The following is a 72,089-nucleotide window of genomic DNA, read 5'->3' as shown; positions in this document are numbered from 1 at the left end:
ATCATTCTGTCGGACATGGCCAAGGTCGAAAAAGAACATTTTGTCAGCCCTTAACTTGGCATCCGCGGAAGTCAATTGGAAGCAGTGAGAACATTATTGTACATTTGTTGCAAACCTAGGAAGCTCCTGGTTGCATTCGGAAAGGACAATGGTCCTTAAGAAAAGTGACTTAATGGAAGATTTGAAATGTGGGTGACATGTCACTTGTCACTCTCAGCCAATGGGACGTCGAAGATTTCTGAAAACTTTCCTTTGCGTAGTTTAGTTAGCGTAGAAAGGTATAAAAAGTCATGCCCCTAGGGATGGGCTGGCTGCTGCTTTCTGACTTTCCGATGAGGGTGAAGTGCTGTCGGACATTGCGTGGAGCACGTAAGAATCCTCAAAGAACTTTACTTTAATTTCTATCTATTTAGCTCAGTTAGGGACTTAGGTTTTAGAAATGCTAAACTTTAAATACTTATTTTAACTTTGATTCATTTGCTTAAATTGTATTTTTCTCACGTTTCTTTACAATCATGCTTGCTAAATTGCTAATAAATTACTTTTATAAAACTATCAATTGAAATACCATAATTTAGTAAATAAAATCTTACTTTTGACAAACAAGCTGGTCTTGATTATTCAGAAGTGTAGGTTACTATTAGCTAGATCACGTCGCCAATGGTGGTCGTTTAAATAGTTAGGATTTGTTATAATGACAATATTCTTTCCGCTAATGTTTAATATTGTATATAGTTTGTAAATTAGGTGTATATAAATTTAATCCGACCACCTGATTCAGTAGGCCCAAAATATGTCAGGTTTATAAATGGGTCCTTGATTTAGTATAGAATTTTGTTTATAGGTTATGAAGTTGGGTAGTGTTGTTTATGATATATTTTCTATAGGCTGCTGGATCACGTGCAGGTATATTAATTGCTCTAAAAGAGTGAGCAAAGGCTTCTGCCCAAATAACAAAAGCCTAAATAACAAATGCATCAGCCCTAAAAGAGATTAAACAAATGGATAATTACTTGTGAAGTTCCATAACACATTCATTTAGATTAGCTTTTTCATAGAATGATCCACATAGTGTTAGCTAATGACAAAGTGGAATATTAAAAAAAAGTTTTAGTCATGATCCAAAGGCCTCATGATGGGTGATTTCTGTGGCACTGAGGCGAAGTTAAACACACCATAACTGTTTAGAATAAGTGACCCTTATTAACTTCAAATTAACATCTCATACACAGCAAACAAAAGAACAGTGCATCATATATCTGCCTGCCAACATGACCTTACTCACAATTATGAGTAGGGCTGCTCTGCAGTTACAAATCATCCATGCATCTGATAATTAAGTATACATGTGTAGGCCCTAATCCTGAATGAGTTTAAAATGCCAGAAGTACACAGGTAATCAAGAAAATCAGAATATAGAAAAGGGTGCTGTACGCCCTACAAAGAGAAATTTCACCAGTGATACTAGTCAGGAAGAGAACATTATTGCCAGTGACTCTGTCTGTGTTATGTATGCAGGTATGTATGTGTTAGTATTTGTAAAGTTTTAACCTAGTTCCTGAGCAATGGAGTAATGAACAGGACCACTGGGAAGATATAATTATTAGGGCAAGGTTATGGGTAAACTGGGGGACCAGGAGAAGTGCTCCTTGAAGAGGTGTGTCTTCCGCTTTTTTCCCGAACAGTAGGAAAGTTGGTGCTGTTCTGATGTTAATAGGTTACCTTGTGTTGATCAGTTTATTTTATGTTATATTATAAAATTTTATGTTATATTTTAAAATGTTATGACTTTTTGAGTGCACAATATATCAGAAAATTACTTTTTAAAGATACATATCAAGTGGTGCTGCAGACATAGAAATTAGCGACAGATGTACTATTGAGCACGACACAAAGTCACCTGTACTTTTAAAAAACTGATTGCTTTGCGACTGCCATCTTCGTTTTGCACTGTGAAGAATGCAGAAATCCATGGTTGATTGAGAAATGGGAAGGGTTCCTAAAATCCTGCAATATTAACATTAATGAAGCAGAATTAGGTTTGCAAATGCAGTTGAAAGCTGTGAACGAAGGGATGGAGGTCTGTGAAGGGCAGAAGATCTCCACCCAAGGACTCACACTCTCAAAATGTTGTTTTATATTCTCAGTGCAGCTTCTGTCCTTCGAGGGGATAGGAGCTGCATGTAGAAAAAGAAAGTGGTATACTGTGAGGGGATATCGAGGTACGCATAGGTCCCCTTTTCCCCTTTATCACTGCCTGTCTCTCTGATACCCACAACAGTCATTCACAAAGTTGAAGAAGTACATTAGGGACAGCTTCCTCTTTATGAATGGCCTGCTTTGAAAGGTCAGTATCCTATCAATGCTTTCCAGCTGCAATTCCATTTGCAGTCTATTGATACATTCCACTGTGACTGTAGGAGAGAGGAGATGCTGCTTTAAAGGTCAGTCTAACTTGTAATTTGCAAGGGGTCACATACTGCACATTGTGATTTAGAAACTCATTTTTGACTTGCAAAATACTCATGGTAACTTGCTACTCAGTATTTTTCTATTGTAAAGCCTACAAATCCCACTATTTTTTTTACTGCAAAACACTTTTGTTATGAGACCCTTAGTTGCTACAACTGAGATACAGCTAATGAAGAAAAGAAAATTGTTTCAACACCCTACTTAATTCCAGATAGTCTGAGGTGGCAAAGGCATGCAGCTTGAATTGGAAATAATCACCCACTCATGTGGCCCTTGACATGATACAGCACATGTTCAAATATGACATAGGTACTCATTATCAATGACATAATGTGTACATCGCATGTTTGCCTTCTCTGAATGGAAGGCGTGATTAGGAACCCATTCTCAGTTAATGGACGATGCTTTGCAGTGAACATTTGGAGGCCTTTTGTGGCTCCCTCAGACTCTGTTAAGTGAACAAGATTAAAACGAATAAAAAGGAAAAAAATTTGCTCTATTTGCTGCCGTCTCTAAATGGGTTCAGTGTGATGCAGTGGTGCAGATTGGAAAGACATCACGAATATGGCAATGTTTATTCTACAGTGTGACTCTGTATCTCCTAAGGTGTGTACATGGGTCTCTGAAAGAATGCAGATGAGTCTGAAGTCAGTATCGGGGAGAGAACGTGCTCAGCTGATTTATACTGCTTACCTGACCATTTAAAACTGTGAGATGTACTGATCTCTGATTGACTGTGTACATCAACCCAATCACCCTGCTTTTGGAATGTAGCTGGAGCTGTCCTTCAGGTCACTAAACCTTGTTTGGAGTTAGGCCTGGATGGGCCTTGCTGCTAAAGCTGCTTTTAAGAGTGTGTAGCCTGGGAGTTGCCCACTGCCCCTTGGGTAGTACTATGATTAAAATCCCTTCTGAAGCTTGTCGGGAGGCTCTACTCTTTCCCTTCTCCAGTTTGGATGAACATACAGACCAAGCCAGGCACAAGAGCATGCCCAGTGCCTCACTATAGATGGAGGCAGGCTGACAGATTTCTCAAACCTTTCAAGAACATATGAGACAATTGGTGATTTTGCCAACTGAGCAAGCCTCACAGAGAACAAACTTGTATTACCTTTTTTCTCACTTGATCTTGTTATGATCCTGCACCCGGCCAGCTAGTCACTTCACCAGATCTATTGAACCCTATGGTCTTTTATGAACACTGCATGCTCTTAAGCATTCATCGCTTGTGTCCACTTTGAAACATGGAGGTCAGAGGATGTCCCTGGTACCTGTAAATAGACCCCTGAACTCTGATACCCTCTTTTCTTTGGAGTTATCAGGTTTGCTATAACTTAGATTACTGTAAACGTACTTATTACCGCATTCCTGCAAAGTAACCAAAGGTGTTTCAGATCCTGCCTTGTTACAGGATCTATTGATGTTATCAATCAGGCTTCACCAGCAGTAGCATTTTGTAAACATGCTGTAACTGCATTACCAGTGTTGTACTGCAGTTTATCTGTGATTAAGATTTGTATTTCAAACGACAAAGCAATGCAGTGGTTAAGGGATCTAACTTTCGACTCCAACAGGATGTGTCCTAGAATATTTTCAAGGTGACAAACTATCCTTCCTAGAATCTGAGGTTATTTTGGTCCAAATTATACACTGACAAAAGTTGATTTGAGCACTCACACTGTTTGCAATTGCAGATGTGTTCTTGTTTGGCTGATTGAAACATTATTAAATGTGCATTTGCTGTAATGATGCCTGCTGCTACATTACATTTTTCGCTACAGCATTGAAAAGTATAAGTAGCAGATCTGAAGTGGCATACACAGTATGTGTTTTGAATGTTTATGTAGTCTTTGACTGATTCTCATAGCTCCAAGTCTAATTGACAATAAGGTTTATGTGAAGGAAGCAGTGAAGCAGAAACATGGTAATGCGCTGCTGCAAACAGTATTATTCTAGTGTAATTTATTTTTACTGTACACAAGAATGTCCTTACAGAATAGATTTTAAATTGTTTTCCCTTTTTTAGTTAGAAAGATGTGTAATAGGAAAAATGAAAACATGAGCGTAGTTGTGCAGAAATGCAATTATAGAATGACCTCAATGCTACTTAAGGTATTTTACATGTGAACCATGCAACCATGCGTTGACTGGGACTAAAAATAATCTCTGCATAATAATACTGCTAGCGATTTCTTCACTAGACAATAGTTGACTAAAGATTATGTGACTCCTCGCCCTCGCTCAGCTAGATAAGCCAGGACTATAACTACAATGTCAGAACAACAAAAAATACTTTTGTATTCGATTTAGTTTCAAAAGGTATTCAGTTCTGAAAAATATTAATTTAAGTAAGACGACTCCAGGTTTCTGATTGTTTCTTCTCATGTCAACAATATCCTTGTGCATTATCTTTAACGGCGACTCCTCTGCTATGGAGGAGGACCGTCACCCCCTGCCAGCAGAGGCAAACTAAAAATAAAATTAGGATCATTTTATTTTTCATCCCATAGCCAAACCTTGGGGGGCAGGGCCACAGCACTCCAGCAGGAGGAGGAGGAGTGGTGGGCACTGCTGTCAGTGGACGGCCAAACCGTCATGCACACTGACATCTCTCCAACCCAGTTGTGTTGCTGGGTGGAGAGACCAGCAGGCACAGACTCCCAGCTCCTGATGGAGCGTACAACAAGCCTGTACTGCCTATTCCTGATACTGCTCTCAAGGATATGCCACATAAAGCCACTTTATGTGGTTTTTCATGGCTTTGCAAGTACGTGGGCTTTTCACGCAAACCCCTGCGTGTAAGTGGCATTCCATAGGTGTTCCTGTTGGTGTTCCCACAGAACACCCATGGAATTGGAAACATTCCCAGATTTACGAGAAAACGTAAACCTGGGAATTAACAGAATCTAACAGCACACCTTTTTCCTTTTTCTATTAGTGCTGTATTCTGTAGCACACATAAAAAGAGTAAATCACCTGAATTTATAGATATTGAGCAGAGAGGGACACCTTCCTGCACAAAATCAATCAGCCCCACAACACAGACACCCTTGCTCAATGGTGCATATGTGCCTGCATTGGTACATGGCAGGCCAGTGTACGCCCATGCAGGGGAAAAGTACAGAAATGTGCCATATCTCATAGATACAGTGCACTCCTGCCCTTTTGTTTTGATGTAGGGTAACACTGCAAGATGTTTTGCACCACTGTCCTCAGTCACAGCCTCATGAATGAGACCTCATAACACAATATTGCTCTGGAAGAGGTAGAAGCACAAAATACAGTAGTAGTTGGGTAAACAGGATAAGCATCACATTCCTGTCTTTAATGCCCGTAAACAAGGGCATATCGGATGAGATTTATGCACAGGTTTAAATAAATCTGCATCTTCCACTGAAGGGGACCAATTGGGAGCAACGGATGGGGAAGCAAGCAGCCCAGCAGCAATGTGCAGCTGCCAGGACCACAATGAAAAAGAAGAAATATTTTTGAGTAGCATGGCATAGGAATTCGGGGGGGCAAGGTCATATAACAAGGAAGCAGGTGGAATGTAACGCACTGGTACTGCCCTAGATTGTCCTTGGTTTCACATGTCATGAGTATTTCACACAAAGTCAGGTGAGGCTATTTTAAATGATCTGGCTTGTGCCCAATTGTAGTACTGGTTGTAGAGTTCTGTCACCTAACATCCTTGTTGCACACATATATGCAACACCAGGATGGGTCTACATATATATATATATTCACTGAAAAAACCACAGGTTTCACTCCAGTTATAGTTAGGAATTAGCATTTAAAAACCTATTAAATTCACTGAAAAAACCATAGGTTTCACACCAGTTATAGTTAGCTGAACATTTTACTCACATAAAACCATTGAAATTCCCACGTTATAGTTAGTTGGACTCACTATAACTTGCGCGTGCAATGCACTGCTGATGACGTCACATATTACATCACTCATGACATGGTCAGTGACATCACTCATGACATCACTGATGACACCATCCAGTGAATGTGTGTATTTAAAAAAAAGAATATGTGTTATATATGTATATGTAAAAGTTGCTGGAAGAATAAATGTTTAAATAAGAGTTTACATGGATGTTTTTATTTAAAAAAATGATTGGTTAACTGGCTTATTAAGTGTATCTTAGTGAATTTTATCTATTAACAAGTAATATTTAAATATTCAAATATATGTATTAGTATTTCACTTTGTGTATAAGTGGCTGCATGGGTTGGTGATTAGCTACATATGTGTGTATATGGGTTATTAGATGTTTGTTTTAATATCATTATGAGTGTCTATATGGTTTGGTGGGGGTATTACTTAGCACATAGATGCATGAGTGACTGACTCTCTGCTTGTATGTGTTTTGAAGACAGCATATGTGCAGGACTGTATGGGTGGATGAGTGTGTATATCTGTGTGTTAGTGAGTGAATGACTGTCTCACTAGTGTCTTTATCAGTAACTACATATGACTTAATCTAATATATGTGAATATTGATGTATATAGGTGAGTATATGTGAGAGTGAGGGATTGTAAGAGTTCCTGTTTAAATAAGTATGTTTTTCTATAAATGATTGTTTAAGAGAGTAAGTATGTGTAAGTTTCCTTAGAAGTAAGGTGGTAGTGTGTGTATAGCTGTATATGCAAATAAATGGATGTTCAATAGTTTATTTGCATGTGGGAGTATGTGTGAGAGTATCTTTTGGATGACTGTCGGTGTGTAACAGGATGTATAGGTGTATCACTACATATGATGAGTGAGTATATGTATGAGTGACTAAATAGAACTGTTGGTCAATAAGTGGATGTGTATATAGATGGTGGAAATATTGAATTGGTTGTTGTAACTGGTATGGGTATCTCAATCTTTTTGAAAATGTCAGTTTCTATTTTGGAATATGTGTTTCCAGGGTTACATTACAGTGAAAGGAGGTCTGTCACTCTGTCACAAGGATGGTCTCATCAGTGATGTCATGAGTGATGTCACTGACTATGTCATGAGTGATGTAATATGTGACGTCATCAGCAGTGCATTGCACGCGCAAGTTATAGTGAGTCCAACTAACTATAACTTGGGAATTTCAATGGTTTTATGCGAGTAAAATGTTCAGCTAACTATAACTGGTGTGAAACCTATGGTTTTTTCCGTGAATTTAATAGGTTTTTTAAATGCTAATTCCTAACTATAACTGGTGTGAAACCTATGGTTTTTTCAGTGAATTTCAATGGTTTTTTGATAGCAAATCTTTATAGTTATAAAAAATAATAAATTTTAACGTGAATTTTATATTGTATAATTATGTCAATTTTTTTTAATTCTTTTTTATTTTTCACCCCGGGGCGCTCCCGGGGCGCGTACCGGTGAACGCACGGGTAAGCGCAATGTTACGGCGCGCCCCGGGGCGCGTACTGGTGAGCGTCCCGATAGCGCTATTGCCGCGAACGAAAACAACATCGTGACGTATCGTGTAGCCGCCACGCCTTGCGTCATAAGACACATATCGCGTAGCCGCGAAATGCGTCTTATGACGCACCGCGTAAGCGCACCCGGAAGTGCATACAATCGCGCAACGTAAGCGCCCCGACGTGCTTACGCCACGCGCCCCGGGACGCGCCCCAGGGCATGTAGGGTAAGCGCGTCAAGCCATGTGACTTTAAAATAACACTTTTCATTGGTTCAGAACTTTTTTTTTCAAAATTTTGAGAAACCCACCCATTTCTCTCAATATTGCTGTGTACTTGGAGAGAGCAAGAGCTGTTCTGTGTATTCTCTTCTTTTCCTAATTTTCCTGATCTACAGCAATGGCTGCAAGGGAGTCATCCAGCAGTGATTCAGAAGATTTTTTGCCTGAGGACCCTCCTCACCAGAAAAAAAAGAACCACTTCATCTGGAAATTTTATGACATCCTTGAAGGACAAAAAAAAGTAAATGCTGCAAAAGTAACCTGCAAAATATGTGGCAGTATTTTATCCAGAGGCAATCCTCTAAAAAAATATAGCTTTGGAAATGCCAATTTAATTAGGCATGTCAAGAGAAGACACCCAAACAACTTTGCCAGGGAGAGTGTCAGGGAGCTGGCACGGAATTTACCAACAGATGGCGGCAGCACCTCCACTGGTTGGGCAACACCTTCGGGACCACCACGTGGAAGAATGGTCCCTAACATACAGCCGGTGTTTGCAGGCATAAAATTTCTGTGCGTGGAGTGTGAGGAACTGCTCTGTTATGGGGAGCAGAGCGTTGAATTCATTGCTATAAAGAGATAGGACCACCGCTGCCCTCCCCGTCCCTAAATTTTAAAAATGTTTTGCTCCTGTTGAGCAGTTTTGGAATCCCTGTTTTTGTTTTTCCCCTGAAAAAAATCCCCAAAAAATACAAAATCGTTTTTAAAAAGTATAAAAAAATATAAAACAACAAAAACAAAAAAAAAGTTCTTTTCAGAACTACCTCCAATTTATAAAAAAATGCTTTTTAAAAAAAAAAAAAGTCTGTAATTCTTTTATCTCCATGGTACGCTCCCTGGTACGCTCCCCGGTGCGCGTACCAGGCGCTCCCCCCGCGAAAATCGATTTTTTTTTTTTTTTTACCCGAGGGACCCTTTTATTGCCCCCACATCAAACCTAGGGGATCAGGGGGGTCTACCCTGCCCCCTTTTGATTATTTCCCCTTTTGTTTTTACCACCTCTTGTGTCTCGATCCTACCGAGACACAAGATGGCGGCCGCTCCGGTCTGTTTTGAATGTTTACAGACACCCGAGAGCCAATCAGCTTGCCGTGCGCAAGTCGTGTGGCGCCCCCGGAGCGTACCGGGGCACGGCTCTAGATATATAAATTTTTTTGAACCTAAATTACTCAAAATCCTCTGGAGCACATATCTTGAGACATAGCAAAGGCACATCGGGCTACCAGTCCCTACAATTTTGCCAAGTTTGGTGAAAATCCATTCAGCCGTTCGAGCTAAAAGTGCGACAGACCGCCCTATGGAAATTAACATGGGGAAAACACGTTTTGGGACCCCCCTTTTATCTCGGCCCCCGCTTCACGAATCCCCCCTAAACTTTCAGGGAAGGAGCGGAGCGCCGCGAGGCAAAGTTAAGGAAAAATTCAGGCTGATTGCTCAACCGGCGCCAAAGTTATTCCAAATAGAATGTTGCGATTTCCCTATGGAAATCAATCCTAACTATAACTACCTACTGGCGACCGCCAGTAGGTAATATATATATATATATATATATATATATATATATTATATATTCACTGAAAAAACCATAGGTTTCACACCAGTTATAGTTAGCTGGACATTTTACTCATACAAAACCATTGACATTCCCCGTTATAGTTAGTTGTACTCACTATAACTCGCGCGCCCGCAATCCACTGCTGATGATGTCACACATTACATCATTCATGACACGGTCAGTGACATCACTGATGACATCACTGATGACATCTCAAATGACATCACTGATGACATCATCCATGTGACAATCAAATACACCTCATCACACACTAGTATAATCTTTCATCACTCACTGTAAAATAGAAATTGTCATATTTGTAACCATTGACACACCAATAGAAATTTCTAAACACCCACTCAGTTATTCATAGAACTATACACACATCTAATCACTTACCTATAGATTCAGTGTTATATGCAGTGAATAATCAACAGAACACTATCAAATATACTTATACGCCTATTTCAACATTACACACCAGCACACATTGTATTCACTTATAAAGACATCCTTCTGACTTATGCGAACAATTGATTATACTTACATTTACTCACCTACACACTTATACAAACACCACTTCATCTATTTATATAGATAGTAACTCACACTTAGTGTGTTATAAAATCACTATTACAAGTATACAGTTATCCATATAGTGACTCATACAATCACTAAGTCTTAGGCACACTTAATTAGATATAACTGTCACACACACTGCCTTTTTTTTAAAGTTTAATGGAGATTTACCATTGAGAGAAATATTTCATCACCACCACACCCATAAACGTATACACTCACTGAAACAACTGTTACAACATGTAGTCTTAAACTCAGATACCTACTGAATGAACTATTCACATATTTTTTGGCAATCACACACCCCCCACCAAACCACATAGACATTCATTTACCCATACAAATACTCAGCTAAGAAACCAATAAGAAATATAGTCTTTAACATAGCAATTAAGACAAAGCAATAAAGACTTTCACACAGTTTAGTAACTACACATTATATATAGTGGGACTCTACAAATTAGTCAAGGAAACAATCAATGACACTGTTACTAAATCCACCATCCACACATTTATATTTATATATCCACTCATTCTTCAATGCAAAGTAGTGTATTTATAATACATATTTAAATATCAAAGCAAACCACATTCACTGGATGATGTCATCAGTGATGTCATCAGTGATGTCATTTGAGATGTCATCAGTGATGTCATCAGTGATGTCACTGACCATGTCATGAATGATGTAATATGTGACATCATCAGCAGTGGATTGCGGGCACGCAAGTTACAGTGAGTACAACTAACTATAAAGGGGAATTTCAATGGTTTTGTATGAGTAAAATATCCAGCTAACTATAACTGGCGTGAAACCTATGTTTTTTTCAGTGAATTTCAAAGGTTTTTTAAATGCTAATTCCTAACTATAACGAGTGTGAAACCTATAGGGCCTTATTTACGAGCCCCTTGTGCCTCTGGAATGTCACTTTTTGTGACGTTCCGGTGGCGCAGAAGACTGAGTGATATTTATCAGGCAGGGCTAAGCCGCTTTTTGTGGCGTAATCCTGCCTGAAAAATATCAGTCCCTTTAACGCAGTGTCCTGCGTTAAAGGGGCATGCAATGGGTGTTGCTGGGGGCGTTCCCAGCAGCATCCATGGACTTGAGTAATTTATAGCATCCTCAAAGTCAGTCTTTCAAAAATTCCAAAGTATAGGACATGATAATCCAAATCCAAATGTTTCTCAAGAAAAGTCATAAACCGTGTCCGTGGGTCATATCTGCCCAAACGCCGATATTCCGAATGATTGAAAATGACTTTTCTTGAGAAACATTTGGATTCGGATTATCATGTCCTATACTTTGGAATTTTTGAAAGACTGACTTTGAGGATGCTATAAATTACTCAAGTCTGCCAGAATTGTGTGGGTAAAATTAATACCTAGTCACTTTGAATAAGAATGTACTTACGACTCGTCTAACATTTGAAAGACATATCTAGTTGTATGACAATAGGATACAGACATAACTTGAAGGAAATAAGAACGCCCTGAAGAAGTTCTGTTGTACAGAACGAAACGCGTCGGCTGGCTGTGGAACATAAACTTAAGGTAAATAAAAGCCTTTGAATATACACCAAGATTCAGCGCTTCAATAAGGACTCTAAGTGATATTATTTGATTGGACTTGTTGTGCAAGTGGTGCTCTGCCAAACTTTGGAATATTCTCCACTACTCTCTACTACTCACTCTCTACTACTCCACTACTCTCTAATGCTCACTCTCTACTGCTCATTCTCTACTACTCTACTACTCTCTCTCTACTACTCACTCCCTACTACTCATTATCTACTACCCTCTACTACTCAATCTCTACTACTCTCTACTCTCTACTACTCACTCTCTACTACTCTCTCTCTACTACTCACTCTTTACTACTCACTCTCTACTACTCTCTACTACTCACTCTCTACTTCTCACTCTCTACTACTGTCTACTACTCACTCTCTACTACTCTCTATCTACTACTCTCTACTACTCACTTTCTACTACTCACTCTACTACTCACTCTCTACTACTCACTCTCTACTACTCTCTACTACTCACTCTACTATTCACTCTGTTATGTTATGTAAAAGTATTTGTAAAGCGTGGCTACCACCTGATGGTTTCTTGGCGCTGTGAGCATGTGAGGGCAGATCAGAGAGGGACTTAGTTGTGTGCTTTATGGAACAAGTGAGTTTTGAGAAGGGACCTGAAAAGGGGGTAGGAAGCGGTAAGCCTAAATTCTAGGGGGAGTGTGTTCCAGAAGGATGGGGCTAAGAAAGAAAATCTGAGCTCACCATGTTTCTTGCGTTTGAAAATGGGAATATGGAGTAGGGCAAGGTGGGCAGAACGAAGGTTTCGGGAGGGAACATAGTGGTGAAGAAGAGAAGAAATGAAGAGAGGGCCGAAACCGGCTAGGGCTTTAAAAATGATACAGCCTAGTTTAAAGTAGCAGCGTTCTGCTACCGGGAGACTCTACTACTCTCTACTACTCACTCTTCGCTACTCTCTCTACTGCTCTCTACTACTCTCTACTACTCACTCTCTACTCTCTATTACTCACTCTCTGCTCTCTACCTCTCTCTACTTCTCTCTCTACTAGTCTCTACCTCTCTACCTCTACCTCTCTGCCTCTTCACCTCTACCTCTACACCTCTACCTCTCTACCTCTCTCTACACGCACACATATACACATATATATATATGCATATGCATTTATATATATATGTATGTGTATATAAATATATACATATATATATAAACATATATAATCTGCATATCTATATAAATACAAATATAAATGCATGCATACATATACATATATGCATGTTATTTACATGAAAGTTTGTAAAATACTTATAAAAGCAAAGCTAAAAAGCCACCTCATTACAAACAGAATGGCTTTAACTTAAATGAGGGCGAGATCTATTGCATTTTCAATGCTTTTTTACTTTGGATCCATCAAGAAGGCATTCAGATATGTCACACATTTGCCATAAATTCTGAATGTTAGCACTCTATTTGCTCATTAGATCACTGTAGTAAAGCTACTGCTCACCAGGGAAGTCTGCTGCTGGTATTCAAATTGCATGTTTCTGTCTGCATGTCAGAAGTTTTTTTATGAAATAAAAGAGGATTTGAGAAGTCAAAATGTCCCCTAATTTTTCTTTCTCCAGCACTAATCATAATATCTATGGGAAAATGTACCCCCTCATTTTGTTCCTTTGCAAATTAAATGTTTTAAGTGTTACCACTTTATTTCAATCAAGATGACTTCAGGTGTACCATACTTTTGTCATAAGTAAGACTGTTAGCGCTCTAGTTGTTCTTTAGAACACTCTGGGACATTCTGTCATTGGGCTATACTTGGGCTACATCTGGGGGATATTTGTGCTACATTTGGGCTCTTTTGTCTCTGGTGGCCATCTTGGGAGACTTATTTGTTATGAAGTTTCCTAATTTCCTCATTTACTACAGTCTCCTCAGTAGGAAACACTTTCAGTTTTCTACTTTGATTCCATCAAGAAGGCATTCAGATGTGACACACATTTGCCATAAATTCAGAATGTTAGCACGCTAGTTGCTTATTAGATCACTGTAGTAAAGCTACTGCTCACCAGGGAAGTCTGCTGCTGGTATTGAAAGTGCATGTTTCAGTCTGCATGTCAGAATTGTTTTATGAAATAGAAGAGGATTTGAGAAGTCACTCAAAATGTGCCCTAATTGTTCTTTCTGAAGCACTAATCATACTTTCTATGGCAAAATGAACCCCCCATTTTGTTCCTTTTTAAATTAAATGTTTTCAGACTTACCACTTCATTCCAATCAAGATGGCTTCTGGTGTGCCATACTTTTGTCATAAGTAAGACTGTTAGGGCTCTAGTTGTTCTTTAGAACACTCTGGGACATTCTGTCATTGGGCTATACTTGGGCTACATCTGGGTGATAATTGGGCTACATTTGGGCTCTTTTGTCTCTGGTGGCCATCTTGGGAGACTGCATGTCAGAATGTTTTAATGAAATAGAAGAGGATTTGAGAAGTCACTCAAAATGTGCCCTAATTTTTCTTTCTGCAGCACTAATCATACTTTCTATGGCAAAATATACCCCCTGTTTTGTTCCTTTTTAAATTAAATGTTTTAAGAGTTACCACTTTATTCCAATCAAGATAGCTTCAGGTGTGCCATACCTATGTAATAAGTAGGACTGTTAGCGCTCTAGTTGTTCTTTAGAACACTCTGGGAAGCTGCAGTAGAACACAAAGGAATCAACTGACAGTCTCTGTCCTTGTTGAATGTACATGTTTTACTGAGAATGTCAGACTTCATTCTCACATGACTGAGAAAGATAATGTGAATTTACAGAAAATATGCTTTCAGTTTAGCTTATAGATCCCCTTCCAAACCACTGTGGGAAAAGCATGAGATAATAGGTTTCTTTCAAACATGATTCACGATATCCCAGCAGAAGGCTTTTTCACATGGTAAAATCACCTTAGAACACACCACAATTCCTAAAATGAGTATGGTACCATTAACAAATGATTTATAATGTAACTAAAGTCCTAAACCCTTCTATTAACTGCAATGCTTTTTAATGAGGTGCTAGCATGTATATTGGTCCCAAGATGGCTGCCAACACTTCTTGGATGAAGTGCTGACAGCCAATCAGATCTCACGATGAGATGTGTGGTTAGGCTCCGCCCAGATATATATATATTTTTCTTTTGATTTTCTCAGGAACTACTGGAGTGATTTACACCATTTAACCAAAAAGGTTATCAGCGTACCAGACCCTACCATTTCCCCAAATTTGGTGAAATTCCGTTCAGCGGTTCGGGCTGTAGCCGTGTCTAATCGTCCTATGGAAATAAACATGGGAAAAACACGTTTTGGGACCCCCCTTTTTTCGCAGCCCCCGCTTGACCAATCTTCCCGAGACTTTCAGGGAAGGAGCGGAGCGGGCCATCTTCTTTGAGAAATTCGCGAAGATTCAACAACCGGCGCCAAAGTTATTCCCAATCGAATGTTGCAGATTTCCTATGGAAACTAGGTCCTAACTATAACTACCTACTGACGACCGCCAGTAGGTAATATATATATATATATATATATATATATATATGAATGTCGTAAGGTTGCACACAGTATTTCTTCACTTTCCATACATACCAAATGAACTGTTGATGTTCGTGCACTTTTTACAAACTATAAATACCTTCCTTTATGTCGATGACATGTCATGTAATCAAGCCTCTTGGTAGAGGCGAAACGCGTCATGGCGGATTGCTGGCGTTTTACTAGCACAAAGGAAAGCACTATGGATTTGCACCAGATTGGGTCCACTCCTCGTTGTTTTTCCCAAAAGACAGGATTGTGTGTGAATGACGATTTTCGCAATATATATATATATATATATATATATATATATATATATATATATATATATATATATATATATATATATATATATATATACATATGCTCGTCCACCATGCTGTAGCTTTAATGCGTACTACAACTCCCAGAAACCTTTATACCTGGGCGGGTAGGACGTGGGGAAACAAAAAGTTGAATCTTGATGTAATTAGAGCATTGCAGTGTTGGGCACACTATGTTCAGTTTGAATTAAGTCTTGTAACCTCTCGAGTCCCCACACGACGTTCCAACCTGATGAGCGCAAGTCCGCCAAGTCGTGGGCTGATTGCAGTGAATCAGGGACATCTGTGAAGGCACAGACTGCCGGCTGGCAGTGTCCCTTGCTTGTCCCGCACTCAGGAGGTGGGCTGCCGCATGTCAATACCTTGATCGAAGAAAAAGCTTCTTGCGCAGGAACCAGTAACGGAGGCAGCGAACTTAATGGAACAGGCCCCCTTAACATGTCTCTGGTTGACACAAACATATCCAACAAAACCTCCAGCGACGCAAAAGGAATAGGCCGCAGGCTGGTATTTCTGATGAGGTTTCTTTACTGAACAGCAGATGTGGCATGATGCATTTCAGCTCCTTAACGTCTTCTTCAGATGTCGCTGCCAAACTGAAGGTAAGTTATTTATTGTCGCTCCTTTTCTTTGAATTGAAAGAAAATCTGCACTCACAGGGACATTCAAAGATGTTTTATTTCAGCAACAAATGGGTTTCAGAACTCTGCCTTCTTTGGTGTTACTGTCACACCGGAAGCAACCTTGTTTTAAACCGAACCACATGTGCATTAACATTGAAAAGAGACAGATGCATCAGGCAAAAATAGACGCCATCTTGTAATGCCTAATAAACATACATTTTTTATATTACTCCGATGATCATGCATATACTATGCACCCAACCATGGTGTAACAATTTCATTTGGAGGCCTCTTAATCTGGATAAAAAATAACATAAATGCCTCTGTAGTCATTTTTCCTACTCCTACTGATGACATTTTGGGACTGAGCCTTAAATTTCTGAATAAATCTTGGCTTTATCTGTTCAATATATATATAAGACCCAGAGAATCCTCAAAAGAATCAGTAATAATCCCCTACCTAGAAGAAGCCCTTGATTCTATTAATTCTAATGGGCCCATTATACTTGGAGGCAATTTCAAATGCTGTTATGAGCCATTGCAGGGGTTAAATATGGTCATTGAAGAACAAGATCTAGCAATGGCCATACCTCTCTGAGGGCTGGAAGAAACGATGATACTTTCTGTCTCTGCATTACAAATATTTAATTTTACCATAGAAAAGGGATCAAGATCATGTAATGGTAGAACTTCCGACCTCAAATGCTCAAACACCTTTTCGAGAGGGGTATCATCCTCTCGGATAGATAAGCACCCGTTATTGGGATTATGTGCAAGATTTTAAAGTGGATAGTAGCAGAAAAGAAAGTGATCACTTTCCTTTGTGTCTAGATCTTGTAGGGAAAGATTTCCTGCTACACTCCCCACCTCAAATGGGTAGCGACTTAGAGGTTATAAGGCCTGAGGTGCCCAATAACAGGAGGGCACTAAAATGGCCATCTATTCTGGGGAAGGTGGAACCTCTTACATGTGTTTATAATACCTTTAGTGACCTGGTATCGCTCTATTTAAAAGAGTGCTCAAGAGGCCTAACCATAACCCAGATCCATCAGATGCTGACGGAGAGTATAACATTTTATCTAACTAACCCAGTTGCCGGGAACACCAAATGTAATAGTAAGATTGGGCAGTCTAGCCCATGTTTTGACAAGGAATGTGTTCTTGCCAAGAAAAATGTTGTTAAGGCCCTGGAAACTAAGAACATCACTCTGATCAGGCAATTAAGGAATGTTTATAATAAAGTCAAGAAAGTTGCCCGTAGAAGGTGGGAAGATGAAAGCTGGGATGAACTGATAATAGCCTCTAAGAGGGGTGATCAATTCTTGTTCTGGAAGATTGTTGCTAATGGTACCAAGGCAAATATCCCGGCCCAAGATTACAACCTGGACCCTAGGTCTTGGTATGACCATTTCACCCATCTATATGCCCCTCCGGCTCCAACGGCTGGAGTTTCTCCAGATATAATTGAAACCCTTTTGTCATCAAATGAAATTATACCACTTCAATTTAGTATGGAAGACACTATAAAGGCAATGGCTGCCATTAAACCCTCTAAATATCAGGCCCTGATAAGATCCCTGGTGATCTGTTCAAACATGAGCTAGAGGTGTGGGCTCCATATATCAACTTCCTATGTAATCCCATCGCTAGAGGCCAGCCCATCCCAGATTCATGGAAAGGAGCGGGGATCGTCACGATCTATAAGAAAGGTTCTAGGGACGACCCCTCTAATTATAGACCTATTCGTTGTTAGATATACTACAAAAGGTCTATGCAAAACAGATCCTAGATAGGCTAAATGAGTGGATGTTAGATAACAATGTACTATCATCATGTCAAGCTGGGTTCAGGAAGAGAATAAGTACCATAGATCAGGTCTTTAGGTTGATAATCATAGCATGGAAATACACAAGGGTGAGATCTGGCCATCTATATGTGGCCTTTAGAGATTTAAAGGCTGCTTTTGATTCTATCCCTAGAGATCTACTATGGGCTAACCTACTCCTGCAAGGGGTCCAGAGGAATATTGTAGTACAGTTAGTCAGGCTTCATGAGAACACTTTTGCGAAAGTACGCTGGGGAAAAGGAGGAGAATTGATGGAAGAGATACTGGTTAGGAGAGGTGTGCGCCAGGGCTGTGTCCTGGCGCCAACTCTGTTTCTCTTGTACGTCAATAATATGATAGAGTCCCTCCAAAAAGCCAATCATGAATCCCCGAAATTAGGAGGTGAACACATTTGCGCACTAACTTTTGCTAATGATGCCATTCTGTTATCCAAAACACCAAAGGGTCTCCAAAACCTGCTAAATACAGTGGAACAATATTGCAGGCAAAAAGGGCTGAAAACCAAATATATAACTATTAGGCCCCATAAATGCTTTAAGAATAATATGAAGTTGAATGGAGTAACCCTGGGGCGTGTTTTTAACTTTGATTATCTTGGGGTAACTATCGATTTTAACCTTTCATGGAACCCCCAGATTATGAAATCCAAATCTATTTGATTACAAAATGCAGCCCCTATTACAAAAAAACTCTTTTCTACTACGCCAAAGGCTGTCATACCAGCCCTTCAAGTTTATAAATCCAGGGCCCAAGCAGCCACCTTATATGGCTCGAGGTTGTGGGGAGGGGCGGGCCTCTCACCCCTAACTACGGGGGAAAATAAGATTCTCAGGATGTTTGCTGCCCTACCACAAAATACACCTGTGATCGCCCTAATATTTGATTTGGGTATTAGGTGGATTGAACACAGGGCAATTTGGATGACTCTTTCACACATGTTTAGAATATGGACCACAGAGGAATTGCAAATATATTGACAAGCGTTGAGCGAATTCTTTCGCTCTCAACACTTTTGTTACCTTCCCATGGTTGGTTCATATTCGAAGTTTGTTTTTGGATCTGGGTTTGAGCAGGTTTTGGGAACATCCAAACCTGTTAATTCCTTAATTTAAACAGGAATATAAAACTATTTACTGGAATTTCATTGAGCATAGTGTTATCCTAAATTGTAGATCTGGTACACTCACTACCCAGTTTTTGATGCTTAAAATAACCCCCTCCTTTGAACCATTTCTAGAGGAGATTGCACCTTTTCTTGCTCAAGTACTGAATCTAAAATTTTGATATGCTACACTGCTAATCAAGTCATTTACATCAAGGCGGGGGAAAAAGGATGGTGAGGAAATTGATTCTAAATGTACCCAGTGCTACTCAGGAAGAGAAGAGGATATTGCAAATGTGCTATTTTGTGCCCGCTGTATGAAATCCCAAGGAAGAAATGGTTAAAACCTTTGGGCAGGAACCTGTGTATTAGAAAATATATTGAAATGTTGTGTATTTTAAAGTCTGATACTTCTAAGTTGATTGTATTTGGAACTAGTAGATTTTTATTGGCAGTTAATTTTATCAGGTTAAAACGAGGTCTAAAGTTTTAAACAAATATTAGAAACGGGGAAACATTGATCATGCAAACTTACAGTGGGTTAGAAATCTTTTTATGCAGCACTTGCATCTTGTGACATTAATCATTCCTTAGTCGATTGTTAAAAACCAATACTTACAATAAATTTGCAAGTGACACTTTATTCAATTAATATTTCGGTGTCGACTGTTTAAACTAAAATCTATGATTGACAGTGGATTTCAAATGTTAATTGTCCTATTGATGGTTATTTTATCTATCTAATTATCAGAGGAATAATTGGAAGCTGTGAAATTCTTATAGGATGTAAGATTCTGAAATTAACATAAGACTGTTAGACACTTTACAATTTGTATTTTTTTACGTATATGCTGCTCAAATTGTAAAATATTACCTTAATTACTGTATCGTAACTGAAATGAAGATCATTGGTTGTATTTATTCATTTTATTGATAATGTTTTGTATTTATTACTTTGATGATTCTGTGAATCGAATAAAGATGCTTACTACTACAACAATTTCATATTTTCAGCTATTAAATCATTCATTGCTCAGATTTGATTAAAAGCCAGTTATTTTTCAAAAATTAGATAAGTCAATTCATCCTTTTCATTCACATGATGTATTGCTGTTTTAAAACCAAAATATCTTCCAGCATATTGCAGTTTTTTTTAAAACATCACACAGTGTATCGGCCAGAGCAGTGATATAACACCATGGTACATTTATATCAGTAATCATACTAAGAAACATATTTATGGAAACTACACCTCATAGCGCTGTGTATCAGCAGGTCAATTGTTTATATTGCCATCTATAGGCCTAAATGTACCGTCAGCTCTTCCCCACTGTTTAATCCTTTGGGGAATTTCATTTTCAAATCCACGATATATAGTGACTCCAACCTGCGTAATGTTAGAATTCTATCGATATGTGGGTTAGGATATATCGGTAGTATGATCCACCCACTGAAAATTAGAATACTAGAACATCTTAGGGCTGTCTCAAAAAAAGATGCATCATACCCAGTAGCAAGGCATTTTGACGATAAACATCTTAGTAATAGGAACTTGCTACTGTACTATGGTTTAGATCATGTCACAGAAAAAAATCAGAGGAGGGATAGAATTCTAACATTACGCTGGTTAGAGTCACGCTATATCGTGGATTTTCAGACTCCTTGCAACCATTCCTTCAAGATCACCAATAGCTGCAGCTCCCAGCCTTCAACCATGCACAGTTGGTGTTGGGCCACCACATCCAACACTCTGCAGGCATCCGGTTCTCACTGCACATGGCCTTCAGGTACAAGCAGCTTTGTTGGGTCCAGAGCTTGCTTCTGGATCAGCACTGTTCCTTGGTGTTTGGGTCAAGAGTAGTTGGAGTTTGGCAGCAGGGCCTGGCCTCCAGCAAGACCCAGCGCCCAACACACTGCCTATAGCCAATCCCCATGGTGTATGTCTATCTGCCTTGCACTTTGAAGTTGGCCACAGGCCTTTGCTCAGCAGGGTTGGCCATAGGGTCTGGCTTCCAGGCCCTGCTCCAAATTCTCCTGCCAGGCAATGTGCTCAACCCTCAGTGGGTAACTAATTCCAAAGATGTTTGGCAGCCATTTCTGGACTCAGGGCTCTGTGTCCTGAAATAAATACAATTTGGGAACAACCTTACACCCTAGGTCTTGAGAGGTGGGGCCATTTAATAGCTCTCCAGACCCCATCCCCCAGTGTCCGGTATCTTATTTGAAAAAGGAGATGTGGGGCTCCACTCCCAGAATACCCATGGGTCAATGTCCCTTCAAGCTTTAAATCAGCCAGTGTCTCAGAGACCCCAACCTCCAGGATATTGTGCTGTTCCCTGCCCAGGGAAGTGTAGGCAGGGAAAACAACATGCTTTCTTGGGCAGGGAACATTGCTTTGCTCCCAATCAGCGGGAGCAGAAACAAAAGCTGCTCCAACTGGGCATAAGCAAAGAAATACAGCTGGCCTCCGCGACCCCTTGGCCAGTTTCTGGCAGGGGAGCCAGTTGGTATGGGACATGGACTTCCTCCTGTGGCCCCCAATACTTGTGTGAGACACTCACTAAAAATAAAAACAAAAGAACAGTTAAAAAAATACCACAAGCAGTGCAGTAATAGGTTTTTTCTTCTTGTCGCATATTTAGGAGTTTTGCATGCCATGCCCTATGTGCACTTTGCACTCCAGCCAATAGAGCAAAACCACTTTTAACTGCAGATTGATCTCCTGTTCCTTTTCCAGCACCTCACTAGGATCAAACAGGAATGATTCAGCCACCCATGATTGGGAATGATTCAGCCACCCATGATTTAGGAAGCATGCTTTCCCTTAGCCACCTTCTATAATCCTTGCTGTGTTTAGATTTGAAGAGCCTCCTCATCACTAATGTTCTGGAAGAGTAATCACCTGTTGCAACCCTGCTTAGCTTTTGATCACGGAATTGGCCTTTGAATCAACAGACATTGTTTATTTCTCTCCTGAAAGACGGAAGAACCACTCTCAGGCATCAGAGTTTGTGAGTCCTTTCTCCCCCTTGGCAGTGGCACCGCAACACTACTCATTCTCTTCATCTCTCTTTGCAGCCGTACAGAATGGCACCAGAAGGGGTGGGTCTCTCTCTCTCTCTCTCGTGTGCACTCTCTCTCTCTCTCTCTTTCTCTCTCTCTCTCTCTCTCTCTCTCTCTCTCTCTCTCTATCTATCTCTCTCTCTCTCCCTCCCTCCCACCTGTGTGTGACATTCTTGAAGTTGTGCAAAGTAGCATCATTTGAACAGGTCTTTTGCTTCTCACTGAATGGTGACTGTGCCTCATGTTGCCAAGGAAAAGGCACTTTTTGATGTGGTACAAGGATAACTTTTAAATGTCAAATAGTCCAGGGATATTGTTTGGATTATAAGTAAGCCATTGAGGTGAGCTGAATGCACATTGGCCTGTCTGGGGTTAGAAAATATAAAAAACACATAATCTAGAGAAAGGCATTTAATTGTTAAATTCTTAAAAGAGGGCTCTCATTTTAGGACAAGTGTAGAGTATGTTAGGTATCAAAAATGTGGAAGCATAATTTATCAAATAAATTGCTCTTTTGAGGCTGCCCGAATGTCACTCTCTACATTCATGGAAGGAATTACAGATTGGTGACATTATTATTGAGAACGGTTTGAGGAATGGAAAGTGATAACATTTTACTGTAGAGCTGGCGTTCAGTCGTACAAATCAAACAAATTAGGGAGTTGCATCTGATTCAGGCACAAACTACCATTGACACTCTCCTAGAATTTCTTGGTAGTACGAGGATCAGATCAAACCTGTCTTTTGAGCATGACTGGAAAGAATGGATATTCTCATTAAACATGCAGCCCAACATCCCCTTCTAGCAACCACATCCATCCTCCTTGTCCCAGTGCAACTGCTTGAAAAAACGTATCCTGGCCAATCCTGTAGCCCCAGGTCCTCAAGGCAGGCTAAGAAGTACCAGGTCTCTTTCCAGCCAGGATTCCTGCGTTTTTGAAGCCCTCTTGGAGTCAGTAATCCTTCTGCTATTTTGATCCGGTACCAGCCAAATAGGAGGTTAGCCACCAGACTCATGGAGAGCAGTTCCAGTACCTGGTTCTTGGTGAATTTACATCTCTTTCTTCCAGTGGGGTCTTTTTCTTCGTGTGTAATCTCCCGTTTAAGTACTATTTTGAGAAGATTGTGTTGAAGTGCTACTCTTATTCTGCACACTAGCCAGTGATTGGATATTTTTGCTGCCCAATACTGTTTACTTTCCCATCACAAATGCACCTGTTTTTACAGCTCTTCCTCTTTGCTTTACTATGAAAACTCCCAGAAGCTCTAAATCTAAGTTGGGTAGCCCCTTCTCCTAATAGTGTTTCAGGCTCTCATCAGCCCAATTTGGAATCCTGAACTCAAAAGAGGTACTGTTGAGGCTGTTCTTTATTCGTTCCAATATGCCTGTCAAATGGCCATTTTTGACAACATTCCAGTCTTCCTGGGCCAAGAGGCCAATCCGTTCTATGAAAAAAGGGACGTTATCTCAAACCATTAATGTGTATTGAGCTTTGTGGTATTCTATGACATGTTATTAGAACTCATGATGTCAGGAATGATGCGAGTAGAATCTCTGTAAGAGCTTGAGGCATAATATGCTGAGCTGCTGTTGGAAGAAGACATCCTTCTTCCTGTGGATGTAAAGCTGTTCTGCTGTATAATAAATACTCAAGCTGGAACCTACAACTCATGTGTGTTAATTATCACACAATTACTGGCGATGAGGATGGGATCAGCAATTCCTTAGAAAAGGAAAGAAGTATCACAGCGGAAGCGGAACAGCGTTCACACATATCTACCACCTCTACACGAAGCTGAGGACTTTCATACCACATAGGGTAACGTACTGCCACTCGAAACTGAAAAAAATATTTTTCTCTCATTTTCTTTGCCTGCGCAGCGGAATTAAGACCATTTTACCGCTTACCGGTTGCCGTTGAGTCTTTCAAACAGACTGAGCATTCCAACACGCTCCAGGACTCGAGGAGCTCATCTTAGCCTGACGCTCGCTCCTTCATGCCGCCGCAGCCTAGCGCAAAGCATTGTGGGCAATAACCTTCAACCTAATGACGCGCTGACGTCACAGGCGAGCCGCCATTTTGAAATTCTTCGCAATTCTTCGAAGTAAACAAAGAACTCACCGGCAATCACTAATCCATGCCGATTTAACTATTTATTTATTTTCGAGTGCACTGTTCCTCAACAACAATTAAAAGGTACATTTTTACTTTCTCATACTCCTAAAATTAAATTTATTAATTTCAGATTCAGCAAAAGACATGTCGAACATTGCTGCCCCCCCTCATTTCCTACAAACAGCAGGTGATCCCAGCATCAAATGGGACTTGTGGTTTCCCATGTTCCTAGCCTATGTTGATGTACTAGAAAAGGAAGGCTGTTCTGCAAAACGCAAATTAGCACTATTGCGACATTGTTTGGGAGGGGCTGGAATTAAAGAATTTGACAACCTTCCTCCAATTGAAGATGCTGGTGACATAGATGTTTTTGAAAAAGCAACCAGACAAATGAAAATTCGTTTTGGCAAGAAAATAAACACTGTCATGGAAAGATTTAAGTTTTACTCTCGCAGTCAAAAACAAGATGAGTCCATAGAAGATTATGTTTCGGCACTACGCTCTTTAGCCTGTTATTGCTCTTTTGAGACAATCTCCTACGAACAGGTTCTCAGAGACCAAATAATGATGCGAACAAAGAGCAAGAAAATTCAGGAGAGACTTTGGCTTGGAACAGAAACCACCCTTAATGCTGTCATAAATATAGCCAAGGGTATAGAACAGTCAGAGTTGTTTGTATCAGAAATTAGAGGCACTAATATCAAACCCTCAGTCCCTGAACCAGAAGTATCTTTAGTTAAAAACCAATCTAACCCTAACTTTTCTTCTAAAAGTGTTGTGAAAAAAGATAGCGAAAAGAAACCAAATGAAGTCAAAACCTATTCAGAAAACAGATTCAACCAAAGGAAAATAATTTCATGCTATCGTTGTGGCAGTTCCAACCATGTTGGCAATTATAAAGGTTGTCCTGCCTGGGACAGAGTTTGTGTGAAATGTAAACGTAAAGGTCATTTCGGAAATGTATGTCGTTCAACACAAAAGGTGAATTATATTTCACAAGAGGAGGAGGAAGTACTCAATAGTTTCAATTGCATCCTTTCTGTGGATGAAGTTGAATTAGACGAATTTCCCTCTTATCCTATTCTAGTTGATAGCATCTCCATTGATCTAATGATGGACTCGTGTTCACGATATTCCATCATTGGTTTAGATTTATTTAAAAGTTTCTGGAACAAAAGAGAACGTTGTGTTCCAGATATTCATCCTGGTGGTTACTCAGGCAAAAAGATAGAATTAGAAGGGTACTTCTGGGCCAAACTTCAAGTAAAAGATCGTATTACCAATGGGAAAGTATATGTAGCCACTAAAGGGGTAGCTATTTTAGGTTGGCCACACCAACGAGAACTAGGCATCAAACTAGATCCTAATGCCAATCCTCCTGTGTGTTTCATAGAACCTGAGGTAAACTTACTCTCCAATATGAAAGATTCTAGTTTCATTAGCAATATAAAAGATACATTTCCAAATGTTTTTAAAGATACTCTAGGCAAGTATGCAGATTTCAAACATAAAATTATACTCAATGAGAATGCAGTACCAGTTAGACACAGGGTAAGAAATGTCCCCTTAGCTTACAGAGACAAACTCAAAGGAATTTTAGATGATCTTATTTCAAAACATATCATTGAACCTATTGAATCTTCCCCTTGGGTTTCCCCCGTGGTTTTGTCTCTCAAGAGCTCTGGAGATCTCCGTCTCTGTGTAGACCTTCGGAGTCTTAACCAAGAAATATGGGTTGACAAACATCCACTGCCGAATATCCATGAGTTGATTTCATCTTTGTCTGGTGCCACTGTGTTCTCTACAATAGACTTGGCGAGTGCATATCACCAAGTAGAGCTCCATGAAGACTCTAGAAAATTGACAGCATTTGTGACTCCAGAGGGCATGTTTCAATACTTGAGGATGCCCTTTGGACTAGCCAGTGCTGCTTCCGTCTTCCAAAGGCTTATGCGTGATGTATTAAAGGGCTGCAGTGGTGCTGTGGCTTTCCAAGATGATATCTTAATTTTTGGAAAAGATTGTGAAGAACATGATTTAAACTTGTACACTGTTCTTAATTGCATTCAAGAAAAAGGCTTAACCTTGAAGTTTTCAAAATGTAAATTTAGGCAATCTAAAGTCGAATACTTGGGCCATGAGATTTCAGAGAGTGGTATCAAGCCCAAACTTAGCCATGTCAAAAGTATTTTGTCAGCTCCTATCCCTACTTCCAAGGAACAATTACTATCCTTTCTAGGTCTTACAGAATTTTATGGAAAATTTGTTCAAAATTACTCCATGTTAGTGCACCCTTTACGCTCTTTACTCAAAAAACAAGCAAAATTTATATGGGGAAAAGACCAACAGGAATCTTTTGATACTCTTAAAAAGAAAATTGTTTGTGCTCCTTTTCTCAAACCTTTTTCAGTTAATAAAGAATGTATACTTTATGTAGATGCCAGTAATGTAGGCCTAGGCGCAGTTTTAATGCAAAAAGACAATTCAGGTGAACATGTTGTCTCCTATGCTTCAAGATCTCTTCGTGGTTCTGAAGTTAATTATTCCACGATAGAGAGAGAGTTACTTGCATGTACATGGGCCACCCAACATTTCCGTCAGTTCATTTGGGGTACCAAATTTTCACTAAGGACCGACCACAAACCTCTAGTCACTATGCTATCAGCAGGAGGTGGTAGAACCCTTACTGCTCGGTTAGCGAGGCTTGCAGCAAAATTGCAGGAATATCGATGTGTTGTCACTTATGTTCCAGGTCGCCATAATGTTCATGCGGATTGCATGTCTCGTTTTCCCATTAAGGATGGTCCAATTGTAGATCTTGCTAATGAATGTGACGTAGCTTTCACCATAAGTGATATTAACATCATTGTTAATGACGATCAGTCTAAATTAATTACTCAAGCCGCATGGACCAAAGCTTGGGAACAAGATGACGTTCTTAAAAATGTAAGGCAGTTTTTAAAAATTGGATGGCCTGAAGAGAGGAAACTTAGTGGCGAACTAGATTCTTTCTTTAAGGTCAAGGATGCATTGATGGATGATGGTGCTATGATTTTTAGAGATGATAAGATCATTCCTCCCTTGGGCATACGAGATATGATTTGTGATCTGGCTCATGAAGGTCATTTAGGGATGTCTTCCACCAAGAGAAGGATTAGAGAATTCTATTGGTGGCCTAGTATGGACAACATGATTGATAAATGGGTAAGAAATTGTTCACCTTGTTTTTTAAGTGATAAGTCAGTAAAACCTATCTCTGTGAGTCCCACTCCTGTTGAATTCGTTCAAGGTCCCTGGCGCAAACTTGGTGTGGATATTGTTGGTCCTTTTAGTTATCAGTCGGGCAAAAAAATATTTGCCATTGTCCTGGTTGACTACTTCTCCAAGTGGCCAGAATTAAAAATTGTGGAGAAAGTTAGTTCTGAAGTTATTATTGATTTTCTTGATGAAGTTTTTTCAAGAGAAGGTATACCTGAAGAACTTGTCACTGATAATGGTCCACAATTTGTCAGTGACATTTTTTCATCATTTCTCTCCAGTTGTGGTATCAAACATAAAAGAGTTTCCAACTATTTTCCTCAAGCCAACGGACAGGTTGAACGTTTTAATAGAGTAATAAAAGAATCTTGTCAGTTAGCCTTGCGAAGTGGTTTAAAGTGGAGAAAAGCCCTCCAAGCAACTTTATTGACATATCGTTTCTCCCCCAATACTGTTACTGGTTTATCACCTTTTGAAATGTTACGCTGTAGGAAAACTGGTTCGAAGCTAATGCCATGGTGGTTACGTTCAGATAAAGGTAATTATCTAGAATTAGACTTAGAAGCTGTCAGAGAAAGAGTTAATAAATACCAAGCTAAGGTGTCTCATGTCCCAACACGAAATATGTGTTCACCCAAATTGTGTGTTGGTGATTTTGTGAGAGTGAAATTTGGTGGACTGATGCAAAAAGGTTTCCCCAGATGGTCTGGACCACTCCGAATTATTGAAATTTTCAGTAAGGCTATTAGAGTGGAGGATGGAAAAATCTGGAATCTAAGACGTGTATCTGTGTGTAGATCTGATGACTTGAAGCAATTATCTGAACATAAATCCACTGTTTCCAATTCCTTCTCTTCACATCCTAATGTTTCTATTCCTAATAGCTCACATTTAGTGAATGACAATTCTGAGCTTTGTGGTACTCACGAAGCTTTTGATCACCTGTCAATGAAAAAGAATGTTAACCTTGACAACACAACCAATGATAATGTTATTAATAGTTCTACTTTTCATGAAAATGTTACTAAGAATGTTCCAGTGGAGGTTGTACGTGATATAGATCATCTTGATTGTACACCTCCTATCTGTGATCAAAGGCCATCAACTTCACGTTGTAGTTCACGTGTCAGATGTCCTCCTATGAAATTCAAAGATTTTGTTCGGTTCTGATTTTGTATCTCTGTTTTTTTTTTTTTTGTGTTCTATTTGTAGTTTTTTTTATTAAAGGGGGGAGGTGTGTGGTATTCTATGACATGTTATTAGAACTCATGATGTCAGGAATGATGCGAGTAGAATCTCTGTAAGAGCTTGAGGCATAATATGCTGAGCTGCTGTTGGAAGAAGACATCCTTCTTCCTGTGGATGTAAAGCTGTTCTGCTGTATAATAAATACTCAAGCTGGAACCTACAACTCATGTGTGTTAATTATCACAAGCTTCATGTAGTAAGGTGAGTGGCGAAATTGTTTCTACCCCAGTTTTGGCTAGTACTGGGATTCATTTTGCAGATATGTTACCTGCTGCCTATACAAATCAAACAATTTAATTATACCCGGGTCTGTCCTCGAGAAAGCAGCCTTAACTTACACAGTAAAAACAGCTTTGGGGCATCCACTCACTCAATTTCACATATGCAGTGTGCCACTTTTTTAATATGAATCACCCTGCTCAGTTGTTTAGGGGTAACTTACTAATATATGAAAATAGGGTTTCCTCCAAATAATAGTTTTCCTTTCCATTTACCTCAGAGTGCTTTAAACTTTAGCCTAGACAGAGGACAGTGGAACTCCTGGTGGCCATACTTTTTTGTAAGCATGGGTGGATTTTGCGGATCCACGATTCACGGATTTGCGTATTCACGGATCGTGGATCCGCAAAATCCGCGTATTTGCGGATTAGCAGATTTGCGGATTTGGGGCGGGGCTTCCATGCGAGTGCACATGCCTCTTGTGTGTATAAAAGGTCAAAGACCGATCAGAGCAGTGGATGAAGAAGATACAGTAGCTCCTGGCCACAGGAACAGCACGAGGATTGCGCTCGTGAAAGTCAAGGATGCAAAGGCCTCTGTCCAGCATCACAGCTGATTAGCGATGGTACATTTGGGAAGAGGGCACAGCTGCCCAGCCTTGACAACGCTCACGATTGTTTTTTGGGCCGATGAATGAGTCACTGAATTTAAGCTTCAACTAAGGCACATGCTTAAATGATATCTGTAAGTGCTTCCGGTTGAGGTTTAATTTTTGTGCCAGGACCATCGTGCCAGAAAGAACCCTGCCCTTCATATTTATTCAAGAAGACGCCACCGTTTTGTGCCATACCTCGTTGGCTAAATGTATAGTGCTTTCACTACACTACACTACAGCTGCCTAAAGTGCCAGAGAGTTGTCTACAGCGACCAGGTGTGTGTTACTATGCAATAGCGCCGAAGGGCGCAGGGGTCCCTTGAGTGAGCTATAAAAGCTCCTGGCCACAGGAACAGCACGAGGATTGCGTTCGTGAAAGTCAAGGATGCAAAGGCCTCTGTCCAGCATCACAGCCGATTTTCGATGGTATATTTGGGAAGAGGGCACAGCTGCCTGGCCTGTTAACTATTTTAGGATGGCGCCGGCAAGCTGCCAGCGCCATCCTAAAATAGTTACTAAATTAGCTTCAACAGGAAGCTCGAATAGATAAAATAAAGCAGATGCACAAGCGCCTGCTTGATTTTATCTATTAGTGCTTCCTGTTGAAGCTAATTTAGTAACTATTTTACGATGGCGCTGGCAGCTTGCCGGCACCATCGTAAAATAGTTACAACAACAGGCCAGCAAGGCTTGAACTTTTGGCCTCGGTATCCGCCGCTCGCGGATTGCGAATTTTCGGTAAATTCGCGAGAGTTCACGGATCGCGGATTTACCGAAAATTTGCAAAATCCGCGAGCGTCGCGGATTTTGCGCTCATGCTTACTTTTTTGACATATATCTGGGTGTTGTAAATACTAAGGATTTGAAAAATTCCTGCAATTTGATTTTGCATAATTATTTGAAATTATGGCAAAATTATTTGAAATTATACAAAACACAAGCTAGTCATTTCACACTATATTTTAGTGTGGAATAATACATCCTCACATCAGTTTGGCATGAGGACACATTTCAACAAAGGCACTGCGTACAACAGTCACTCGGATTCTGTTGTTCGTGTTACATCCAGGGTATATTTCTACAGCAAATTGCGCAATTTGTGGCAAAGTTTTCCTGAGAATGGTGTGTAATTACGAAAAGTGGCATATTAGCATAATTTAAGGCATAATTAATATTTTGCCCAGGCCTAGACCATACATATTGTATTGAAGTTTAACTTCTTTGGCAAAGCTGCATTTTCTGTGCCATCTACCCTTGGCCTAACAGGAAAGTTAAATAATCCAAATGGGGTAATCCAATCATAGAATATGTTTTCAGGGGAAACCACATGCACCATAAAACTGTTTAGCATTGTCATAGTGCCCAGAGTGAGTCCTATTATTAGGAACACCAGGCAGGAAAAAACACAAGGGAATTAGACCAAAAATATGTCTTTCCTGATGCTTCTCAACACCATTGGTGTTTTCTCTTTCTCTGACTTTTCCCCTTCTCCTCTTTTCTAACCTCCCACCACCATTGTGTCACTTTTCCATTCCTAGCTTCACTTTTCTCTCTTCGGTCTCTCTGAATTTTACCCTCTATCTGCCTTCATCACTACATGGCCCTTTCTACCCTCTCCACCCCATCTATTGTATTCACTTCTTGGTCGTCGGTTTCTTTCTTTGTCTTTCTAATCTAGCTTGTCTCTACTGTGTTTGGCTTTGAAGCGCTGCAAGTAACCTGTTACAATGAACCACAACTGATTATTTTCAGTGTTGTGTTGGCTGCTAAATGATGGAGGGAAAATGTGTAATATATATAATGCTGACATCGATTGCGAGCACGTAATACCACTACATCTAAGAATAGCAAATTTGCTCCTTAATGCTACTTTGATGCAATTAGTATTATTATTTGGTAAATTACAGTAAAGGTTCCAAATTGTGTAATTACCAATATTGTAGTACAGCCCTTATGATGCGAATTAGTTATTGAGTAAAATCTTCACTTTTGGTTCAGCGGTTATTGTAAATATATTGATTTCCACTTTGATATTATTCTAAAAGCAGCTAGTAACCGCAGATAGGTGTAATCTGTAATTGCAGTATTAGCTAAAACATTTTGCAGTTGTTGGTGGGTTAATCATCTTTGTTGTGATCATTTGAGGTATTGAAAAATCATAGCTTCTAGTGTGATGTACCCTTACTTTGATAGAAGATTTCCTTCATTTTACACCTTCATCTCTCGGCATTGACAATATCGGCCTGCTGTAGATTGGTCAGTTTTCTCTTGTTCAGTGTTATAGCTTTGACCTGTCTCTTGCATGCAGTTGCAAAGGCGAGTGAATAATAAGGATGGCCTCTGAATGGGAGTGAGACTTCCCAAGATAGGGGTCACTCGTCAGTGGTTAGTTGAGAGCTATGTACATAGTATAATTGTATATGGATGTATCTCCGGATTAAGAATCTAGGCATCCAAAGCACTTTCATGAAACCCTCATAAAACCTGATTAAGACCCAGGCTTTTTTTATCGCCAGCAAGTCTTCACATCTGCTACTCTAATCCTGGATTAAAGAACTTGGTAGTGATATCTTTACTCCAGACATAAACTCTACAAGCCACGCGGCTGCATTTCAATCTTGGTTCTGGCCTAAAGTTGTACTTAGGCATAAAAGTATTTTTGAAGTCTGAAAATAATTACTTCTTTATTATCGAAGACAATACAGCGTCATATCCTATTGAGATATAGTTGTGTGTCTTAAACTGTGTTTTTGGTTTGGTTTAGCTTAGGCAAATCACTAAGAGGCCTTGGTAAATGCTTGCTGCTAAGAACAACACAGTATTCTATGCTGAGGGGGCCACGATGAAGTATAAGAAAAGTTTACCATAGCTTTGAATGTGTACACTTTAACCATGGCATGCCAGGCTCAGATGTGGAACAGTTCTAGTTAATAATATGTGGTGTAGTTCTACACCACAGTTAAGGAGGCACAACTTAACATTTAAGAACCCCAGCAAGTCGCTCGATGGGTTAGTAGCAACCATTTGCAAGTTGTAGTTCCTCCTGAAATACCTTAGTTTAAATATCAGAGAAAAAAAAACTCTTGTGTTCTTGCCTCACTTTGAACAGTCATTAGAGGATTTGTTCTCATCTCTTTTAAGACTGGGTAAAATGCAGTTTTACTGATTGATTATACTTGTAAGTTCTTGAAAGGAAATTGTCATTAAAATACAAAATGATATGGTTAAAGTCACATGTGTAATGTTAACACGTAACTTATATTGAACTAACAGGGCATTAAAATGTGTAAAAATGCAAAATGCAGCCATACCTATTAGTACTAGGCCTCAATGTCTAAGTAAGATTCATTTTACAAGCAACTAAACCAAATGTGCTGAGATGTGCCTCAAATGCTTAAAAGTTGGCCTTACCCTGACATGCCTTCACATCATATTTCGGAATGTTCCTGATTAGCAATAACAAGTTGAAAATTTCGCTAGAAACACTTTATCATTGAATACAATGATTTCTTATTTCACACACTAAACACAATGCATGAATAGAAAATATTGTTCTTTTAACATCGTTTTCTCATCTTATAATAAAGTATATTCATTACAGCTGATGGTGCTATTTCACATAGCCTATTGTTGAGCTAATATACAATTTACATCATTACAATACAGATGGAACCTGCCACATTTCTTTTTGACTGTTTATATTAAAGCATGTTCCTAGAGTAGGTTAGTGCCCTTTTTTCCAGACCCTTGCTTCATAGACTTTATATTCTCTTCTGCAGCATGCTGACAGCTTTATGCTGAAACCTGAATGCTGATTTGTCATCTCTTTCCAGCCCAATTGCTGATTGCAATTGCTACTGCTCCTGCATAATTAATTTTGCTTAATTGTTGAGACTCTGCTGAGGTTGGTGGACCTCTCTTTAGGAGAAGTAAATCTGTTATTTACTGATTGAATTTTGAGCTTTATGCTCTATCTCACACCTGCCTCTCAAACTTGGACTGTTTACCTGGTACTGCTAACACAATTTTTACCCCATTTTTTAGAAGATGAATTTCTTTCCTTTATGGAAGGTGCTTGGTGCATAATTTTTTATGATTTGTTCTAACCATTCTTTTAGTATAATTTTTTAAAAATTGTTTTAAATCTTTATTTATCATCTTATATCAACAAGTACATATAATCAGGCCAATTGTTGAAATTTAGAAACAACACTCCCATATGTGGACAACAGGTTACCAGGAAGAAGAAGGACATAATATTAGACAAGAGACACAAATGAAGGGGGACATTTGTAAAGACGTGACATACCTCAAAAGCAGAATGCCACATTAGGCATCATAAAGCAGTACAGGGATATAACATATGGCCAAATAACACATGTTTAATTGCTGTTTCGTCATAAGTGACAGGGTGGAATGGATGTCTATCCAAAAGGATGCTATAACCCCACAGGTCTATGCCAAACGGAGGAAATCTGCATGATCCGCTTGACATTTTGGGCACTTCTGGGACCTAGTAGGGTCAGATTTTGCCAGTGTATCAGGGGTAATGTGGGCTCGGTGGAGATATTTATAATGCAATAGTTTATGTCTGTGGTTGCCGGAAACAAATTTAGTCTGCATACAGCAGTAATACCAAATCTTATCCAAAATAGAGATACCCAGGTCACGTGCCAGTGCTACCTTGGCTCTCTCCACTCCGGTGGGCTACAATTGTAAGAAAGTGATAATTTAGAAACAAGATGGCTATTATATGGGGAAGTGATCTTTAATGTGAGCAGTGAGAAATCTTTAGGTTCAGCCGGGTAGGGGGGTAGCACAGCCCGTAATGTACTATGTATACGACGGAATGTAATTTTTCCATAGTCGTCAATTTTTCTTCCTTAGCCATAGTGGAACTGGGCTTGAGCTAACCACCTATAAACAGGTCTCCTGCGACCCACAAGTCGTGTGTGGAAAGAGTACCCTGTACCAGTTGTTCAACAGTAAGTGGGAGGCATAGGTTTTTAATTAGTGAGATATGGGGGGAATAAAGAGTACCACCCACCAAGGTAGTTCAGGAGTTTAAACCATGCCCAACTAGTGGTGGGAAGCTTCTATATGGTATTGTGGATGCGCAGGAGACCTGAGGCAATATGGTGGCAAGTGGGAGAGGCACACGTTTTGCCTTCTCAGGTTTAAGAGATGGCAACCAGGCATCTGTGTGATACCTGTAGTAAGCATAATGCGTTTGAGCTACGTAGAAATAAAGTCGGAGGTCAGGGACTCCAAATCCACCATGTTCATAGGGGAGTGTAGGGACATCCCAATGGATGCGAGGCCTGGAACTGCCAATATGAGCCAAATGAGTAACCGCACAGGAAGGGGAAAAAACTACTGATGAGGGCAATGGAAATATTTAAGAAGAGATAGAGAAAGTGAGGCAACACAGCCATTTACATGATTGCTATGTGCCCGGCCATGCTTGATTTCCTTTGAATGTTTCCTATGAATATGAATACCCAAATACGCGGTGGAGTCCGTGCACCTCTGTAGGGAGATTTCAAAGTGGCAAGGCACAGAGGTATCTGTAAACAGGAATAATTCAGATTTACTCCAGTTAATTAGCAGACCAGAGAAAACACAGAATTGCTGCACCTCACGACAAGTGGAGGTAAATTGACTGCGGGGTGACGAATGAACAACATTATGTTGTCGGCAAAAAGGCAACCAAAAAAGGACCCATTTGGGAATCTAAGGCCCTATGGAGATGTTTTTCCTGTACATGACGGACTAAAGGGTTCATGGCAATTATAAACAAAAGAGGAGAAAATTGGCAACCTTGTCAGGTACCATGCATTAAGGGGAACGGCCCCATGAGTGTACCATTGAGGCGTAACTGGGCCAAAGGATCTTGGTACGTCATGCGAATCAGATTGCAGAAGCAATTAGGCATGCCTAGTTTTTTTAGAGTGGCGTGTAGAAAGACCATTCAAGTGAATCAAATGCCTTTTCGCCATCTAATAGTGCAACTTCAGATCTAGTGGTGGGGAAGATTTGATTGATCACTGCAAATAAATTGCGAAGGTTAATTGAAGAGGCACAGTGTGGTACAAAACCAGATTGCATGGAGGAGATTATGCAGTCCATTAATAAAAAAAGGCAGGTACATAAAACCTTGGTCGGTAATTTATTATCGGAATTTGTAAGGAACAGTGGTTGATAGGAAGAGCAGTGGAAAGGAGGTGTGCTGGGCTTGAGTAACACTGTGATTAAAGCTTTCCGCACCATGGGGGGAAGGGAGCCATGTTCAAGAGACACAGCATCCATATCTAACGAATTAGGTACTAGAAGTGGTGTATAAGCTTTATAAAATTCGCCAGTCAACCCATCCAAGCTGGGAAACAGAGAGTCACTCAAGTTATTCATGGCCTGTGAGAGTTCCTCACACATTATAGGGGAGGCAAGGAACTGCTGTTGGCCGGTTTGAAGCCAGACCATAGCGATTTGAGATAGGTAATTTGCCAGTGAATCCTCACTGATTACCGGGGGAGACGTGTTAAATGTCTTGTAAGTCTGTAAAGTCTGCCAAAATGACAGCATAGCCAGTGACATCCGTGCAATCTGACTGCTGCAAGTGAGTTACATACATGGCATGGTAACGGGAACAAAGTAAATGAGCCAGTGTTTGACCAGGACGATCACCCTCACCATACCGGCACACTCTAGCGTACTTTCCCAGGTAAGTGACTTCATGTTTGGCGAGGTCATGGAATTTGTGTAGAAATTTTGATCTATTGTGGAGTTGATGCGTGTGTGATATGCCCCTGTCAGTGAAGTCTAATGCCCAGACTTTGTCCTCTACCATAGTAAAATCTGTGAGCATACTGCGGAGCACTCCTGCATGTTTTGAGATCCAGATTCCTCTCACATAGGCCTTTAAGGCCTCTCCTAGGGAAGAGGGCTCTTGACAGAGCCAACGTTGGTGGAGAAAAATTCAATAATAGCCTCCCGGACTTCTGAGCGAAAGACTGTGTCATATATTGCACTAGAGGGAACACGTCAGTGACGGACCATGTGAACATGTACTGCTATGTGTAATGTGATTACTACAGGAGCATGGTCTGACAGTGTGTTGGGAAAGTGTACGATAGTGTGTAGTGACAAAAGAGAATCTTGGAACAGGTACCAGTGGTCAATGTAAGTCCACACGTTATACGAGGCAGAGTAAAAAGTATAATCATGTTGACGCAGGAATTTATGATGCGTTGCATCTGATAAATGTAACGCATAAAGAAGGTACTTAAGGGTCTGTAGAGAATGAGATTTAGTAATTGCTGTTGAATCAGTGGAATTAAGCTCTGGTTGTCAGGTAAAATTAAGGGCACCACCCTGTATAATATAGTCAGTCTGACATTGGCCGATTTGTGTGGATAAGTCAGTAACGAAATCGGGGAAGCTGACATTTGGTGCATACACATTGACAAGCAACAATGTCCGACCAGTCAATTCTCCTCACACAAGCAAATATTGACCAGCAGGGTCCAAAGCAGTCCGAATCAGCTGAAATGGGACACTGCTTTATATCAAGATGCACACCCCAAGTGCATAGGAACTGCAGTGAGAGAAATAGCGGTGAGAACTTCATGAGGTTTCATAATTGCAATCTCGTCTGGGAGCTAGGTGTGTTTCCTGAAGGAAGGCCACTTGAACCCTATGGTGGCATAAATAAGAAAGGGACTGTTTTCCTTTTCGGGGATTATTCAAGCCTATAATGTTCCATGTCATGCAGGAGAGGGGGAACACAGAGTCTCTACTAATGTGTGAATGCTAAAAAACTGAGAACGCTATAGCATATGAGTAAAAATTATAAGAATAAGCCTGTCACCTACCATGAAAATAAAAAGGCCTCATCAAGGAATAGTACAAAGAAACAAACAACTACACCCCCTACCACTCCAGTCGAAAAAAGGGCTGGAGAGTCCAAGTGGCTTTAAAATAAAACAAAAGTACTAAATTAGTGGTATACACTTAAGGGGGGTGACAATGCCCAGAGGAGCATGACCAAGGAGGAACAATAAGTATATATTGGTACAAGTCATCGAACAAGTGAGCAATGAAAGAAAACATAGGACAAAACAATACAATGCAACATGGAGCAAAAGGTATGTACCAATGGAGGGAAAACATATATGCAAACTATGGAAGGCAATCATATTCATATGTCTGCATAGTGAGTAGGAAAAGCTACATTGAGTATGCACTAGGCGAAACAATCACCAAGACAGCAGAGACTGCAGCATCAGGACCTTCGCTAGCTGGGGATTTGCCAGAGGAGTGCTTCTTGCAGAACTGCACAGTCTCTGCGAAGGTGTTAAGAGCGAGGTGACAGCCATCAAGTTCTACCCGGAGAAGTGCAGGATAGAGCATCCCATATTTTAGCCCCATCGTTTGGAGAGTATGTATAGCTTCAGTAAATATGTAACAGGCTTCTTGAACCATGTCGATTGGAAAAAGTGAAATTGCGGATCCTTGATATAGCAGCAAACCTTTGTCTTGGGCCAATCACAATGCATTGCCGTGATCTCTAATATTTAGGAGCCTGGCAATAATCTACTGTCGCGGCACCCCAGGAGTAGGCCGGGGACCCAGTGTTCGATGTGCCCTTTCGACCACAAATGTATCAGTAAAGGGCTTCCAGTTAAAAGCTCCTCTAAAAGATGTTCCACAAAGACATCCATAAGTCCTGCATTGGTGGAATCCGATATGCCAGCTATATGAATATTATTGCGGTGGGCCCTCGCCTTCAAGTCCTCGTTTATAGCTACAGTAGTCTGGAGTATATGATCACTACGTTCAAGGCGCTTTACTGTTTCATCAGTGCTGTCCTCGATCTACGAGATTCTGCATTCCCCACCATCGTCTCGCATTATGCCGTTAAAGTCATTCAGACATGGCATCGAGATGTTGTGTCAGGGTATTGAATCTGGAGTCAATTGCCTTAAATCCGGCTTGGAGTTTGGCCATAAAATTGCAGAAGTGCCATCTGATGGGGGTTAGCCATTGTATGCTCTGAGGTGCCACTGGAATCGGAGGGCAAACGTTGATGGCACAGAGTCCTAGCTGGTTCAAAGGTGAGTTATTTTTGTTTAGGATCTCCAAGCACCATTATAGAATACACACACTGTGTCTGCCAAGTAGAAAGTGTTAGAACCAGACGTAGGAACTGGCAGCATGGGTAGGATCAGCCAAGGCATATGTGATGGAAGAGAATAGCCAGGCAGAAAAGCGGAGGTAGTAGGAGGAGAATCTGCAGGTAATGGATGGAGATAATCTAAGCTAGAGCTGCAGCATCCAACTCAGCTGGGCAATATAGTGTAGACAATGTGAGGATAGGCACCCAGCAGTGCTGAGCAAAGTGTGTAAGTCCTCTGGGTGAGCCAGCATCACCATGGGTCATAAGGTGAAAGCAGATGGAGCAAGAGAAAAGTGCTCCCCAGTTCCAGAGGCTCACAGTTAGCCACCCAAGCCCACACTAGTGGTGCAGCAACGAAAGTACCCCTAAGCAGCCTGAGTAGGTATTTTTTTTTTAAAGTTTTATATAGCGCTGGCTAGACCCGGAGGTATCAGAGCGCTTTACATGAGCATCAGATCATAGTTACAGGTTACATCATTACAAAGGTTACACAGTTCTTAGAGCATGGCAACATAGTTACATGTAAGGTCGAGATAAACAATAAGCACAAATACGTAAGGGGAAAAGCAAGCAAGGTGAGAGATTCAGGGGAGGGGGGGTTGGAGCACGGGAAGTAGACAGATAATGAGGGCGGGAAAGGGGAGGGGCGGGTGAGAGACACAGCATGGGAAGAGGAGGGGCAGGGTGATGGGGACACAAAACGGTAGACGAGTCAAAGCAACATCCAAAGTCCAGTAAGCTGTGATTCCAGGGCAGACAATGGGAGAGATTCAAGGGAGAGAGGATAGGAGCTAGGGAAGAGACAGTAAGAAGAGATTAAAAGAAGTCTGCCTAAAGACCGACTGGGTAGGTGACGACCAAGGAGGGAATCCACGGCCCATCTCCCCTATAGCTAAACCAAGTAGCTCCATTGAGCGTCAGACAAAATAGTTCAGTCTCAATACATTGAGAGAGGAGGGAAGGAGAGACATAAACAGAGGGAGGATATAAGAGCAGGAGGGAGGCAAATAAGCTCTTAAAACATAATGGTGGATGCTCAAGGGATTATGAGTAAGGCCGCTTGACCAATAGAATTTTTACGCAAAAAGGTAGGCAGGGCAATGCACAATAGTGCGGCCGCGCAAAATACAGCGGCTCAGTCGCAGCCACTGCATACATGCAAGACCCAACTCCTCACCTCATTCCCCTGCCCCATCCCATCTTCTTGTCACACTCCTCTTGCTTTATCTGGTCTTCTTTTCATTCGACTGAATGTTACATACAGATCCTTGGTGGTCACCCAAATTATATATTATGCAAGTGTGTTCGTATGGAGTATGTAAAAACCTCAAATATATAGCCAAGAATCCATAACTACAAACAAAATAAGAAAAATCATAGCCACGATTTTTGAAAGTAAACAGAAAATGAAGAATTATGTGAGGAAAAATTCAGATGATAATGTAAAGCTCTGCTAGTTCACAGATGACACAGGGGAAAGACAAAGTAACAAGCATCCAACTCAACACACCGAGTAATCAGAACATTGATCGATTTCTCCTGCTCTGTCTGTCTACTGCCAGATCTTTGAGCATTCAGTCAAAATCTATAACCTGTTTCTTCTATACGATTTTCCGACAAAGTTAACTCAGGAGGAGTGCAAGAACAGAAACTGTAAAGCAGACCACAGTGGTGACAGCGTCATGGGCGGTTGTCAGCCAGCTGACCATTTATTCAATAAATCACTGTGAAGGGTCAAATAATCAAACTTCCTCACTCTCCACCAATATCCATCATTTTATTTTGTAATTCAATCACGTTTTACATTGCTTTTATTTCTCATCCCTGAGTTCCTGTATCCCTGCACAGGTAAACTAAAATACATAAATAGCAAGTACAAACTTTTTTGTAGCCCTTTTTTCAAATTGCTGAAATGAAAGAATTATAATCAAATATACCATCCTGGAGGTATTAGCACTTCAAGCAGCTCTCAAATAAAAGCAAAGCAGGCACCGCTAATTATATTATTAAGTTTCTCCTGAGATTAATAATAGTGAAGTACATAGGTCTTCATAAAGTAATTAGGATCGATCTTTATTTAGTACTACTGCTTCTACTATTAACCTAATTTTCAGAATAATGAAAAATTCAAGATAGGAATACTACCACGGAACAAAGAGATACTTTATATTTCAGCGTGTTGAATTACTTTCATGTACATAGCAACTACGAAATTCGTTATATAACCGGACATGAAGTACAGAGCAAACCTAATCAAATATCATTAGAAAATGTATGTATATTGAGAGCAAATAAATGTATATGCACTTTCTAAACCCAAAGCTGGATTTAGACTAAAGGAATTCCACAATAAACGTATAGTGTTCAGAACAAAAGATTATATGAAAGTACTGACCCAGCAATATCAATAAATCATTGGTAATTGAGAACAATTGTAATGCTTAAGACCATATTGCATTTCTGCCAGTTTAATTTTCTTCATTGTGGAGATCACAGTTGCAAAGACAAAATAAATACAACTTATAATCAATTTAGGTTTTCCAACTTTTATTGCTTACCCCTAATGACCTTCTGCCATGGCCTTGATCCACAACCTTTACCGATGCCATGTTGTGGCATTATCATAAGGTAACATATTGCTCTGTGTAGTGAAAAGTCTAAGGGCGTGATTCAACAACTCCATCATGAAAAGTTGACAGTTTACTCCTGTAGGTTCTGTCCTATACCTTTAGTAGATTTCTGCCTTTTTTGCGATGAACAAAGAATCAAAATTGAATATGGGCAGTTTTCCGATTTAGCACTTCGTTTTGTGTGGAGAAGACTTTTTGGGGTAATTTCTTTCTCTGCTCTTTGCCTTCAAGCTCCTAATTCGGATCTCTGACAGAATATCGTAACTAAACAGGGCACTTTCCTGCACAAAAACAATCCTATGAGACGTTTACCTCTTTCTATGAGTATAGAAGAATGCAACACACATGGAAAAAGGAAATGAACATATTTCTCCTCGTTATGCCTCAGCTCAGGAGGCGTAAAGATTCAACGCTTCCCCAGGTTTGCATCACTTTGTAAATCTGAGGCAGCGTCAAATTCTATGGGTGTTGCAAAGGAAAACCCAGCGCAACGCCCATGGAACGCCTCCCGGAGGCAGAGTAAGGTGACACAGCGATTTATGCTGCATCACTTTCCTCATGATTTATGAAGCTTTGTGTGGCCTTATACATCTTTATGAGAACCCTGCGTCAGGCATGTACCACTTTACGTTGTACGAAAGTGGCACAGGGCACGCATAAATAAGTCCCTAAATGTGCAATGTTCCCAGTTAGATGGCCTTTGGTGCCAGAGTAGATGCAAGGAGAGCACATAGTGGCAAGGAGACCTTGTTGTCTGCAGTGGGATGGCGACACATAGGGAATGTATAATATAAGCATTGTTTTGCTAAGCAAAACATTGTCATGGGTTAAACTTTTGTGATAGTATCATTGTAGCATGGTAAACTAAGCATCCTGGTAGATTCTATTAAATCAAAGGCAAATATTTTGTATACAAGTGGATGCAATACAGTAATACAATGCAAACAAACCCTAAATCACATTAATTGTGAGTACCCAGGCTGATTTTCCAAATCATTACAAGCAGGGACAAGAAGCAACAAAACGCTAGACTCAAATTCTTATTTGAGCTGACATGCTTTACAATGATCGAGAGGCATAGAGAAATTAAGGACAACCTACTAATCACAGTTTCAACCAAAAATTGTTTCATGCAAAAAAGTAATTTACAAAGTTAAGAAATAGACATGATGATTTTGTAACCAGGCGAAATTTCTAATATCCTAAATTTAAATAGCAAAAACAACGCCAGCCGTTGTAATAAGGAGATATTGGCAGATAGGTGAGTCCACTGCCTCACCTCTGAAACCACTTGACAGAGGCATCTTGGCTCACAGAGGATGAGAGGAAAAGAGGAAAAGAGGAAAAGAAAAACTGTCTGACGACTGGAGATGGGGGTGGGTTGGAGTGGATTTTAAAAAACAGCTTTTTTGAGCTGCATTGTGGGAAATAGTGAAACTAAATGTTTAGCAAAACACACAAGATGATGGACGGAATGTTGCACAATGGCAAAACATTCACCCCCAGTCACAGATCTGGGTTTAATCCATTGTTATTTTGCTCACCACGCCACCCAGTTCAGACATGGCCATATGCAAATCATTCTTGACCCTGTGCCTCATGGGAACAGTCCATCCCGAAATGCCAAGGCATGTTTTCTCTGGACTGGAATCAAGCATCCTAGGACCGGTTTCTGGCTATCAGCCGTCATCAGCTAGGATAGCTTGACTCCAATGGTGCAGTGAGCACGGGATCCACATCTGGGCATACCCTTCCTACATAGGGCGAACAGTAAAACACACAAGATGATGGACGGATAATTGCACAATGGCAAAACATTCACCCCCAGTCACAGATCTGTGTTTAATCCATTGTTATTTTGCTCACCACGCCACCACAGTTCAGACATGGCAATATGCAAATCAGTCTTGACCCTGGGCCTCATGGGAACAGGCCAGCCCAAACTGCCAAGCCATGTCTTCCTTGGACTGGAATCAAGCATCCTAGGACCGGTTTCTGGCTATCAGCCGTCATCAGCTAGGATACCTTGACTCCAGTGGCGTAGCGAGCACGGGACCCACGTCTGGGCATACCCTTCCCACATAGGGCGAACAGCAAAACACACAAGATGATGGATGGAATGTTGCACAATGGCAAAACATTCACCCCCAGTCACAGTTCTGGGTTTAATCCATCGTTATTTTGCTCACCATGCCACCCCAGTTCAGACATGGCCATATGCAAATAAGTCTTGCCCCTGTGCCTCATGGGAACAGTCCAGCCCGAACTGCCAAGCCATGTCTTCCCTGGACCGGAATCAAGTATCCTAGGAAAGGTTTCTGACTATCAGCCATCATCAGCCAGGATAGCTTGACTCCAGTGGCATAGTGAGCACAGGACCCTCGTCTTGACATACCCTTCCCACATAGGGCGAACAGCAAAACACACAAGATGATGGACGGAATGTTGCACAATGGCAAAACAATCACCCCCAGTCACAGATCTGGGTTTAATCCATCGTTATTTTTCTCACCACGCCACCCCAGTTCAGACATGGCCATATGTAAATCAGGCTTGACCCTGTGCCTCATGGGAACAGTCCAGCCCGAACTGCCAAGTCATGTTTTCCCTGGACCGGAATCAAGGATCCTAGGACCGGTTTCTGGCTATCAGCCGTCATCAGCCAGGATAGCTTGACTCCAGTGGCGTAGTGAGCACGGGACCAACGTCTGGGCATACCCTTCCCACATAGGGCGAACAGCAAAACACACAAGATAATGGCAAACATTCACCCCCAGTCACAGATCTGTATTTAATTCATTGTTATTTTGCACTTATTGTGCCACCCATGTAAGTAGCCCATTAAACATGTCTCAGGCCTGCCATTGAAGCCCGTAAGTGCAGTTCAAACTGCCTTTTTGACCTGGCAAAATAAACCTTTAGCCAAGCCCAAACTTTTCTTTTTAATACACATAAGCCATCCCTACGTCCTATGTTCTGTGTGGTGAGTTAGTATTAAAAAAGTATTTTTGTACAAAGAATGTGTTTCAGTGTTATTGTGTTGTAAAAAATATTTATTCAAACTTGAAAAGAGCTTTTTGGGATAGAAAAAAAGAATTTTGAAATAAATTTGAAATAATTTAACTGTGAAATAGGGCTGTCATGGACTTCATTTCTATGCGCCTTCAAAGTGATGTTTAGTGTATCATCAGTACTTGCAATTTCTGTTGTTTTGTGCTTTTTAGCAGCATTATTTTCACTAAATCTTTTAACCTGCATATCTCTGGACTGCTAATTGGATTTTTGTCATTGTTGTCTTGTTTTGGGCCTGATTCACATAAGTAATCTGAGACAAAATCCTAACTTTACGACTTTCAGTATTCACAGAAGGCATTTGGGAGTACTAAAGTTAGGATTTTGTCTCAATCAATCTTAAGCTTTGGTCTTAAGTTAAACTTAAGCCAAACTTGAGTTTAACTGAGACAAAATCCTAACTTTAGTACTCCTAAATGCCTTCTGTGAATACCAAAAGTCGTAAAGTTAGGATTTTGTCTCAGATTACTTTTGTGAATCAGGCCCTTATTTCCTAAAATCTACTCTATTTTATTTAAGGTGTTGACACATATTTAAAACAGTGCCTCCGAGTTAGGCCTGACTGCGCTGTGACAAGCTACCAGAGGGTTGAAAACAGCTTAATTTGGAGTTTGCTTGTGAATTCATCCTGACAAAGTTTGTGGTTGCTCCTTGAGCAGGGTTTTACCCCCCTCAGCCAGTTACTCAGCTTTGCATTCGTTTTATTTTGCACATTTCCCATTTAGAAGTGCACATTTCCTTTTAAATTAATTGTGCATGCTTCTCATAGAGCATTTTTCTTTATTATAGGTTTATTTTAAGTATTATAAGTTGATAGTACACCAATTGCTCATATCATGTGCCAATGTGAGTTATAAAATTGAACATATTTTAGTGAATGTTCAACAGATTTTTTAAGCATCTTTATTGGCATTTGTTTGTACACAATACAAATCACAGTAACTGAACTGCATTCTGAAGTTTGATCACTTTGAAGCATGCATCACAGATTTTGAGGGTTTTACATAAAATTATTGGTAGTTACATATCTGATGACGAAAGGATGTGCCATACTGGTTTGAAATCTTATATGATAATTCCACTTCTCTCATTATATATTACCTGTGCATTTTTTTGTGCATCCTGTGTGGTCCCACCTTTGATACATTACATCCCCCCCCCCCCCCATCTAGGGTTGCTTCATTCGGGCGGGAAGTGCTGTACTGCCATCTAAGTCTCATAAAAAACTGGTGATAAACAAACTTTGTAACTCAACTGGTGCAGGAGAGGGATACACATATGTATTTGAGAAACTTTATTTAGTCGGGCTTGCTGTTGTTTAGTGAGATTCTTGCCCGTGACTTGTCTTTGAGTCCTAAATGTATGTTTCTGGGGGGAGGAAGTCATAGTCACCCTCCAAGTCTGCCAAGTATGGTTGAGATCGTTCGCTAATAGTCCCTGAAATTTAGTCCGTTGTATCCCCACTATCCTCATGCACACAATTAGGATGGCTCAGATGTTCCCAGGTACATATTGTGTCTTTCCATTGTGCTGCGATTGGGAGTTTTCGCGGCCCTTTCACCTCTTCTCTATGCAGTGCTCTGCCCTCTGCTCCAGCCCAGGTTGTCACCTCTTGACATGTCATGGCTATTCGCCTTTAGGCCAATGCCAGGACCAGGTCTATAAATCTATTTCCTTTGTTGCACTTGGGTGGTCGGTGGAAGAGCCCTAGCAGGTAAATCTCTGCAGTAAGATTGAATGCATGCCTCAGTGTGGTAGTGAGCCTAGATAACACTTCAGACCAACAAATGAGTAGCTTCTCCAAGTCCCATGTCATATGTATGAAATCTGCGTCAACTTGGCTGCATCTCTGGCCACATATTGGTTCCCCTCCGTAATCGGTGAATATTTGGTGTGGTGTCACGTATGACATATGTAGACAATTAAATTAGACATATTTCAGCCATGTTTTGCTGGATATTTTCTTTGGTGACTCCAACACTCTACCCCATTCTGTGTCAGTAAGCTCCCTGTCAAGAATCCTCTCCCACTTTCTCAGCAGCACCTGGAGAAGAGCAAGGAAAGCCCCAAGTAATGAAGCATAAAACCATTTAATTTGATGCCCAGATGACCCTAGAGTGATCAAGAGTGCAGTACTTCATGCGTTTCTGTTTTTTCCCTACCCAAACCCCGTAGCTGCCCAAACGCCCGCACCAGTATCTCATTTTGTAGGAACTGCCCTGGGGGGAGACCACATTCATCCACCAGCTCTGCAAAGGGGAGCAGTGTTTTTCGTGGTAGCAGTCCCCTACCGTCTTGAGTCCTGCCTACGTTCAAGTTATCATTTGCTCTGTTGTTACTATCGACTGCAGCTCCCCAGGGTGAATCCCACCAGGGGTACTACCGGCAAGTACCTTGTGGCCTCTGGCAGTTTTGCAATGCAGTGCTTCCAACACTGCAGGGCAGTGGTTTGTAGTGTTGAGTCCTATGAGATTTTAGTTGTATGATCTAAGAGTTTTCCCAGTTAGAGATGGGGCGGTGATTGGGCTCCATTAAGATGGTCCCCTCTGTGTTTACTCCTTCCAACCATTGAGCCAACCATTGTAGCTGAGCAGCCCGTAGGTATAGCTCAAAATCTGGCACCCCCAGGCCCCCCTCCATCATGGGGCATTGCAGGGTCTTTAGTGATACTCTCCGCCTCCCGTCTCCCTAAATCAGGTTTCGCAATAGAAAGTCTAGGAGTCGAAACCACCCTGCAGGCATTAGGACTGGTAGGTTAGCAAAGAAATATAGGAGGTGGGGCAGCATGACCATTTTAGTCAGGGAGATCCTGGACATTATAGGGAGCCGTAAGGTGTGCCAGAATACTATGCTGGACCGGGCAATCTAAGCACTCTCTATAAGTTGTCCAGTGAGTGGAAGGCCCAGATATTTAAACGTGCCAGATGCCCAGTTTAGGTCCGCAGGTTGACCTGGGGGTCTGGGTAGGGGTCCAGCCACTGGGAACAGATTTTGCGCTTAATAACCCACAGACCCGACAGCATCCCTAAATCATCCAGGAGCCACAGAGTAGTGTTGGAGCCACCTTCAGCATCACTTAGGTAAATCACTAGGTCATCCACGTATAGGGAGATGATATGAGTTCTCCATCTATTGTCAGCCCATACTCTCCCATCCCCAGAGGAATAATGCAGCTAATGGTTCTATCGCAAGCGCAAATAGAAGTGGCGACAGGAGGCAACCTTGGCAGGTACCATGTGCTATTTTATACTGTGAGGAGATGATTTTGCCCGTCTTGACTCTTGCAGTAAGGTATGTGTAAAATAGTCGAACCCATTTTACCTATCCCTACCCTAGGCCTAGGCTTCATGACCTCTTGAAGCTAGTCCCAGCTCACTGTGTCTAAAGCTTTTATGAGGCTGATTGACAGAATAGCAGAATGTGTAAGGAACCATGCTTCCTGGTGGTAGAGTACGGAGTATAATCTACGCAAATTATCGCGGGAGGGAATAAACCTGTTTTGGTCGGTGTATATTAGTCTTCATGTGTAGGAGCAGTCTGAGTGCTAATATTTTGCTGAGCATTTTAAAATCAATATTGATGCATGGAAAGGGGCCTGAAGTCCATTACCCTGGCGTCTGAGGCTGTCGTCTTGGGCAGTGGGATCACCATTGCGTTTTGTTCAGGCAAGTGACCAAGCCGTAAGGATTCTGCGTACATAGTCACTAGATGTGGGGCTAGCCCAGATGCGTAACTCAGATAGAACTCCGCTGGAAGACCATCCGGGCCTAGGGTTTTCCCAGAGGCCATGGAGCCAATGGCCTCTGGAACTTCCTGTAGCGTCACAGGCCTGCTCAGTGCCTCACCAGCCTGTTTGTCTACTGTGTGGAGTCATAACAGGGCCAATAAGGTTCTGAACACAGTTGTGAGGACCATGTATGGTTGGCATACAGCATCTCATAGTATCTCTGGGATAAACCATTAACCTTTTCAGGGTCATATACTGTTTCAGTCTGAATATGTGTAATTTGGGTCCCTTGGGTCTCCGGCCTGATTAACCATGCCAACAAGTTACCGGCTTTCCCTTCTTCTCCCTGTACTTTGTCAAGGTATTTACTATAGTCTTGGAATCTTAGCCTCTCTAGAGCCTCATTATACCTGGTTTGTGTGTTCTGTAGGTGTGTATGTGCTTTAGTGTCTATTCCCTGAATGTTGTCCAGAGCGCTTAGCTCACCCTCTACAGCTAGCAATTCTCAATGAGGTTCCCTCTATATTCCAGTTGTTTGCCCCATACAGTGACCCCTCACCACAACTTTAAATGCCTCCAACTCCATTAATGCAGAGGATGCTGAGTGTGCATTATCAGTAAAGAATGTTTCAATGAAGGAGTGTAGGGATTCACCAAACTGGATATCCTCCATCGACAGGAGGTTACGTCTCCATGTAAGGCTCAGGGGTCTATACCCAAGGTGTTGGTGGGTCACCAGCAGTGGGCTATGGTCAGAGAAGGTCTGCCCCAGGTATTCAGTGTGTGTGATAGAGCCACTAAAGCTTGGTGAGCACAAGAATGCATCCAGTTGTGTGTGGAGCAGGTGCATTGGGGAAAAGAAGGAGAATTCTCTGTCCCTTGCATGTTGGACCCTGCAAATGTCTTCCTAGCTCCCAATGATCCATCCATTCCTGAAACTTCACAGCTGTGCAATCGTCCTGCACCCCTGATAAGGGGGTGGGAACGGTCTAGTACAACATCTGCCACACAATTAAAGTCCCCTCCCAGAACCACACGGCCCACCATCATATCATCTATTTGGGTGGAGAGACAAGCCAAAAAGGCCACTTGGTCTTGGTGGGGCGCATATATGAAGCCCAATGTAATATCCTGACCTAATAGTCTCCCTTTGAGAAGTACAAACCTGCCCTACTTGTATATTAGGGTTCGCATTGGTTCGACGTGGACCCCTTGCTCTTATCCAGATCAAAACCCCTCAAGCATATGCTGAGAAGGTGCTAGCGAAAACCTGTCCTCTCTATCGTCTGCGCAACTTTTCAACCTCCCCCTTAAGCAAGTGTGTCTCTTGTAGAAGTCCTAGTTATACCCCGTCTCTTCAAATAGTTATGTATGTGGTGGCATTTAGACATCGACCCCATCTCTTTGATGTTCAATGTTAGGAATTTCAGTGTGTGGTGCGATGTCGGCATCCTTAAGTTTATACATTCACTCCCTCCTCCTGTGCCCGCAACTCCACCTCTTTCTCAGAATAAAAAAAAAAAGCACTCCCCCTCCTGCATTTTGAACAAATCAAATCATGTGCAAAAATCCCAACATACAACAACTCCCCAATCCCAGGGCAGTCTGGCAACGGCCACCTGCCCAAACCAAATATACATCTCCATAGTCCAATAAAGATCCAAACCAGCCACGGTGAGTTCCTTCAGGGGGTCGTGATCTCACTCATTAACTCACGGGCGTGAATGTGATGCGTACTGGCCTCAGTGTTTGTCCAGTTTAATCAGGGTACCCCGTTACTCAGGGGGTGCTGTCCCCTCTGGAGCAGGCTAAGGCCGTGGCTGTTCTTGGCGAGGAGCATGGCTATATAATCTCATCTGCCCATGTTTGGGGTCACCATTGACATGTTTAAGCTATCTCCTTGGGAGGAGTCTGAGTCCGAACCTTAAGTCTCCATCACATAACGCGACCATGCTTCCAATGGGGATCCTCCATCGCTATGCTACCACCTACAGTGCTGCCGCTCTCTCACGCTCTGAGAAGGACTCTGCTTTATCGATAAACTTCCCGTTGGTCGTCTTTTGGGTCTTTTTCGTGGCCCTCGACCTCGGGCTCTGTCCCCGTGTTGCCGGGGGGATCTCAGTTCTGTATGCTTCCGTCCACTCCCATGCTGCTTTGGGATCTGCAGAAAAATGGGTCTTAGCATCCAGAACTATGAGGAACTGGGCAGGGAAGATTATAAAGTATTGGAGGTCTTCTTCCCTCAGTGTTTTCTTTACCTCAAAGAATGAAGCGCGCCTCCGCTGGACGTCGAAAATTTAGTCAGGGAATATGGCGATTTTAATATTGTTCACCACAAGGAGACCATCAGTTCGAGCTTTGTGTAGAAGAATATCTCTGTCCTTGTAGTGTAGGAGCCTGGCCACTACAGGCTGTGAGGGGCGACCCGGGGCTGGTGGGTGTGCAGGCACCCGGTGTGCTCTCACAATGGTGTAAAACACAGTGAAGCACCATGAGGCAACCACTGTGTTGAGGCAGGGCTCCAGATAGGTGACATGTCTCCTCCCTCAACACCCTCTGGTAGACCAAGGATTCTTATGTTGTTTCATTGACTATGATCTTCTCCATCTTCGGCCCGGCGCTCCAGTGTCCTGACCCTGTATGTTAATTCGTGCACCTGTCGTGACAACACCTGCTGTGTTGGGGTCAGCTCCACAAGTTCCAATTTCACCACTTTCACTCTTTCAGATAGCTTTTGGTGTTCCGCTCAGAGGAGCCCAGCCCTACCAAAAAAGTACTTATATCCTGGTGTAGCATCCTCTTCGTGTCCAAGATGGCATACAGGATCTCAGACAGCTGTTGTTGTATTGTGTCTACCTGGGGTAGTGTCTCCAGGTTTCCCTGTGTGGGGTCTCATGGTTCTTCCTCTTGTTCTGGGGTAACCCCTGTTAGTTTAATCTTGGCTTTGCCCATCTTTGTGCCCCTAATTGTCCATGGTTCCTATATTTTCAGCTGAGCCCTCAGGTCACCATTCTTTGAGATGACTCCACAGGGGTATGTGACCCAAAAGTCCAGGTATTTCGTAGGGCCATATGTGGTTGTCCCCCTTCAGTGTGGCTCTCTATCTGTCTGCAGGGCACCTCCCCATTCAGTTTAGGCCCCAGTGGTGTATCAGCATGGCCTCCCTTCTATACATGCAGAGTACGCCGGCGGGGTCCCGACCGGGGCCCAACCAGCAGGGCCGATTCAGCACCTGTCAAATACGGTAGGCATGCACCACCTGCCTCATGGGGGGAAAATGAGGGGCCAGGTGTACGCAACAATCTCAGATCCGGTGTCGGTTCCTCCCTGGTTTCATCACTGTTCAAAGGTAGGGGGTGGGCTGGGAAGCAGCAGAGGGGGTTTGTCTGCCTTTCCTCACCTTAAAATGACAGGGGGCACCACCATTATGGCTCGGGGGAATCTCATCATTATTTACTTCCACTAGTATGTGTTGTCACCTGGGTGCCAGGCTTCAGGCTTTCTCTGAGTTGCAGTGCTGCTGCTCCTCACAGATAAGTCAGTCCAGCAGCTGCTAGTAACCTCGCCCCAAGGCCTGTGCTCTCCACCCGGGCCCACGCCCGCAACAGAGCAAGTAGGAGTCTGAAGTGTGCCCGGCTGCAAGGGAGTCAGTTTCATCACCTCAGCTATGGGGCAAGCAGGATCCACTGGGCGCGGTTGCCTGATCTCTTCATTCTCCCCCTCACATCTACATATGGGTCCCGACCCGAGCCCTGAGGTCTCTCCAGCTGCACTCACAGTCCCTCCGTTGCACCTGTTTGCTTCAGCGGCCGGGACTCAGTCGAGACACCACCTCGCCAGTCCAGCATGGCCACGGGCCTCGTCTAGGCCACGTGACGTCGCCCCACCTCGTCACTAACTTAATTTACCCCAGATGCCTCACAGATCATTTGGCACACAACCCAACACTGCCCTTCTGCTGACCAGTGCCCTAACTTCAAGGGAAGGTCAGACCAGCACCTGCGCTCCCAAGTGTGGATCGGCTAGAGCAATTCTCCAGGTCGTCCCGTAGCGTTGCACCCGCGGGGTCTGGTCTCTAAGTCATGAGCCCAGATCTGCCTCATTTCCTTTGTTCTCGGGGGCGATTTGGCCACTACTTTCACTGGGCCCCCTCAGCCGCCATGGAAGGTTTCTCTCTGGGGTCAGTGCGCACCCCGCCGGGTATCTGAGTCCAGAACTGAACCAGATGAAGCAGGATAAATGGCAGGCCGGTGTGGAGTAGCTAGCTCACGTGTCTGCCATTTTCGTCTGTTAAGCCATGCCCTGCTCAGAATTTATATGCTAATTGTTAGAAATTGGGTTCAGGGTTGACTGAGATGTGTGCCCCGGTCAGCAGTAACCACAATCCTATTCAGGCACCAGCAACCCCAAGTTGACCTGTGCTCACCCTCTGGTAAGTTGGCATCACAGAGCAGTCAGTTTTAACTTGAAGGCAATGTAAAAAGTACTTGTGCAACACTTCACACAGTAATAAAAGTGAAAGCACCTCACAAAAGATCCCGCAACAGTTTGGAAAAACAAAGTATATTTTAATGAATAAAACAAGGTCAAAATGACAAAAATCTAATCAAGAAAACTGGATATATTGAATTTTAAAGAGTTTAGGTAAAATAGCGCCAAAAAGCACAAGTCACCAAAGGGATATCTGGTCACACTGGATCGGGACAAAGTCACAAGTTAAGGCAACCGAGATAGAGGGTGGCCCGGCTACAGGGACCAGGTTACGCCTACTGAATAAAGTACCTGAAATCCTGGTTGCGGAGCCTACGAAGCAAGGTCCTGTGCGTCGTCATTGAGAATATTGTCAATGGGGGCCTGCGATGTGAGGTCCGGGCATCAAGGATGTGGCGCACAGCTGCACCAATGCATCGATTTGGATGAGTTGTGAGGCTGTGATGCGGATCCCAGCGCCATCGGCAAGCTGCCGTTGACCAGGGATGTATAGGTCTGGGTCGGAGATGCCCTGCACCATTGGCGAAGAGTTGGTTTTGAAGATGGGAGGAGCGCTGCGGTCCTCTGATCCAGGATCAATCCACGCAACAGCACTGATGTGTCAGTTCTGCTCGAGGATGAGCCGTTCAGCCGAGGGGATGCATCAGTTTGGCTATAGAATGCACTACTCAGCCGAAAAGATGTGTTGGCTCTGCTTGTAAGCACTTTAGGCCAACCTCCAAGGGTCCAGGACTGAGGTGGCACCACTTGGTATGGTAGGCTCACAGAGTCTACCATAGAAAAGCAAGGCTGTTGGACACCTGTTATAATCCTGAGGCTTCAGATTAGGAGGTCAACTAGCCCTTAAAGTCACTCTGTGTTCTGGGATCAGGGATGCAGGTCCAGTCCTTCTCACCCACGCAAGAAAGCAGTAGGCAGCAGGTCGGCACAGCAAGGCAGGAGCCCAGCAGAGTAGCATTCCAGCATAGAATGGATTTGCATGGCGGTTATTGGGGGTTCTGCATAGTTCCTCAACTTTTAAAGTCCATGAAGAGCTAGGCCTTAAATATGGTTCAGATATTATTGATTTTGGCCATTGCTGCATTGAATTTCAGTTTGGTATAAGAGCGAGCCATCCCTGAACTGCCTGATCATTAGGGACTGTTTATCCCTCGACAATGTGAAAGCAATCCATGGCCTGGCTATGTCAAGTCGAAAGTTATCACTTTGGGCCACTCTGATCTGTTTTATTCACCAGAGAAAATTGTTAAAGTCAATGATGAATGTGTGAAAACATATTTTTAGTAGCCCAGTGGAGGACTCCAGTGAAAATGCTGAAATGAGGAAACCGGCTGTCCCTGTGTATTGTATTATAAATACAGCTCCCAACATAGAATGAAGAACTGGTTTCCCCCGGGAACACTGGGCCCTTGAATCTGTGTCAATCTGACTGTAGTTCAAGTTCAAGAATTTATATAGCGCACTACTCACCCAGAGGGTCTCAAGGCGCTTGGGGAGGGGGTTCATTATTTATCGAATAGCCAGGTTTTAAGTTCTTTTCTGAAGGAGATGTGGTTCTGGGTAAGGCGGAGGTGAGTGGGGAGCGAGTTCCAGGTCTTGGCCGCCAAGTAGGAGAAGGATCTACCTCCCATGGTGGATCTTTGGATAAGCGGAACTGCGGCGAGGCCTTGATTGGAGGATCTTAGTTGGCGGGTGGGTGTGTAGAAGGATAGTCGAGTGTTGAGGCATTCGGGCCCTAGTTTGTAGAGGGCCTTGTGTGCGTGGGTGAGGAGACGGAATGTTATTCTCTTGTTGACGGGAAGCCAGTGGAGGTCTTTCAGGTGGCCGGTAATGTGATCTTGGCGAGGGATGTCCAAAATGAGTCTCGCTGATGTGTTTTGGATGCGTTGGAGTTTTTTCTGTAATTTGGCTGTGATTCCGGCGTAGAGGGTGTTTCCGTAGTCTAGTCGACTCGTAACCAGTGCGTGGGTGACAGTCTTTCTTGTCTCGGCGGGGATCCAGTGGAAGATTTTTTTGAGCATACGAAGTACGTTGAAGCAGGAGGATGAGACGGCGTTGACTTGTTTGGTCATCGAGAGTGAGGAGTCTAGGATGAAGCCAAGTTACGTGCGTGGTCTGTGGGTATGGGTGCTGAGCCCAGATCCGAAGGCCACCATGAGTTGTCCCAGGCAGAGGGGGATGATCCTAGGATGAGCACTTCCGTTTTGTCTGAGTTAAGTTTTAGGCGGCTGTTTTTCATCCATACGGCTACTTCTTTCATGCCTTCGTGAAGGTTTTGGCGGTGTTGGGGTCTTTGGTGAGGTGGGTGTCGTCAGCGTAGGAGATGATGTTAAGGTTGTGTTGACGCGCGATGGAAGCGAGTGGATCATAGGCTGATTGGGTTTTCCGTGCTGGAGAACGGGCGGCCTGACACCTGCGCCCCCACGGTGCCCAGATCGGCCTCGAGAGCGTTGCACAGAGTGACGCCTGCTATGTTGGAGCAGGCGCTCACGGAACATCCATGTCCTCTCTCGGGTGATCCGGAAAGAGACACTGAAGCCCTGCAGCGATGGCTGACTGAGAGGTTAGACGATCTCGCCCCAAGGGTAGCCCCCCGGTCCATGGCGACGCGGCGTTCTGCGCCGTGGTTTACTGAGGCGCTGCGTATGGCCCGCAGCCAATGTAAGGCTGCTGAGCGGGCCTGGCGCCTTAAATATGATGGGGAGGCTAAACTCGCCTATAGGTCGGCGGTGAAGGCCTATCACCGTGACATTCTTGGTGCCAAGCGGGAATACCTTGCCAGGAGGATTGAGGCGTCGGCGAACTCCTGTAAGGAGATCTTCACGATTGTGAAGGAGTTCACGTCCCCTATTTTCTACTCACCCCCGCCTGTTTCATCTGATGCATGGGCGTGTGATCTTGCCTCTTTTTTTACCGACAAGATTAAGGCAATTCAGGCCTCCTTCTCGGAGAGCTTGGTAGAGGGTTGCTGTGGCCTCGGGGCAGGACCTGGAACATCGTCCATGCCCACGGCAGTACTGGCTGATTTTCCTCCTATCTCCAGTGACATGTCCCGGACCCTGCTGGCCAGTCTTAAATCTGGTTCACCACTTGACCCCTGCCCCGCCAAATTTTTGGCCGGGATGGCGGCAGTGGTGAATCCCCTGGTCAATCCGATCCTCAATGCCTCCTTGAGGGAGGGGAGTGTCCCACGCACCTGGAAAAGGGCGATGGTGATCCCCCTCCTGAAAAAGCCTGGTCTTGATGCCGAGGCTTTGGCCAATTATAGGCCAATTTCACTTCTCCCGGCTTTGGCCAAGATCACGGAGAAACATGTCCATGGCGTCTTGTCAAGCTTTCTAGAATCCAACAATTTGCTCCATCCATCCCAATCCGGTTTCCGTCCGAATTTCAGTATGGAAACGGCGTTGGTGGAGGTCTCTGAGATCATCAGGGAGACCTTGGATGTGGGTGGCAAGGCCATGCTAGTCATGTTGGACCTGTCGGCGGCCTTCGACACCGTCCCCCATGAGGTGCTTCTAGCCAGGCTTTATGACATCGGCCTAAGGGGGACGGTGTTCAGATGGTTTACATCCTTTCTGGAGGGCCGCCGCCAGACGGTCTGGGTCTCCCAGAGCTCCGCTGAGATGCCGCCATTGGGGGTCGGGGTTCCACAGGGTTCTGTGTTGAGCCCGACATTGTTCAACATCTTTATGTCCCCCCTGGCGGCTGCGGTGGAGGCCTACGGAGCCCAGATCGTGTCCTACGCCGACGACACGCAACTCCTCTTCACATGTGGAAAAGATCAGCCATTTGACGGGGAGAGAATTCGGGACTGTCTGGACATGGTCTTCGGCTGGTTCCAGCAGAATAGTCTGAAGGCCAATTCCAGTAAGTCGGAGGTTTTGTTCTTCGGCTGTGTCATCGATCCCGAGTGGTGGCAGTGGTGGCCGGCTGCCATGTGCCCTCCAGCACAATCTTCCCTGGTGGCCAAGAACCTTGGTGTTAAGCTTGATAACAAGCTCTCTTTGAGAGCGCACATTCTTGGTCTGTCCGGCACCTGCTTTGGCATTTTGAAAATGCTCCGCAAGTTTCTCCCTTTACTATCTGAGGAGCACAGACGGATTACGGTGCAGGCACTTATCGGATCTAGGCTAGATTATGCCAATGCTCTTTTCTTAGGCCTTCCGGACTACTTGGTTCAGCGTCTGCAGGTGACTCAGAACTCTGCAGCCCGTGCGATCTTTGGCTTGCATAGACGAGCACGGGCCTCTGGGCTGCTGCAGATGCTACATTGGCTGCCGATCCGGAAGCGGATTATGTTTAAATACCTGACGTTGGTGCACAAAGCCCTGTTTGGTTCAGGCGCAGGATATCTGCAGAAGAGATTGGCTTTCTATCGCCCTGCTCGCTCACTGCGTTCGGAATCCCTTTTCACTGTTATGGTTCCACGCGTGAGGAAGGCCCACATTGGGGGGCGCTCTTTTAGCCTCAAGGCCTCCCAGCTGTGGAACTCGCTCCCATTGGTACTCCGCAGTACTCCCAATTTGCTTCAATTCAGGAAGAATTTGAAGGCTTGGCTTTTTAATCTTTCTGTTTAGGTGGGCTTTTCTTTTTTCCTTTGGGCTCTGTTTCTCTTGTTATGTTGTTATACACTGTAGCTGCCTGTGGAAAGCGCCGGGACACTCTTTTAGAGTAGCCGAGCGCTATATAAACGCTTTTTAACATAACAAAACATAACATAACTAATGTAAATGTTGAAAAGGGTGGGACTGAGTGATGAACCTTGTGGTACACCGCAGATGACTTCTGTACAATCCCTTGAGCACTTTGCTTTATTCTGTCCTCACTTCTCCTACCTAGAAAACTTTGCTATTGCCTCTTCTTAAAAATTAACATTTTATACAAGTAAGACTTGCCATGTTACACTTAATGATGCTGAAGGATATGCACACGTGTGTGCTGGTGTTATAAACATATTATGTTGTGTTATTTAGCTGTGAGAAGAATAGGGGATGATAGGGTAATTCTTCCCTTGGGGGTTTTATATCTGCAACTTTTTTGATGACTGGGTTGCAATAGTGATTCTTACATTGTGATATTGGCAGTTTGCAAAAATGTCATGGGATTTTTTAAATACTTATTGGGTAAATGTTTTAGATAGATCCATGATTTTAGTCATAAAGAATTATTAATGTATACCTGTTTTATGAGATAATATTGTTTTATTGGATCTTGTATATCTTTTATGGTTATATGTTAACCAAATAAAGAGATTTACTACTAGCAGTACAACAGATTGGCAGTCCTTTTAGCCGCACAGCAGTCCTTATTGCTGGCAGAGTATCTACAGGTCCAGAAGTGCACTAAAGAGGTGAAGTCTGAGGTCCAGTTCTTATGCCCAGTGTTGCCTTTAAAGTGGGGAAACGTCAAAGACATGCGTTCGTAGTGGCCAATGCCCTCCCTTCCTGCCCTGGCTTTAAAGCCATCAAACACAAATAGGGCAAAACCCTAACGGTATACCATGCAAAAGACAGGCATTTCCTACAGTTGACAATGGATGCCGCCAAGCTGTGAAATTCGCTCCCGTTTCAACTTAGATCCAGCACAAACCTTTCCACCTTTCGGAAACAGCTGAAGACTTTTCTTTTCAATGCCTCTCTTTAACTTTCTTTTTTCTGCCTTTTAAGCAATTTTATAGCTGGCCGCTAGCGCTTGGACGCCCCAGGGCAGCAACTGCGCTTTATAAGTTGACATTTCATTTCATTTCATTTCATGATCAGCCTGCTGTCCTTTTCTACTGGTTATTATTTGTAATTAGACGTGTTAAATGCCGCATTTTAACAGTGAGTGTTCTCTTTCCTCAAATGTAATGTTTATATTTTGATTTCTTGCTGTTCAACTATACATTCCTTTTTTTTCTTTTTGCTGCCACAGAAAGTAATTGAGGTGCTGGTTTTATTTTAGCACTGAATCATAAATAAAAACAGATACACACAATAAAACCCCAATGACAAGGAGCCCGAAAAATCATTTCGGTGAAGTGATGAGTTAAAAGTATGCAGAATGCAAATCTTTCTGTCAAGATATTGGCCAATACAAAGAATTTAAAAAACAATGACAATGGAGATATTCATGTAGTAGATAAAACAAAGAATCAAAATCAAGGTTTAATCAAAATAAAGAATAACAAATAATAGAATCTAAATCCGTCAGCACAGGATTTTGGCATGTTGAGGAAAGAGTGCTTCCCCATTGGAAAATAGTGGCAAGTTGCCAGACAAAATAAAGGTTATAGAGAAAATAAATCAAATAGAAATACACTAATTGGGCAGGTGTAATTAAGAAATAAATATTATTATTTAATGTGTTTTGAAACATTCAGTTTTTGAAACTGAAGGTTAGTATTTGTTTTGAGAACAGAAGAGCGTTTTAATTTTTTTTTAACTAATGCTTGAATACATTTCTTTATTTCTATTTAAAAAGGACAATTCAACTAATTCATTGAGCTGGATTCATCTGAATCCAGCACACTCTGGGACTGATTTTGTTTGAAGGAGTGCATATTCCATCGCAATTTCAATCGAGTTACCCTCTCCACTAAACTGCTCACCTAATTTACAGTCGGGCGGACCTTAAGTGACGCAGACTATTGTCGCTCTATCGCTGACATACTCCTCCAACATGACTGTGTGTGGACCATCAGAGGTATGGCGATTCACCCACCAGCTTGATTTAGAGACGATAGTCGACTGGCCAATTCCTAGTCTCCCTTACCTCTGTGATAATCCTGGTGGTAATAGAAACTACCAACGTTTAAATTACCAACACACCCTGGGTGAAAACTATCTTGGTGTTGGGGCTAATGGTTTTTATTTATCCAAAAACAAAATCACACTTTGTGGTTTTGTTGTTTTTGTTAAACCGAAATAATGGTTTTATGCCCCACAATGCTACTCGCCACAATATCTGACATGCATTTAATGCGTTGGCCTTGGTGGACTGGTTTGGGCGGCTTGTACTAGTGTTATTGGCTGACATTGACAATGCATTTGACTCAGTAAGTTGGGTGTACCTTTTTGCTTTTCTACGATGCATAAATATAGGGCCACGGTTCCTTCAATACATTAGATTACTATGTGCTGATTTGACAGCCTTGGTTTGAGTGGCTGGTGCTGTCTCTGCTCCTTTTTCCATTTTCTGGGGCACCAGACAGAGATGTCTGTTGTCCCCCTGCTATTTGTTCTGGCAATGGAGCCCCTGGCCTCTTGGGTTAAGGTTGATGTTCAGATGTGGGGTTTCGAAAGGTCTGGGGGCGGTGGGATAGGATGGCCTTGTGCGGCGATGATGTGTGGTTTTTCATTACAGACCCTGCAACTTCGGGACCTCGTTTTCAAAAAATTATGCAGATCTTTGGGGAGACATCCAGATTATATATGTCACTAGTTAGTGAATTTAAGTATATCGGGGTGTTTGTGTCTACAGACCCAGGCGTTTCATGGATGCAGAACATGGCCCCTCTGCTCTTGCGAGTTGGAGAGGAGGTGAAAGCCTGGTCCCCATTGCCACTGTCTCAGCTTGGTAGATTGGTCATTTTTAAAATGGTCTTATTTCCCTGCCTGCTATATCAACTCCAAAATTACCCATACAATATTCCCCCACCGTAGTTCTGACAGGTCAATAAAACTCTGGTCACTTCTTATGGGGAGGTGGTGCATCCCGCATAGTGCTTTGGGCATGCTTTTAGTCTACATATTTGATATTTATTTTGATATTTATGGGCATTTGTAAAGCGCAGGCGTTCGCTCCCAGGGGAGCATCATGGCGCTGGGCAAGTTGCAAGGAATAACTGAAAAAGTGGAGTGAATGGAAGAGAGAACTAAATGGCTGCCAAGACAGAGGAGTCTGGTAGTTTGTAGACCCATGTCTTGAGAAGTTTTCTGAAATTGTTCTCATTGTCAATGGCTCTAAGGTCGGCGGGTAAGGTGTTCCAGGCTTTGGCTGCCAGAACATTGAAGGATTTTCCTCCTCTGGTCTTATATTTAAATCTGGGGATTTGAACAAGGTTGGTCCCAGAGGATCTCAAGCAGCGCGAAGGGTTATAGCGCTTGAAACGGTTTACAAAGTAACGGGGTCCTGTGTTTTGCATGGTTTTATGAACTGTGAGAAGCAATTTGAAAAAGATTCTTTTGTGCAGTGGCATCCAGTGAAGTGAATTCAGGGCTGCAGACGCAGATGACCTTCTGGGGAGTTGTAAAACCAGTCGAGCTGCAGCATGTTGTAAGCTCTGCAACTTTCTGAGGGTAGATTTTTTCACTCCGGCCATAAGGCCGTTGCAGTAGTCAAGTCGGGAAAGTAAAAGAGCTACCGCGACTGACTTTCTGGCTGCAATTGGGAGGAAATCAAAAAATTTCCTCAGAGATTTTATTAATCCAAAGCATCGACCGGCAGTGATCTTAACATGGTCGTCAAAAGTAAGGGAAGAATCGAATTGTACGCCCAGGTTTCTAGCTGATGTAACTGCACTAGGAGGGGCCTCGGATCCTGTGGGCCACCAATCTTTAGGGGAAAAAGTAGGGTTCTTACCTATTGGGATGATCTCTGTCTTTGCGCTATTACATCTAAGATGATTAGTATTTAGCCACTCAAAGACGTCAGAGAGGCAGTTTTTAAACCGGAGCTCTGCGTCAGTACGCTGTTTGTCAATGGTGACGACCAATTGAGTGTCGTCAGCGTAAGACGTGACCAGGATCCCATGTGATTCTATCACAGCTAAGAGGGGTGCCATGTAGATATTGAAAAAAAGAGGGCTCAATATGGACCCCTGGGGCACTCCAGATGTGATTGGCTTTTCGCAGGAAAGGTGTGGTCCTAGTGCCACAGTCTGGGACCTATTTGATAGGAATGAAGAAATCCAGGCCAGGGCTGAGTCTGTCACGCCAATCTCTCGCATTCGATTGATTAGAATAACATGCGAGATAGTGTCGAATGCTGCTGTGAGGTCCAGCAGGATGAGGACAGCTTGCTTGCCCTCATCCTGTAGGAATTTGATAGAGTCAGCAAGCTCGATCAAAGCTGTTTTGGTGGAGTGACCGGAGCGGAAGCCCGATTGCTGTGGGTGCAAGATGTTATGGGCTTCTGTGAAGGTTTTAAGCTCCTCATGCACTAAGTGCTCCGTGACTTTGCCCAGAAAAGGAAGTAAGGAGATGGGGCGCATGTTAGTCAAGTCTGTGGATGGTTTGTTCTGTTTTTTCAACAGGGGTTTGACAGTAGCCTTCTTCCATTCGGCAGGTACAATTCCGGATTCAAGGGATTCATTAATGATTCCATTAATGTAAGGGTTGACTGTGTCAATCAGATGGTGAAGAATGATTGGGGGACAGGAATCCGTGGGTGCTCCTGATTTACAGGCCCGGATTGCCTTGCTTGTCTGTTGCAAGGATACTGGTTTAAAAGTGGAGAGAGGAGGGTAGTTAACTGTTACTTGTACGATGGTTGTCGGGGGTGGAGGAAAGTCTTTCTGAATGTTGACAATTTTGTCAACGAAGTAGTCTGCAATTTGGTTGCAAAGACTCTCTGAGGGAGGTATATCGGTGGTGAGAGCTTTCGGATGAGTGAAGGACTTGACTATGGTGAAGATGGTTTTTTGATTTTGGCGCGCTTCCATTATAAGATTAGTAAAATAGTCTTTTTTAGCTGCTTTAATGTCAGAGAGATATGCTTTCCTCTGTTGGGCATAGCGTGTTTTGGAGGTTGTGTCATATGTTTGTCTCCAGTGTCTTTCTAGTCTCCGACAATGGAGGTGACTATCTGCCAGGGTCTTGGTGTACCATGGGGCATTGGGTTTTTTCTTCTTGGGTCCCTTTCCTTGATTGTTTTTGGGTTCAGTGTTAACCGCGACTATTTGGTGCATCCAGGTGTGGAAGTTGCATGAGTCATATTGTGGGGGCATTGCATCTGCTGACTTATGGTCCTACTATGAAGAGTCCCACTTACTGCTTATGAATGAGTGGTGGTATCGGGCACATGATGACCCCGGAATATGCCACAGAGAGATGGACGATGGGCAACATTTCAGTCGTAGACTTTCTTTATCGTGAGAAAGAACTGGTCTCTCTTCCCCCAGCAGCCAGGATAGTAATAGAAGTATGGAGATGGTCCTTTTGCGAGATGGGGTGGTGGGGGAGACTGATGCAGGAGACACAGCTGTGGCAGAGCACCATCCTCCAAAGAGTGGCCCAGCTGCAGGGTTTTCACCTTAATTTTACCTAACTTTTTACCAAAATAACTTGTCCCTGGAATCTGCAGTTGATCTTCTGGTTAGAAACTACACCCTCATCAAAGATATACAATTTCAGCAGGGTAAAACAACACTAATGAGGAAATACTAATAACTGAGTTCTAGATCAAAAAGTTTTTTATTTCAGAAATCTTAGTACATGTGGTACTGAGAAAAATTGCATAGAAATGACATGAAGGCACAATTCAGAAATACAGAATAACAAAACTTTGCTTAACTAAACAGGTATAGCAAACCTTCCCAAGTCAAACTCATGAGGAGTACTGACAACAGCCCAATAGGAATGTTTTAAGTCAAATAAATATAACACTATAAAAATCCTACCAATAGCAGCCCATGTACAAAATAAATAAAAACAAGCCCTCAACAAAAATGCCACAAAACTAAGGACCACACATTTTATACGCAAATCACGCATTCTAATAATAGATTCTGCAAATTCAGCATGGTATGATCTAGGTTAGGTTCACGTTGGCGAATAAGAAACAGCAACGTACTATTTTAAGGGGCATATTTAGCAATCTTTCATGCTGCGGCACAGCGCCTGAAAGGAAAAGGGCAGGAATGAGCCATATTTAATATTATATGGCGCATTCCATTCCTTACCTTGTGCTGGTGCACTTTTGTGTGCCTAACGCCATTGCCTTTTGGCAGAAGTCACTTGATTTGGAGGCAAGGTCATTTAGGGGGTCACTACGATGGAGGTGAAACCGCCACCGGCAGGCTCCCAGTGGTGGTTTTTACTGCCATCGTTAATCACTACTCCACCCGCCATATAATGATGGCAGGCGGGTTGCTGGTGGACTTGAAGTCCGCCCGCCACGGGTCCGCCACGGGCCATCTTTTCAAATGCCTGGCAGACCCAGCCAGCATCCATAAACTGGTGGCGGTGCCTAGCAGGCACCACCCGCCAGATTAGGATGCTGCAATCTGCAAGCCTTGAAATGGCGGTTCCTCCGCCATTCAAAGGTTGGCGGAGATTGACTTTGGTGGCCCGTTGCGGGCCCCTCTTGTGCAGGGCTCTTTCGTTTTGTGCTTGGGGGCACCACATTTCCCTGCACCAGGTGGCAGGCACCGAGTGCTGCCTGCCACGTAGTGGAGGGAAAAAAACGTGCACTTTCAATAATGGGGAAGGTGCTGCAGCCAGCAGCACCCGCCGCAATGTTAAAACTGCATTTTGCGGCCACCATGGTGGTGACCGCATTGTAATTAGTAGTGTGGGAACGCTGCCATATATGCATGCCGTCCCTATCCCCGGGACTATGGCGGACGGACCAAGGACTAAAGTCCGTCTGCCATCGTAATGAGCCCCTTAGTTTTAGTGTTTTGATTAGCACGTGCTCAATATTTGGTTCTTGCACCCCACAGATTACCCCAAAAAATTTTAACTGTAAATTAAGTGGTTTCCACTTTTTATTGGGTGTGTTCTTTTATTCCTTCTCCACACTGAGTCCTGGTGATGGTCTCATGGACCTGTTGTGCCATCTGAGACTGAAATGTGGATAGTTTGTCCCCTTTACCATCATTGTCTAAACCTTATAGTGATTCAGTACTTTATGAACAGTTGAATTATAATGATTTCAATTGCATGGATTGTGGATGTATGAATCTATATAGCTAAAAGGATTTTACGCCTCACTAGATCCCTAGATTGAATGGATGTTATTAGATTACAGGGATTATGAGGTGGTGCCAGTGTTACATACTCATGGATAGCTGGATTTGTACTGTCATTATTTTTTAATGGATGTGATGTTATATTGCTGCATTCTCTATATACAAATACGTCTATGTTAATAACAATATGCTGTTGGTATAATACATGAGTGACTTACTGATGTGTATAGTTGGATCATATCAATGGCCAATATAATATTGAGCTGATAATAAATAGTTCCTGCGGCAAAAAAAACCTCTGTAGATAATGCCAATGCAGGCACCCTTGAGTCATGGTGCAAGGATGCCTGAGTTGTAGGTAGAATTGTTTTTGTGCAAGAAGAGACACCTTCATGCACAAAAACAATCCTAAGAGGCATTTTGCTCTTTTCATCTGTGCTGCAGAATGCAGGCCACTGATTGGTAGATGGAATGAGCAGGAGGGAGATGAGCAGAAACCCATAATCAAAATCCATTTTCCATGTTAAAATGTGGCATAACTACTTCACAGTATTATTTACATTTCTAAATGATTCAGCAAGCGAATTTCAAATGCACCATCAATAATTCATCAATTAAAACTCTATGCATCATTAAAACTATAACATTTCAGAAAAAAGTTTCACCTGATGTTTCAGATTTGCACATTTTAGGAAAGCTGATACAATAAGAAAGCATTCTAGCCAGGGCAAGCATGGAATACTCTAACTGTTTAAAACTATCTAATATCCAGTACACCATTAAAACAGCAACAAACAAAATATGCTAGATACCTTGTTCATGGTACAGGAAATTAGTGCTGGCATTGACCAGTTCCCTAGTGGTAAGACAGCCAAGGTTGATGGCTTGCCTCCTCAAAGGCAAAACTGTCTCCTAAATTACAGTGTATGTAAGAGGGGGGTCGGAAGAGAGGGGAACTGCTTAAGTCAACTGGGAATGTTATTATTGTTCTGCTCCCCATAACTGGTAGAGATAAATAGATACATTGGATAAGGGGTCCTATAGACCATTATACCTTCTTAATGCAGACTATTAGCAGATTGCTTCCTTTGATGCAGGAGATGGTGCAGCCGAATTTGAGCGGGTTTTTCCTGGACCCAAAATGCTTGTTAATTTTTGGTGTCTTTTTCATTTCATGAATAGGGCCCTGCCGTTTATGGGTGGTGATTGCCTGTCTGCACATTAAGAAGGCATTCGATACCTTCCTTTGGGATTTTTTATTATTCAAAGTATTATTAAACATGGAGATGGGTGCTGGGATACTTTAAAAAAAGCAACTTTTATATTGGCATCCGACTTCTAGGGCCTGCAAGGGTCAGACCTACTCTGAGCAATGGGAAATTGCAAGGGCACTAGATAATGATGCCCCCTCTATCCACTTCAATTCATGCTAGCCATGGAGTCATTGGCTATCTTGATGCGTGGTAGGGCTCGAGACTGGGGTGCCCATTTTTTATAAAACATACGTATGATATTGTTATATGCTGATGTCCTCCTGTTGATCAGTGACCCAATTAGAAATTTACCTGACATCATGTCTGAACTGGAAATGTTTGATGTAATCAAGGGTCTCAATACAAATTGGAAGAAATCATGCATCAAATTTTTGTTCCTGGTAATAAAGCCAGCCTAACCTCCGGACCTCCTGTGACCACTTTAATAGTAATTAGATACCTTTAAATACCTAGGAGTCCAGATCTACCGTGATGATAACAGGCTCATGGCGAGTAAGATGTTTAAACAGATGATTCTCGCCATTCATGTTCTGTTGCATTTAACACTATTTCTTTGCACAAAATGTATCCTTGCTTAAAGTTTGGACTCCAGGGCCATTTTTGTACAAAGAAATAGCTCTAAATGCATAATTATATTCTTGCATAATTCAAGCACAATCTTTGCAGAATTCTTAGGTAATTCTCAGTGATTGAGCTACTTGGAATTATGCAAGTTATGCAACCCTTAGTCCAGATCCAGTGCGGTATGAGATCAAGAGGGCCATTGAAGTTCATTTCAGCTATTTGGAAACATGCATTCTACCAGGGCCTACCTCAAGGCTCTTACATTCACAAGATGCAGTTGGCTGCCATAGCGCAAAAAGTAAAGGTCCTCATGATTACGTCCGAGAGCTAACTCTATTGTGTCTCTATCAGTTTACAAAGGTAGCCCAGGTACAAAGAGGCCTTGCACGGCAGCTGGGTTTACATTGGTGGGGGGTTTATATTGAGGGAGTTCGATGTGGATGCTTGATACCTCGAAAGAGGATAATGATGTTTCGCCCTGGCATGATTTGACCTACAATGCTCTGATATAAGCAGTTCAACTGCAATGGGATGAGGAAGGTACTGAACTACCTCAGTCCAAGTTACTTGCCAGGCTCTCGTCAGGAGAACCTTGTGTTACACTCTGAGACTGGCCCAGCATTCTCCCCAGAGACATTTGTATTGTGGACATATGGGAGGTTTACTTGGGTAAGAAACTCTCAGAGAATGGGAGCAAATACTAGAATATGCTAAAGAAAAAGTGCTTACAAATCCAGGGCTGAGGTTTACCCAACTTAATTGTTTGCCTTCATTATATTTGGCTGGTGTTAGATTAATGCGTATGTACCATTGTGCCTCTGATGTATGCTCTAGGTGAAAATTGCATATAGGCTTTTTTAGATTCGACTTTTTGGGGTGGATCTATACACAAGACTGCAGACGTGACCGCAAAGAGTTTTTTTTAACCTAAGACATGTCTGTTATGATGTAAGTATAGGACTAAATGCTTAAGACAATTGTGAAGATTCATAGAACTGGCTCTAGTGATATCTAAAAGTAATATCACAATGGGATGGAAGGCCAAGAGGACTGTGATTTTTAGAAAATGGCTTAGAGAATTGGAAAAATGAAATGGTTCTAAAATAATAATGGGGCAGATCAGGCAGAGTTGTGGCTCCAACTAATTGTAATTCTGTTTCTGTTCTGAGAACCAGAGCCACAAAATCTCATGTGTTCTTACAGACTATACTGTGTATATCTGTATACTCTTGAAAGATTTATTGTGTAATTCTCCTGTTCTGTTTGTCTCACTCTGGGACTGAAACTCCAAGCTTTTTTATGAACCACATTATCGAAAAACCTAGTAAAGGTCTATATTAAAAAATAAGAAATCAGACAATTTCATCAGTGCCAATTTTCAAAGTAATCATCTATGCCCTACCAGTCTTAATTTATAATAACATAATTGCCAGGGCCCTCGTTAGGTGGCCAATGTATCTTGCACCACCCATTGCCCCTGCCAGCGGGTGCCAATGACAGTACCAACACAAATACTAACCATCACACTCCTCCAAGGTGACAATCCAGACAATTCCAGGTGCTCAACATGACTGGCAAGACAGGTAGTATTCATTTTATTTGTATATTGAATTAATAAACAACTGCTGCAGTGCTGCTTTCTAAGTTAAACAGATAGCACTACCATGGGACATAGTCATAAGTGCCAGTGTTGACAATTAAGTGCGGGTGCCGAGCATTGGGAACCACTCTGTCAAATTAAGCACAAGGCTCTACCCTCTAGTCCTGCTCTCTGTAACTATGCAAAACCAAATATATCTCTTCCAGGTAACGAGTCAAGAAGGTGCAACACAGTTAATTCTAACACAACATTTAGGGGCCCATTATGATCGCGGACGGACTTGAGTCCTTCCGCAACCATAGAGGAAGAGGGAACCTCCGCATGGCCTGCGGAGTTCCCTCCTGTCCAATTAGGATGTGACCATTTACCATTGCGGCGGGTGCGGCTTCAAGCTGCACCTGCCGCAATGGTAAAAATGCATACATTGCATTTATGCGGTGCCTGACGATTTCTGCATACAAATGCAGGGGGTACCATAGGTACCCCCCATGTGCACCCCCCCACCCCTCCCCCCCCTTCACCCAGGGGGCCCGCAGCGGGCCCCCGCAGTGAAGATCCACATGCTTTTCCACGGTGGAAAACCCGCGAAAGGAAAAGCATTTTTTTTTTATTTATTTTTTTGGAAAACCTTTATTTGACATTTCAACCAAGTACAAACATGGGCCTACAACCCCTAGGGCCGGCCGCTAAGCAGTTGCAACACAATAAAACAATCAAAACCCAGACTCAGCATCCCGGGGAGCAGATTCGCCACGTCCAATATACGTACTGGTTGTAAACATATCAAGTTGGTAACAGGATAAAAAGGTTCCATTTTATAATATAAGATAGAAGGATCAGGTGCCATACGATATCTCAAGTTGCGAAAAAATGGGGGGGGGGGGCGAAATAGCATATGTCCACAGTTAAATCATCTTCGTGTAAGTCAGCGGCGTTAAAACATATTATTAATGGTAAGCGAGCGTACAAATACAGTTCACGCCAGCTGAGTGCCCGCCCAGTAGCACTGAAACATCGTGAGAATTGAGGCACATATGAAACAGCAGAGATGGCCATAAAATTGAACCCATTACACTGACCCGGAAAGGAAGAAAAGAAAAGGGCAAAGAAAGATAAGAAGAAAAAAGGCCATAGAAATAAAATGAAAACAAAACACCCATCCCCCAACCCCCCACCCTGCACCCCTGCAGATGATTACGGCCTACCCCCCAGCAGCGTGCCTGTCGCCCAAGAACTGAGACCCGAAATATAGAAAGACCCAGAGAAAGACAGAAAGAAATTAAACCCCACCCAAAGAGGGGAAATGGAGGAGGGCTATCTTCTACGTGCTCCCGGTCCCTCCCCCCTGCCCTAACAAAGGGCCCCCCCCGAAACTATCACATCTGAATAGTCCAAACTGAGAAAACATCCCGGGGGGAACCACCAGCCCTGCCCCGGACTCTGTTAAGCTAATGAAGAAGTCCCGTTACCGATAAGACCACAATGAACAACCCAAACAACAGTCTCAGCCTTGGCCCCGTCGATCGAATTCGCCGAGTCCCTCAGACGAATAAAGCCCCATCATCAAAATGTCAAAAGATACATAGAAGTGGTCGGAACATAGTTCAGTAGATGGAAGAAGAACAGTAGATCCCAAAGTAAGCAGCTGGTACCGACGATGTCCCTCCCCGTCTCCGAAGCCAGGCCTTATCACATCCGCCATCTTGATATACCGACTGGGGAGGGGGTTCGACACAATCCAAAACAGTGCACAGTACCAATTAAAAGGTTCCAGGATAGGGACAGCAGTTGGATGGTCCGACAGCTGCAAAACCGGGGATTCCAAAAAATTAGTTAAGTCACCGATCACAGCCCATTCAAGGAGATCCACTTCTGTAGGGGCAGGCACAGCTTCCAGCACTGGGTCTAATTGCGCCACTGGGGCGTCGATCAAGAGGCAAGCTGGCTGCGGGGTCTCGGGCATCGAGTCAGGATCCGGTCTCAGTACTTTAAGTCCATCTGCCGCCGACAACAGGCCGCAGGTCTGAGCTGCCACAGTCGCCTGAAGTGCCTCTAGGGCCGCCAGCACCTCCCGCAATGACGGGCCCCTTTGGGCCTGCTCCGCCTGGTTCCACATTTCCTCAGGCATAACGGTTCCCACGGAGAGGCGCCTTCTCCGGGGTGAGATCAGCAGTAGCAGGACTGTGCGGTGAGGGACCAACCGTCAGTATGCATTAGTACGCGATGAGACTCCAACCCAGGTGCGCCGGCGACGCAGGTGCCGGGCCTCCTGGTCAGGGACCCCCGCGACACCGCACCGTGCGTCACTCGTCTCCTCACCTCCAACACAACACCAGGCTACAGATGATAGCAAAGCAATCCAAAAATGTCCGAAAGTTCCAGAGACCGGACCCTGCCGCCCTCAGCAGTCCGCTGTTGTTCAACTCAGACCCGGCTAAGCCAGCACTCGAGACCCAGGCTTTCAGACTGGGTTAGGCCACAAATCGGTCCTCGACGTTACTCAGCTCCACAATGTCAGAAAAACCCCGGGATCACACCATCGGAGTGCGGATTAGTTCACACACACAGATCCGGGGCAGGAAATCAGGATAAGTGACAGGATCTTGGAGCGCAAGACGGAGGTCAGAGGAGCCGGGAGACTATGCGGCCATCTTGCTTGCTGTCGTAGCTCCTCCGGAAAAGCATTTTTTAAAGCCCATCCTAATATGGCTGGCGGTGTCTGAGAGACACCGCCACCATATTAGAGCTTTTCCGCCGCGGTTGTAAGCCAACCGCGGCGGAAAAGCTGCGGACGGAAACCAGGACCCACCAGCCATCCTAATGTGGCGGTGGATCTTTGTTGGGTCCGCTGCGGTTTTTCCGCATCCTCCGGGCCGACGGTGGCTTCCGCCGGCCCGGAGGATGCGGAAAAACAGCAATCGTAATAGGCCCCTTAGAAAGGATTATCTCACTCTGTCAAAACAGTTCTTAATTTGACCCAGTGGTTGCTGATGGTGGTCACCTACACTTGTTTTTGGCTACCAGGAATTATATTTCATCATCAGACTTTGAAACAGAGCAAGAGGGAAAAAGGAAACAACATGTAAGGAAGGAGGGAGAGAAAGATTGGAAACAGTGGCAAAGAGAGAAAGCAGGGATCTGAAAAATCTGCCTGACTGATATAAAGAAACTGGATGTGTAGGATAGTAGAAGAAAAGGGCATGAGGTGGAATCTAAAAGGGCAGCCTTGGGATTAAGCAGTCTCAGCTGCTGGCGCCAGGCTTCTAGTAAACTCTTCGGTTCCTGCACCACTTTTTTTTATTTATAATTATATATTTGCCACAAATTTATGGAGGATCCGCAAATCCACACAATTATTTTTAAAATATCTCTGTCTCCTTTGCTTGTTTTTAATATGCCCCCTGGGCGGGTCAGGTCCCGGAGGGTGTTTCTATTTAAAATGAAATTGAGGGAGGTGGGCATGCATGCCCCCCTCCCCAGGCCAATTTAGTTCCCGGAGACCTAATCCCTCAGGGGATTAGCTGAATTTCAGAAGTACAAAGAGGCTGCTTGAACCCCATTGTGGGCTAATGTTGGCCTTGAGTACCCTATCTCTCATGGTCCCAACCATGTAATGCAAAGGGTGCGGGCCGTGGGCCCTTCTCCTGGAGCCATTAATGGCCCTGAAGTCCCCATCCCCGAGGGCTGGACTCCTGCTATTTCCTGCAGTGCTCACCCCTCAGTCTTAGAATTTCCCTCTTTAGTTCTCGCTTGGTGGGAGCAAAATAAAGCTCCTGCTAAGTAAGAGCAAACAGTAAG

This window comes from Lissotriton helveticus, chromosome 8 (genome assembly GCF_964261635.1).
Source record: "Lissotriton helveticus chromosome 8, aLisHel1.1, whole genome shotgun sequence".
Classification (NCBI taxonomy): domain Eukaryota; kingdom Metazoa; phylum Chordata; class Amphibia; order Caudata; family Salamandridae; genus Lissotriton; species Lissotriton helveticus.
The sequence above is the reverse complement of the archived record's forward strand: the minus strand, read 5'-3'. Positions refer to the sequence as shown.